Below are 67,363 nucleotides of genomic sequence, written 5' to 3' on the forward strand. Positions count from 1 at the left end.
AGCATAAAAGTAAAGTTTTGAGAGGTGCTTGTTGTTGTCAACGAATGGTAGTGGGCACTCTAACTACCTTATCAACCAGACTTTCAAGAGCGGCTCCCATGAAGGACGTTATCTCTACCAGCAAGGTAGATCATCCCTCTTCTCTTTTGTTTACACATGTACTTTAGTTTAGTTTTTCTTTATTTATGGATGACACTCCTCCCAACCTTTTGCTTACACAAGCCATGGCTAACCGAATCCTCGGGTGCCTTCCAACAATCTCATACCATGAAGGAGTGTCTATTTGCAAAATTAAGTTGCTTACGATGAATCGAGCAAAACATGTGAAGAGAATTATTAATGCAAGTTAATTAATCGAGGCTGGGAACCCCATTGCCGGCTCTTTTTGCAAAATTATTGGATAAGCGGATGTGCCACTAGTCCATTGTGAAAGTCCGTCGAAGTAAATGACAAGATCGAAAGATAAAACACCACATACTTCCTCATGAGCTATAAAACATTGACACAAATCGAGAGGTGATAAATTTTGAATTATTTAAAGGTAGCACTCAAGCAATTTACTTTGGAATGGCGGAGAAATACCATGTAGTGGGTAGGTATGGTGGACACAAATGGCATAGTTATTGGCTCAAGGATTTTGGATGCATGAGAAGTATTCCCTCTCGATACAAAGTTTAGGCTAGCAAGGTTATTTGAAACAAACACAAGGATGAACGGTGCAGCAAAACTCACATAAAAGACATATTGTAAACATTATAAGACTCTACACCGTCTTCCTTGTTGTTCAAAACTCAATACTAGAAATTATCTAGACTTTAGAGAGACCAATTATGCAAACCAAATTTTAGCAAGCTCTATGTATTTCTTCATTAATAGGTGCAAAGCATATGATGCAAGAGCTTAAACATGAGCACAACAATTGCCAAGTATCACATTATCGAAGACATTTTAGCAATTTACTACATGTATCATTTTCCAATTCCAACCATATAACAAATTAACGAAGAAGAAACTTCGCCATGAATACTATGAGCTAAGAACACATGTGTTCATACGAACCAGCGGAGCGTGTCTCTCTCCCACACAAGCATGATGAACTTATTCAAACATAAACAAAAACAAACGAGACGCTCCAAGTAAAGTACATAAGATGTGACGGAATAAAAATATAGTTTCGGGGAGGAACTCGATAATGTTGTCGATGAAGAAGGGGATGCCTTGGGCATCCCCAAGCTTAGACGCTTGAGTCTTCTTAGAATATGCAGGGGTGAACCACCGGGGCATCCCCAAGCTTAGAGCTTTCACTCTTCTTGATCATAGTATATCATCCTCCTCTCTTGACCCTTGAAAACTTCCTCCACACCAAACTCGAAACAACTCATTAGAGGGTTAGTGGACAATAAAAATTAACATGTTCAGAGGTGACACAATCATTCTTAACACTTCTGGACATTGCATAAAGCTACTGAACATTAATGGATCAAAGAAATTCATCCAACATAGCAAAAGAGGCAATGCGAAATAAAAGGTAGAATCTGTCAAAACAGAACAGTCCGTAAAGATGGATTTTATTAGGCCACCAGACCTGCTCAAATGAAAATGCTCAAATTGAATGAAAGTTGCGTACATATCTGAGGATCATGCACGTAAATTGGCTTAATTTTCTGAGCTTCCTACAGGGAGGTAGACCCAGATTCGTGACAGCAAAGAAATCTGGAACTGCGCAGTAATCCAAATCTAGTACTTACTTTACTATCAAAGACTTTACTTGGCACAACAAAACACAAAACTAAGATAAGGAGAGGTTGCTACAGTAGTAAACAACTTCCAAGACACAAATATAAAACAAAGTACTGTAGCAAAATAACACATGGGTTATCTCCCAAGAAGTTCTTTCTTTATAGCCGTTAAGATGGGCTCAGCGGTTTTAATGATGCACTCGCAAGAGATAGTATGTGAAGCAAAAGAGAGCATCAAGAGGCAAATTCAAAACACATTTAAGTCTAACATGCTTCCTATGCATAGGAATCTTGTAAATAAACTAGTTCATGAAGAGCAAAGTAACAAGCATAAGAAGATAAAACAAGTATAGCTTCAAAAATTTCAGCACATAGAGAGGCATTTTAGTAACATGAAAATTTCTACAACCATATTTTCCTCTCTCATAATAACTTTCAGTAGCAACATGAGCAAACTCAACAATATAACTATCACATAAAGCATTCTTATCATGAGTCTCATGCATAAAATTATTACTCTCCACATAGGCATAGTCAATTTTATTAGTAATAGCGGGAGCAAATTCAACAAAGTAGCTATCATTATTATTCTCATCAAGTGTAGGAGGCATAGTATAATCACAATAAAATTTACTCTCCATAGTAGGTTGTACCAAAAGACCACTATTATAATCATCATAAATAGGAGGCAAAATATCATCAAAGAAAATTTTCTCCTCAATGCTTGGGGGACTAAAAAGATCATGAAAACCAGCTTCCCCAAGCTTAGAACTTTCTATATCATTTTCAACAGTGGTGTTCAAAGCGTTCATACTAATATTACTACCAGCATGCAAATAAGATTTCATAGGTTTTTTAATTTTCGCACCAAACAATCCATGTTTTAAATCAGGAAATAGAATAAGAAGCTCATTGTTGTCCATTATGCCAAACTAGTGTAAACAAGAAACAAAAAGATGCAATTGCGGGATCTAAAGGAAATAGCTTCGAGCACAAACACAATGGCGCCGGAAAAGTACTGTTACACGGAACCGGAGTATGAGTGCCTTTTACCTTTCCTCCCGGCAACGGCGCCGGAAAATAGCTTGATGTCTACGGGAGCTTCTATTCTTGTAGACAGTGTTGGGCCTCCAAGAGCAGAGGTTTGTAGAACAGCGGCAAGTTTTCCCTTAAGTGGATCACCCAAGGTTTATCGAACTCGGGGAGGAAGAGGTCAAAGATATCCCTCTCATGCAACCCCGCAACCACAAAGCAAGAAGTCTCTTGTGTCCCCAACACACCTAGTAGGTGCACTAGTTCGGCGAAGAGATAGTGAAATACAGGTGGTATGAATAAGTAGTAGCAACGGCACCAGAAAAGTGCTTTGCCCGGGATAGTAAACAAGCGAGTAGTAACGCAGCGGTAGTAACGCGATAAAACAGTAAACAAGCAGCGATAGCGATATTTAGGAACAAGGCCTAGGGAATAGACTTTCACTAGTGGACACTCTCAACATTGATCACATAACAGAATAGATAAATGCATACTCTACACTTTTGTTGGATGATGAACACATTGCGTAGGATTATACGAACCCTCAATGCCGGAGTTAACAAGCTCCACAATAATGCTCATATTTTAGTAACCTTTAGTGTAAGATAGATCAAAAGACTAAACCAAGTACTAGCATAGCATGCACACTTGTCACCTTCATGCATATGTAGGAGGAATAGATCACATCAATATTATCATAGCAATAGTTAACTTCGCAATCTACAAGAGATCATGATCATAGCATAAACCAAGTACTAACACGGTGCACACACTTGTCACCTTTGCACACGTGCGGGAGGAATAAAACTACTTTAATAACATTGCTAGAGTAGCACATAGATAAATTGTGATACAAACACATTGCAATCATAAAGAGATATAAATAAGCACCTCACTATGCCATTCAACGAGTGAATAAGTATTCGTGAAATATAGCCTAAGAGACCCACACGGTGCACACACTCGTCACCTTTACACGCGTGGGACAAGGAGTCTCCGGAGATCACATAAGTAAAACTCACTTGACTAGCATAATGACATCTAGATTACAAGCATCATCATATGAATCTCAATCATGTAAGGCAGCTCATGAGATTATTGTATTGAAGCACATAGCTACCGGTACAGCCCCGAGCCTCGATGGAGAACTACTCCCTCCTCATGGGAGCAGCAGCGGTGATGAAGATGGCGGTGGAGATGGCAGCGGTGTCGATGGAGAAGCCTTCCGGGGGCACTTCCCCGCTCCGGCAGGGTGCCGGAACGGAGACTCCTGTCCCCCAGATCTTGGCTTCGCGATGGCGGCAGCTCTGGAAGGTTTTCCGTATCGTGGTTTTTTCGTATCAGGGGTTTCGCGACGGAGGCTTTATATAGGCGAAGAGGCGGCGTAGGAGGGTCGAAGGGGTGGCCACACCATATGGCGGCGCGGCCAGGGCCTGGGCCGCGCCGGCCTATGGTCTGGGGGCCCGGTGCCCCCTCTCGGTCCTTTCCGGGTGTTCTGGATGCTTCCGGTGAAAATAGGAACCTGGGTCTTCGTTTCGTCCAATTCGAGAATATTTCGTTACTAGGATTTCTGAAACCAAAAACAGCAGAAAACGAGAGCTGCACTTCGGCATCTTGTTAATAGGTTAGTTCCAGAAAATGCACGAATATGACATAAAGTGTGCATAAAACATGTAGGTATCATCAATAATATGGCATAGAACATAAGAAATTATCGATACGTCGGAGACGTATCAAACACCAACTTAACCGCCAGCACGGAGGTCTTCGCCGATCTGTACGATGGTGTCACCTATCCTTTGCATAATGCGCGGGTGCTAATCTTAGAATCACGCAAAAAGAACTCGACGATTCAAGATCCCGAGCTTGACGATAGTGCAAACTCGACATACCATCAAATCTACATGCTCACGGCGTCGGTTTGCGAGGTAGAAGAAGACGAGCAATCTGAGGCTTTCGACGAACAAGGCAACCCCTATGTCGATCCCGCGGATTTCACGAGGGGAACAGGAAACAAGTATGTTGGAGCCCAGCCAAGAGAGGTGCAGCTGCCTCAAGCTGCTTGGGATAGAGCTACAAGGGCTATAAACGTCACAGAACCGATGACACCACAATCGTCGGCAAATCTAATATCATATCAATATAAACTTACTCGTGCAAGACGCGAGTTACAAAAGCTGCTGCAGAAACTTGATGAAAGGAAAGCAGCGGCGAACGCTTCTAGTGAACACAGAGCAAACCTGAGCGCGCACTCGGGGAATTCAGCAAACAACCACAGAGACCATTGCGGAATAGCAAGATCTCGGATGGCAGGCATACCCGAAGATCGCCTTGATGATGGAGGCCGCCGCAATTTACTCTGGCGGTGGCGTCCACTCGCCCTGGCGCTGGCGCGACGGGGAGGGGATGCGGATGGCGAGGGAGCCGCGAGACGAGGAATGGCGGCGGCTGCGCGAGGGCACAACCGCCAGTGGCTCTTGGTGATACATGGCGTCTAGGGCTGGAGGAGGACGACGCGGTGGAGGTTTGGAGGCTTGGAGAGGAGAGGTGGAATGACGCAGCGAGGGAGGCGCGCGTTGGTTTATATAGCGGCCGAGGAAGCCGTTGGCGGGAATCAACGCCGCATTTGAAGACGAGCAGCGCTGAAGACGAGCATGCGCGCATTACCGCTAACACGACTCGACGCGAAAGGTGAGAAAGGCGTGCAACCTTTGACTGCCGTTGAAGACGAGCAGGCGCGCTGAAGACGAGCAGACGCGCATTAACGCCGACGCGACTCGACGGGCCTGGAAGGTGATAAGGAAGACGACTCGGTGGGCGCTGACGAGGAGGGTCCACGGCCATGCAGGCGTTTCCCGCAACTTCTTCCTGCATCTTTTCTGCCAACACGTAGCACGCCAGCGCCCCCGCTAGGCTTCCTTTCTACTAGGTTTGGCCTGGGGGCACCGGATGCAAAGTTGGACCGCGTCAGCTGAAAATCAATTTTGGGGGCCTCGGCTGGGGTGGATTTTAGACGCTGACACTCCCCTAAGCCCCCCTATAGGAGGGCGAGTGGAGATGCTCTCAGAAAGCCTGTGACAAATGGATTTACCAGTTCAATAAAGGAACTTATTCCTCGAGTTCTTGTTATAAACAAAAAATTGAGTCATTACAGGATCACATGCTTTCTAAACTGATCTAGAAGTTAAAGTGTATGTCTAAGTACAAAGTTTTTGCCTGGTTGCTTCTACATGGTATAATTAACACTAGGGATATACTCATCAGAAGGCAGTGGAATATTGCTGGTAGCAGTGTGTGTTTTATGTCCCCAGCATGTGCTTGAAGATTGGAAATATTTGTTTTTCACTTGCCAATTTAACTCCAGGGTTTGGAATTATCTTCAAATCGATTGGAGAGACTATTCTATTGAAGAAAGCCCATCGTTTGCAAAGAAAAGGTTTAAGGGCCCTTGTTTTACTGAGATGATTATCTTGGCTTGCTGGAATATTTGGAAACAAAGGAACCACTGAATTTTTCGACATATGAGACCTTCTTTCAAAGGGTGGAAAATTGGTTTTGTTCTAGATGTCACCATGCTGAAGCATAGGGTGAAGGGCCCCCTTGCTGACAATTTGTCATCATGGCTTAGTTCCCTTAAGTGATTCTTTGTTATTGTGTTGTAAATATGTTGTATATAGTTTGAAATTTGCTTGACTAATAAAAGGCTGCCAGGTGTTCCACTATAGTAGAAATGGTTTCAAAAAAATAAACTACAAAATTAATGCATGCATTTTACATGCATCACACACCACTAGTGCACTACTAGAAAAACAACTATAGGTAGGTGACTTATCAATGACACATGTAAAGGGTGTTGCGCCACGTGTATAATATAATGCGGTGCATCAGAGCTTCTAACTTACCCGTGACGCATGACGTGGGCATTACCCTTCGGGTAACCGACATTGCCCTATCCTGTACAATCTAACTGGAGGCCCATGAAGGTACTCGAGGCAAGGCGGGCCACTTGGACGATGCAGCAGATGATTCCTTGACGGACAAGACAAAAAAGGAGTCGAACAAGGAAAGTTTAGAGCTAGGACTACTGTAAACCTAGTCGTACCCGGTTGGATCTCTTGAGACCTGGCCCCCTATATAAAGGTCAGGAGAGGGGCTGCCCAGGGACACGATCAATCTTAGCAACTTTAGCCACCAGAAGTCTAGAGCTAGGTCGCCGCAACACTTAGCCTCTCGACGAGATCTCAGCCGAAACCTTCGGCACCCCATTGTAACCCAATATTCTCATAATCAAGATCAGACAGGCAGGACGTAAGGGTTTTACCTCATCGAGGGCCCCGAACCTGGGTAAATTTCTCTCCCCGCTTTTCTGTGAACCGATGTCTCGTGTCAGCCTACAGGATTCCATCAACCCTAAGCCCCAATCGGAGGGCATTGCCGAGGAGTACCCTCGACAATTGGCGCCGTATGTGGGAAAACTGTCGGCACAAAATCGGTCATCGGCAGATCCAGTCATGTCATCGGCAGCTTCATCGACGCCATCGTCACCAAGTCTAGGAAGCCCGATTCGATTCGGCTCCTTTGAATTCACCCCGCACAGCGACTCTTCTCGCTCGACCTTTTCTGATCTACAAGGAAACATGGAGATGACCTTCGGCAGCGTCCACTACAACGTCAACTCGGAAGGAGTCCTTCGACTCCTAGAACCACTCGCCTCCAGATCGACAGGTTCAGGCACGTCGTCATCAGTCGACCTTTCGGCTGGTCTGACGGACTCAACGAACTCACCTTCGCCATCAACTCCTCGTTCGACGTCTTCAATGTTGGTTGGATCCGATAGTCCCGCATCTTCGGAGATGACCTCGTACTACTGCTTGAACTGCGATACCAGGCACGGGCTAGGATCAAGCGACACACCGTTCATCTGCAACGTCCAGTATTCATTGATACGCGTACAGCACGCGTCCGTTGGGAACCCCAAGAGGAAGGTGTGATGCGTACAGCGGCAAGTTTTCCCTCAGAAAGAAACCAAGGTTTATCGAACCGGGAGGAGCCAAGAAGCACGTTGAAGGTTGATGGCGGCGGGATGTAGTGCGGCGCAACACCAGGGATTCCGGCGCCAACGTGGAACCCGCACAACACAACCAAAGTACTTTGCCCCAACGAAACAGTGAGGTTGTCAATCTCACCGGCTTGCTGTAACAAAGGATTAGATGTATAGTGTGGATGATGATTGTTTGCAAAGAACAGTAAAGAACAATAGCAGCAGATTGTATTCAATGTAAAAGAATGGACCGGGGTCCACATTTCACTAGAGGTGTCTCTCCCATAAGATAAATAGCATGTTGGGTGAACAAATTACAGTCGGGCAATTGACAAATAGAGAGGGCATGACCATGCACATACATGATATGATGAGTATTGTGAGATTTAATTGGGCATTACGACAAAGTACATAGACCGCTATCCAAGCATGCATCTATGCCTAAAAAGTCCACCTTCGAGGTTATCATCCGAACCCCTTCCGAGTATTAAGTTGCAAACAACGAGACAATTGCATTAAGTATGGTGCGTAATGTAATCAATAACTACATCCTCGGACATAGCATCAATGTTTTATCCCTAATGGCAACAAGCACATCCACAACCTTAGAACTTTCTGTCACTGTCCCGCATTTAATGGAGGCATGAACCCACTATCGATCATAAATACTCCCTCTTGGAGTTAAGAGTAAAAACTTGGCCAGAGCCTCTACTAATAACGGAGAGCATGCAAGATCATAAACAACACATAGGTAATAGATTGATAATCAACATAACATAGTATTCTCTATCCATCGGATCCCGACAAACACAACATATAGGATTACAGATAGGTGATCTTGATCATGTTAGGCAGCTCACAAGATCCGACAATGAAACACATGAGGAGAAGACAACCATCTAGCTACTGCTATGGACCCATAGTCCAGGGGTGAACTACTGACTCATCACTCCGGAGGCGACCATGGCGGTGAAGAGTCCTCCGGGAGATGATTCCCCTCTCCGGCAGGGTGCCGGAGGCGATCTCCTGAATCCCCCGAGATGGGATTGGCGGCGGCGGCGTCTCGATGAGGTTTTCCGCATCGTGGCTCTCGGTACCGGGGGTTTCGCGACGAAGGCTATATGTAGGCGGAAGGGCAACGCGGGGGCCACACGAGGGCCCCACACACCAGGGCCGCGCGGCCAAGGGCCAGGCCGCGCCGCCCTGTGGTGTCGGCGCCTCGTGGCCCCACTTCCTTTCCCCTTCGGTCTTCTGGAAGCTTCGTGCAAAAATAGGACCCTGGGCGTTGATTTCGTCCAATTACGAGAATATCTCCTTACTAGGATTTCTGAAACCAAAAACAGCAGTAAAACAAGAATCGGCTCTTCGGCATCTCGTTAATAGGTTAGTGCCGGAAAATGCATAAATACGACATATAATGTGTATAAAACATGTAGATATCATCAATAATGTGGCATGGAACATAAGAAATTATCGATACGTCGGAGACGTATCGGCATCCCCAAGCTTAGTTCCTGCTCGTCCCGAGCAGGTAAACGATAACAAAGATAATTTCTGGAGTGACATGCCATCATAACCTTGATCATACTATTGTAAGCATATGTAATGAATGCAGCGATCAAAACAATGGTAATGCCATGAGTAAACAAATGAATCATAAAGCAAAGAGTTTTCATGAATAGTACTTTCAAGACAAGCATCAATAAGTCTTGCATAAGAGTTAACTCATAAAGCAATAAATCAAAGTAAAGGTATTGAAGCAACACAAAGGAAGATTAAGTTTCAGCGGTTGCTTTCAACTTGTAACATGTATATCTCATGGATATTGTCAACATAGAGTAATATAACAAGTGCAATATGCAAGTATGTAGGAATCAATGCACAGTTCACACAAGTGTTTGCTTCTTGAGGTGGAGAGAGATAGGTGAACTGACTCAACATAAAAGTAAAAGAAAGGCCCTTCGCAGAGGGAAGCATTGATTGCTATATTTGTGCTAGAGCTTTGGTTTTGAAAACAAGAAACAATTTTGTCAACGGTAGTAATAAAGCATATGTATCATGTAAATTATATCTTACAAGTTGCAAGCCTCATGCATAGTATACTAATAGTGCCCGCACCTTGTCCTAATTAGCTCGGATTACCGGGATTATCGCAATACACATGTTTTGACCAAGTGTCACAAAGGGGTACCTCCATGCCGCCTGTACAAAGGTCTAAGGAGAAAGCTCGCATTTGGATTTCTCGCTTTTGATTATTCTCAACTTAGACATCCATACCGGGACAACATAGACAACAGATAATGGACTCCTCTTTAACGCATAAGCATTTAGCAACAATTAATGTTCTCATATGAGATTGAGGATATATGTCCAAAACTGAAACTTCCACCATGATTCATGGCTTTAGTTAGCGGCCCGATGTTCTTCTCTAACAATATGCATGCTCTAACCATTAAATGAGTGGTAAATCTCCCTTACTTCAGACAAGACGGACATGCATAGCAACTCACATGATATTCAACAAAGAGTAGTTGATGGCGTCCCCAGGAACATGGTTATCGCACAACAAGCAACTTAATAAGAGATAAAGTGCATAAGTACATATTCAATACCACAATAGTTTTAGGCTATTTGTCCCATGAGCTATATATTGCAAAGGTAAAGAATGGAAATTTTAAAGGTAGCACTCAAGCAATTTACTTTGGAATGGCGGAGAAATACCATGTAGTAGGTAGGTATGGTGGACACAAATGGCATAGTGGTTGGCTCAAGGATTTTGGATGCATGAGAAGTATTCCCTCTCGATACAAGGTTTAGGCTAGCAAGGTTATTTGAAACAAACACAAGGATGAACCGGTGCAGCAAAACTTACATAAAAGACATATTGTAAACATTATAAGACTCTACACCGTCTTCCTTGTTGTTCAAAACTCAATACTAGAAATTATCTAGACTTTAGAGAGACCAAATATGCAAACCAAATTTTAGCAAGCTCTATGTATTTCTTCATTAATGGGTGCAAAGTATATGATGCAAGAGCTTAAACATGAGCACAACAATTGCCAAGTATCAAATTATTCAAGACATTTTAGAATTACTACATGTAGCATTTCCCAATTCCAACCATATAACAATTTAACGAAGAAGATTCAACCTTCGCCATGAATACTATGAGTAAAGCCTAAGGACATATTTGTCCATATGCAACAGCGGAGCGTGTCTCTCTCGCACACAATGAATGCTAGGATCCATTTTATTCAAACAAAACAAAACAAAAACAAACCGACGCTCCAAGCAAAGCACATAAGATGTGATGGAATAAAAATATAGTTTCGGGGGAGGAACTCGATAATGTTGTCGATGAAGAAGGGGATGCCATGGGAATCCCCAAGCTTAGACGCTTGAGTCTTCTTAAAATATGCAGGGGTGAACCACCGGGGCATCCCCAAGCTTAGAGCTTTCACTCTCCTTGATCATATTGTATCATCTCCCTCTCTTGATCCTTGAAAACTTCCTCCACACCAGACTCGAAACAACTCATTAGAGGGTTAGTGCATAATAAAAATTCACATGTTCAGAGGTGACACAATCATTCTTAACACTTCTGGACATTGCATAAAGCTACTGGACATTAATGGAACAAAGAAATTCATCCACCATAGCAAAAGAGGCAATGCGAAATAAAAGGCAGAATCTGTCAAAACGAACAGTCCGTAAAGATGGATTTTATTGGGGCACCAGACTTGCTCAAATGAAAATGCCCAAATTGAATGAAAGTTGCGTACATATCTGAGGATCACGCAAGTAAATTGGCATATTTTTCTGAGCTACCTACAGAGAGGCAAGTCGAAATTCGTGACAGAAAAGAAATCTGTTTCTGCGCAGCAATCCAAATCTAGTATGAACCTTACTATCAACGACTTTATTTGGCACAACAATGCACAAAACTAAGATAAGGAGAGGTTGCTACAGTAGTAAAAAACTTCCAAGACTCAAATATAAAATAAAAATACTGTAGTAAAAACATGGGTTGTCTCCCATAAGCGCTTTTCTTTAACGCCTTTCAGCTAGGCGCAGAAAGTGTATATCAAGTATTATCAAGAGACGAAGTATCAACATCATAACTTGTTCTAATAATAGAATCAAATGGTAACTTCATTCTCTTTCTAGGGAAGTGTTCCATACCTTTCTTGAGAGGAAATTGATATTTAATATTACCTTCCTTCATATCAATGATAGCTCCAACGAGTTCGAAGAAAAGGTCTTCCCAATATAATGGGACAAGATGCATTGCATTCAATATCCAAGACAACAAAATCAACGGTGACAAGGTTATTGTTAATGGTAATGCGAACATTATCAACTCTCCCCAAAGGTTTCTTTATAGCATTATCAACAAGATTAACATCCAAATAACAATTTTTCAATGGTGGCAAGTCAAGCATATTATAGATTTTCTTAGGCATAACGAAAATACTTGCACCAAGATCACATAAAGCATTACAATCAAAGTCATTTACCTTCATCTTAATGATGGGCACCCAACCATCCTCTAGCTTTCTAGGAATAGAAGTTTCAAGTTTTAGTTTCTCCTCTCTAGCTTTTATGAGAGCATTTGTAATATGTTTTGTGAAAGCCAAATTTATAGCACTAGCATTGGGACTCTTAGCATGTTTTTTGTAAGAACTTTATAACTTCAGAGATGTGGAAATCATCAAAATCCAAACCATTACAATCTAAAGCAATGGGATCATCATCCCCAATGTTGGAAAAAATTTCAGCAGTTTTATCACGAGCGAGTTTCAGCAGTTTTAGCAGTTTCCGGCAGTTTTGCAGGCTTTGCATTAGAAGTGGTAACATTGCCAACACCAATTATTTTACCATTGATAGTAGGAGGTGCAGCAACATGTGTAGCATTAGCATTGCTAGTGGTGGTAATAGTCCAAACTTTAACTAAATTATTCTCTTTAGCTAGTTTTTCATTTTATTCTCTTTCCCACCTAGCATGCAATTCGGCCATCAATCTTATATTCTCATTAATTCTAACTTGGATGGCATTTTCTGTAGTAACAATTTTATTTTCAATATCCTTATTAGGCATAACTTTCGATTTCAAAAGATCAACATCAGAGGCAAGACTATCAACCTTAGAAGCGAGAATATCAATTTTATTGAGCTTTTCCTCAACAGATTTGTTAAAAGCAGTTTGTGTACTAATAAATTCTTTAATCATAGCTTCAAGTCCAGGGGTGTGTTCCTATTATTGTTGTAAGAATTCCCATAAGAATTACCATAACCGTTACCATTATTATAAGGATATGGCCTATAGTTATTACTAGAATTGTTCCGATAAGCATTGTTGTTGAAATTATTATTTTTAATGAAGTTTACATCAACATGTTCTTCTTGGGCAACCAATGAAGCTAAAGGAACATTATTAGGATCAACATTAGTCCTATCATTCACAAGCATAGACATAATAGCATCAATCTTATCACTCAAGGAAGAGGTTTCTTCGACAGAATTTAGCTTCTTACCTTGTGGAGCTCTTTCCGTGTGCCATTCAGAGTAATTAATCATCATATTATCAAGAAGCTTTGTTGCTTCACCAAGAGTGATGGACATAAAGGTACCTCCAGCAGCTGAATCCAATAGGTTCCGCGAAGAAAAGTTCGATCCTGCATAAAAGGTTTGGATGATCATCCAAGTAGTCGATCCATGGGTTGGGCAATTTTTAACCAAAGATTTCATTCTTTCCCAAGCTTGTGCAACATGCTCATTATCCAATTGTTTAAAATTCATTATGCTACTTCTCAAAGATATAATTTTAGCAGGGGATAATATCTACCAATAAAAGCATCCTTGCATTTAGTCCATGAATCAATACTATTCTTAGGCGAGAGATAGCAACCAATCTTTAGCTCTTCCTCTTAATGAGAAAGGAAACAATTTTAATTTTATAATGTCACCATCTACATCCTTATACTTTTGGATTTCACACAATTCAACAAAATTATTGAGATGGGCAGCAGCATCATCGAACTAACACCGAAAAATTGCTCTCGCATAACAAGATTCGAGAGAGCAGGTTTAATTTCAAAGAATTCTGCTGTAGTAGCAGGTGGAGCAATAGGTGTGCATAAGAAATCATTATTATTTGTGGTTGTGAAGTCACACAACTTAGTATTTTCAGGAGTGGCCATTTTAGCAGTAGTAAATAAAGCAAACTAAATAAAGTAAATGCAAGTAACTAATTTTGTTGTGTTTTTGATATAGAGTGCAAGACAGTAAATAAAGTAAAGCTAGCAACTAATTTTTTTGTGTTTTAATATAAGTGCAGCAAACAAGTAAGTAAATAAAATAAAGCAAGACAAAACAAAGTAAAGAGATTGGATTGTGGAGACTCCCCTTGCAGCGTGTCTTGATCTCCCAGGCAACGGCGCCAGAAAATATGCTTGCTGGCGTGTAGTTGACGTGGGAGTTAGAAATCTTTGTGGTGTAGCTTTTCTTCAGTTCCCCGGCAACGGCGCCAGAAAATATGCTTGATACGCGTACAGCACGCGTCCGTTGGGAACCCCAAGAGGAAGGTGTGATGCGTACAGCGGCAAGTTTTCCCTCAGAAAGAAACCAAGGTTTATCGAACCAGGAGGAGCCAAGAAGCACGTTGAAGGTTGATGCCGACGGGATGTAGTGCGGCGCAACACCAGGGATTCCGGCGCCAACGTGGAACCTGCACAACACAACCAAAGTACTTTGCCCCAACGAAACAGTGAGGTTGTCAATCTCACCGGCTTGCTGTAACAAAGGATTAGATGTATAGTGTGGATGATGATTGTTTGCAAAGAACAGTAAAGAACAATAGCAGCAGATTGTATTCAATGTAAAAGAATGGACCGGGGTCCACAGTTCACTAGAGGTGTCTCTCCCATAAGATAAATAGCATGTTGGGTGAACAAATTACAGTCGGGCAATTGACAAATAGAGAGGGCATGACCATGCACATACATGATATGATGAGTATTGTGAGATTTAATTGGGCATTACGACAAAGTACATAGACCGCTATCCAGCATGCATCTATGCCTAAAAAGTCCACCTTCGAGTTATCATCCGAACCCCTTCCAAGTATTAAGTTGCAAACAACGGACAATTGCATTAAGTATGGTGCGTAATGTAATCAATAACTACATCCTCGGACATAGCATCAATGTTTTATCCCTAGTGGCAACAGCACATCCACAACCTTAGAACTTTCTGTCACTGTCCCAGATTTAATGGAGGCATGAACCCACTATCGAGCATAAATACTCCCTCTTGGAGTTAAGAGTATAAACTTGGCCAGAGCCTCTACTAATAACGGAGAGCATGCAAGATAATAAACAACACATAGGTAATAGATTGATAATCAACATAACATAGTATTCTCTATCCATCGGATCCCGACAAACACAACATATAGGATTACAGATAGATGATCTTGATCATGTTAGGCAGCTCACAAGATCCGACAATGAAACACATGAGGAGAAGACAACCATCTAGCTACTGCTATGGACCCATAGTCCAGGGGTGAACTACTCACTCATCACTCCGGAGGCGACCATGGCGGTGAAGAATCCTCCGGGAGATGATTCCCCTCTCCGGTAGGGTGTCGGAGGCGATCTCCTGAATCCCCCGAGATGGGATTGGCGGCGGCGGCATCTCGCAAAGGTTTTCCGTATCGTGGCTCTCGGTACTGGGGGTTTCGCGACGAAGGCTATATGTAGGCGGAAGGGCAACGCGGGGGGCCACACGAGGGCCCCACACACCAGGGCCGCGCGGCCAAGGGCCAGGCCGCGCCGCCCTGTGGTGTCGGTGCCTCGTGGCCCCACTTCCTTTCCCCTTCGGTCTTCTGGAAGCTTCGTGCAAAAATAGGACCCTGGGCGTTGATTTCGTCCAATTCCGAGAATATTTCCTTACTATGATTTCTGAAACCAAAAACAGCAGAAAACAACAACTGGCTCTTCGGCATCTCGTTAATAGGTTAGTGCCGGAAAATGCATAAATACGACATATAATGTGTATAAAACATGTAGATATCATCAATAATGTGGCATGGAACATAAGAAATTATCGATACGTCGGAGACGTATCATTCATCAGGAGAGGATAGTGTCGACAGCATCGTCCAAGGTGCCACCAGGAAAACGACACACCACCAGGTTTATGCCGCCAATAACACAGGAAACACAAGGAACAGGGGAGATGGAGACCACACCCCCCGCTCCAGCAGACGAGCAAGTTTTGGAAACAGCGCCAGTAACAACAACAGCGATTACACCATCGCAGAGGAAGAGTGGGCAGCAGCCAAGGCAGCCGTGCTTAACAACACACCGCTCCCCGCGGGAACCTTGGTTGGAACCCTCAACGCTTATCGCTCTATATTGGAGAAAAACCGGGAGCGCCTATCGAAAGAGCAAGCCACCCTCGAGAGACGCCTATCCGCTGCAGACCAATCTAGTGAACGACGGAGGGGCTCGCGAGGAAGCGCCTCTCGAAGCACTCAAGGAGCAGGAAAGCACCGATCATGGTTATCCAGACTTTCGGAAGATGACGCCAGAGAAATAACGTCGAATCTGACCAAGTCCTTCATGACCACGGACACCGCGGGCATGCCACGGCCAAAAACCGTCGCGGGAGCAACTGCCAATCTCGCAGCATACCTCATCAATCAGCGCCCTGAAGGTTCTATGGCCCAAGCCCATCGGGGTACCCTAGAAAGTCTCCCAATATTAGGGGACAACCTGGTCCCGCAGAAGGAAAGAACCACGTTATAGGCCAGCGGCTCAAAGCATCGTGCGAGAGATGCTCGAGATGGCGACGCGCCGCCAGGGAGGAATATGACAGTGATTCTTCGGATGAAAGCCAGGAGAACGACGGCGAGTTAAGGGGGGCCGATTGCTTAAGCTACAAAATTCGCGAGGCGATGCCACCTAAAAAGTTCAATCCCACCCCTACTGACGCCGCCAAATACGATGGACAGCAGGAGCCGAGGTCCTGAATAGACGACTACTTGCAGACTGTGATTCTGCACAAGGGAAATCAGATAGCAGCAATGCAATGCTTGCAGCTTTACCTGAAGGATTCAGCACGAGCTTGGCTAAGAGGCCTGCCGAAGGGTTCCATCAAATCATGGGACGACCTAGTAGACGCTTTCATTTCCAAGCAACATACAAAAGGCCCGTCGGGATTGAGGAATTACGGCATTGCCAGCAAAAGCAGAAGGAATCGATGCGTGCGTACATCGGGAGATTCACCAAGCTCTTAAACGCTGCCGAAGATGTCTCTGTCGACAGAGCAATCGATGCTTTCAGCGATGGCATCAGACGTGAAACCTCCATAGAGGAACTCGGGCGCAAAAAGCCAAAAACTATAACCAAGTTAATGGAAATCGCCAATAGCTGGGTTGATGGCGAGGACAACGTACAAAGGCCGCGACTACGCAGTGACGACGAAGACGACGACCAGCCGAAGCACGACTCGGGTGGACGAAGGGATCGCCATAAGAAAAGAAAAAACCGCAGTTACGACGATAGTAACCTGGTAGCCGCAGGATACTCTGATCGGCAGGACGATCGGTACGACGACAGACGAGACGATCGACAGGACGGCAATCGGAACAACTCTGGAAACCGCGGTAACTACAAACCACGACCACAGAGGACTCCCGAGCTACCCTTCGCCGAACAGATAAACGCTCCTTGCTACTTGCATTCGTACGTCGACTCTCTAAGGACAACAAAACAAAGTCAAGCCACCTTCTCAGAGATTGTAGGCAGTTCATTGAAATGCAGAAACTCATCCAGCAGCAGCCACAGCCGCCACCACCACCAACCCCACCGCAGCACCAGGTCCAGCAGGCTCAGCCTCACCAACCCAATGAGGCGTTTCCACCACCACGTGGGCAGATGAGCATGATCCACAGGACAGGTGTTTCAAGAAGAGAAATGAAGAAGCTCACCCGAGAAATCAATCTGGCAGAAAGTATCATGGCGAACATCCCTGAGTATGTCGAGTGGTCGTCTCAGAACATTACGTTCAGCCGAGCAGATCACCCGATGACCATACCAAAACCAGGACACGCTGCTTTAGTAGTCGAGGCGCAAATAGGGGGGTTCAAGATGAGCAAAGTCTTCATGGATGGTGGAAGCGGACTAAACCTGATATTCATCGACACAATCAAAAGTATGGGGATCACCATGAGAATGCTAGAGGATACTGACACCTGTTTTCATGGGATTCTCCCCACCTTACCAGCGTACTCTCTTGGAAAAGTTTACCTGAACGTCGTCTTCAGCAAACCCGACAACTTCAGGAAGGAAAAGATCGAGTTTGAAGTCGTGAACTGGGAATCACAGTACCACGCTATACTCGGAAGACCAGCTTATGCCAAGTTCATGGCTGTACCGCACTACGCATACCTCAAGCTGAAAATGCCTGGGAGCAACAGGACAAACATCACAGTCTATGGAAGTTTCTCACGCTCAGACAATTGTGATCGCGACTTCCAGAGGATTGCTGCAAAGTTTGGGTTAAAACAGGAAATCACCGATCTCCCTTCCAAGTCATCGCCACGAGATAATAAGGAAGAAAAACACGTCAGGAAACGAAGAAGAAGCCAGCCGACCTTGCCCCAGAAGTTTCGGCAGTAAAAGCTTCGGCAGTTGATGGCACAGCAGTCATAGGAGAAAGCAAGACACTGGCAATCGCCGTCGAGACCCCTAGTGAAATCAACGACGCTTCGAAAACCGCTAACGTGGTGGACAAGCCGGAAGATAAGAAGAACCCTTTCCTTGCTTAAGCAGATGAATAGTGTTTAGTTTTTCCTTTCTTTTCAACAGGGCCCTCCTTATTTTTCGCCCCTTTAGTCTCGTGCTTACTTTATTAATGAGAACTTAAGTTTTGATTCCTTGAAAAGCATCGCATTAATTTCGGAGCACCTAAACCGCATCATCATAAACCTTGCTTACTCCCCTTGGCGAACGATGGTGCAACGAAGTACGCGGTAAAAGATTGTGCTCTGAAAAAGCCTCTGAAACTACGAGTGCTAAAGGATGCAAAACAAACAACGACGCTGACCTTTTCCCTCTGCTACAGATGCCTCTACGAGCGCCGTAAATAGCAAGAGTCTGGAAATACATATAAAACAACCCACGTTCGATATTTTACTTATGGAAATATCAAAGAACAACGGGCTCATCGGCAGAGTCAGTGCTTCCGATACATTCGGGAGCTGTTGTCAGGACATACATCGGTTGAAAGCAAAGTTGCACATACAACGGGTTTAGCAAGACCTGCAACACGAGCTGATCACTCAAATAATTTGCTGACCAACGAATACACATACGCTTAAACGGGCAATTAAGATTTGCTCCTTCAAAAATTTGCCAACGACAGTAACACGGTAAAAGTGCATATATATGTATCTACCGAAAAATAAGTTTCAACTTCGAAATCCAAACACTTGGATGAAGTAGCCAAATTACATATTTACAACAAGAACTTGACTCTGAATTACTCTTGTGGAGTTTCTTTTTCTTTAGGTATCTTCGAATCCTCTTCAAGCCTGTCGACAATTATATTGGCAGGCAACATTACCTTCGGATACAACATCTCCAAATTACCAACCGCATTGGCAATAGTCAGCAGATTCGCCGAAGGATAACGCGCAAGGACGAGGGGAAGCGTGAATCTGGCTCCTGCAAAAACTTGAGCTCGCACCAAGTCCCGAATCTTCTTGGTGTTCCTAAATTCAGACATCAGAGACAACAGTGTAGGAGGGACCACGTTCAAAGGGAACATCGCCCTCCAAATTACTCTTAGGCCTTTGTAGCACTTGTCGAAGTAGTGGTGAACTTGCTGGACCCGATCTTGGAACTGCGCGACAGCCGAAGCTTTCGAGTGCTCCCTCCAGAAAATCTCATCGGCTGATGACAGTTGGGTTAATGCGTTCACGCGCTCGTGAATCCGCTTGTTCTCTTCAGCACGGTTCAAAGCTATGACTAGCAAGGGAATCAACGGAAGATCAGTCAATGCATTTTTGACAAAGAATAATGAGCACAAGGATCAGGGAACTTACAGTTCAAACTTTCGGTGGCCTTATGCAGTTCAGTAAGAGCATAGCGCTCTACGTCGGCTGCAATCTCGCTCTTCTTCTTGATAATGGAAGCCAAGCCATAGGTATTGCGCAAATCCTTTTCCATCTGCGCGATACGATCCTTCATACGCTGGATTCGATCAACTTCAGAAAGAGCACCCGAAGAATCATCGACAAACGCAGGCACTGGGAAAACCTGCAAAAAACAGCGTCAAAGATATGACGGATCGCATTGCTTCAGCATTGGAAGTTACTCCCATCGGGAGAGTGCAAGTAAAAATGTCATAACAAGAGTGTACTAGCAACATTGCTAGCATGGAATTTATTACAACCACAAGTTTTCCGACAGAACATTGTTTCACATCAATTTAAAAAGAAGTCTGTTACAAGAATCAAGGGGCTTGGGTCTGGATCGATAAACTAGGGCCAGCCGATGTTTTCTTTGATGAAACCAGATCAAGGAGCTGGCGTGCACACTTAAGAGCTGACGTTTTGAAGATGCCTAAATCGACGAACTGCCCATCTTGCTCTTTCGGCAGCTCCCTAGACATCTCTTCGATATCGGCCTTGAAGCCATGACCCATCATAAGTTGGAAGGCTAGGAGAGCACCATAGGTACGTGAAGTACGTTTGAATACCTCGATAACCTCCTTGGTGTTGACTGCGAAAGCATCGATCAGCTGCCCCAGAGTCCTGTCTTGACTAATTTTGGGGAAGATCATCGAGTGCATCCGCTCCATGGCACCTTTGCCCTTTTCAAGGAGCTCCCGTGTAAGTTGGTGTGCGGCAAGAGTCATTGACACACCGTTTGCCGGAGAGTTGTTTGGAAATTTATCCAAGGCATCGGCAGGGATGTCAGCGGCCTCTGCAAGAGGATGAAATGGGAAAGATTACTAACAAATGATCGAATTTGCAAAGTGATAATCGACAGGGAAGCATAAACAGAATTACCAAGCAAAGCCAAGGAAGACTGGCGAAGAAGATCATCTTTTTCAGCCGCCCAAGCTTCAGCGACCAGCCTAGACGCTTCCTCCTCCTTCAGCTTTTCCTTTAGCCTACCGAGTTCCTCCTTGAGGGAGTCGACTTCTTGGCGAGCTTCGGCGGCTATCTTGATTGCACCTTCCAATTTCGAGGACGAAGATTTAACTTCCTTCTGCAGATGAACCTTGTCCGCCTCCAGGGAAGTAAATTGAGAGGCGAAGGCCTCCAAAGAAGATATAACGGCTCGCAGATCCTTAAGGAAAGAGGAAAATAGATGTTTGACGAAGAATCATTAATCAAGGCACATTCAGGAAATTTTGCATTACGATCGAGAAATACTTACAGGTTTTCCTGAAGGAGGGGGTCGTGGCGGCAGCAGTCGAAGGAATATCCTTCCCCCTAGAAAGGGAGGAAGCAGTCGATACTTGGGCCGTGGGGGCTGCAGTAGGAGCCGAAGCTTCGGAAGCTGCGACATCCGGCAGAACGGCGCCAGATTTGGCCTTCTTAGATGGAGGCTCGATGAAACCTTCGTCACTACGAAAGGGAATGGTTGGCAAGAGTTATGAAAGAAATGCGAATGATGGAAGCAAAATACGAATTCTAGGAAAAAAAAAGGCACTCACAGGTCAAAGAGATCGTCTTCATCGGCAAAGCCGCTGGTTGATCTCTTCGCAGGCGAAGCTCTGGCCTCCTCCACAGCTGCATTAACAAAGGTATCATGATCAGCGTCGTCATCACGCACTGATCCAGCTGTATCGCAAGTATCGTTGGCTGGGCGAGGAAGTCAGAATCTATCAGATCATCGTGTTCATTCTTTGAGCTCATGTACTCGGCAGTATGAAAATCAACAGGGGCCGAGGAACCTCTTCCCTCGGAAGTGTCATTTGGTAGATCATGCAAGTTTTCAGAAACTATGGGGATCTGCCGAAGGAAAAAACAAATAAGAACAATAATAGTCGTGTCGATCAAGTGGAACGGGGTAATAAGAGTATGAGAAGGAAAATTTACCTCCATCAACGGATGATCGGCATCAAGAGGTGGATAAGAAGATATCAACGGGATTGAGTCTTCCTGGCTAAGGAGAGTGAGACGCCGAACTTCGTCAAGCAGCTCCTTTTCCGATAGTTCAGCATCGTTTATCCTGGTCTCATCCTTCGGACCCGAGTATAACCACATCGGACGAACCCATGCCATGACTGGCTGGACCCGACGTCTTAAGAACACCGCAGCTACCTCTGTGCCGATCATGGTCTGACCATCGGCTTCCTTGATCCGAAGAAATTTGACAAATAACTCGCCGGCTGTTGTTTGATGTCTACGCACGCTTCTATTCCTGTAGACAGTGTTGGGTCTCCAAGAGCAGAGGTTTGTAGAACAGCAGCAAGTTTCCCTTAAGTGAATCACCCAAGGTTTATCGAACTCAGGGAGGTAGAGGTCAAAGATATCCCTCTCAAGCAACCCCGTAATTACGATACAAGAAGTCTCTTGTGTCCCCAACACACCTAATACACTTGTCAGATGTATAGGTGCACTAGTTCGGCGAAGAGATAGTAAAATACAAGTAATATGGATGCTTATGAGTGGTAATAACAATCTGAAATAAAGATGGCAGCAAGCAAACATGTAGCAGAACTTGTTGGAAACGGGGTTTCAATGCTTAGAAACAAGGCCTAGGGATCCTACTTTCACTAGTGGACACTCTCAACATTGCAATCATAATTGAATATAAATATAAGCACTTCATCATACTACTCTCTTATTAGATATAAAGAACTCAAATTCATTGGGCAAGTGTGCAAAAGCACACCTCAAAGGCGTATTCCCAAGTACTAATAAACACCCCACACCGTCACCGTGAGCATTTATAGGAGGTACTAACACACCACAATTCATAAGGGAGTTACAAACGGCGCACACACTGTCACCATTACACCGAGGTCACAGTAACTCCAAAGTTCACATAATTAAGCACTTGAATAGCATATGACATCTAGATTGCAAAGCCTATGATCACATAGATGAACAAATAAGTACTACTCTCAAACACTCTCTTGTTGGATGACAAACACCATTCATTGTGTAGGGCTACAAGAGCTCCCTCAAGCCGGAGTAAACAAGCTCCACAACATCCGGGGTTCATATTAAAGTAACCTCTAGAGTGCATAATAGATCACACCAAGGGAGAGAGAGATGAACCACATAGCTACCGGTAGAGCCCTCAGCCTCGGGGGAGAACTACTCCCTCCTCTTCATGGGAGACAGCGATGGCGATGAAGATGGCGGTGGTGTCGATGGAGATGACTCCGGGGGCAATTCCCCGTCCCGGCGGCGTGCCGGAACAGAGACTTCTGTCCCCGGAAACGGAGTTTCGCGATGGCGGCGGCGTCCCTGGAGTCTTTCTGGAGTTTCGTCAATTGGTGTCGGGTTTTTAGGTCACGAGGGGTTATATAGGCGAAGAGGCGGCGTCGGAGGGGCACCAGGGTGCCCTCCCCACCTGGTGGCGCGGCCAGGGGTGGGCCCGCGCCCAGGTGTGGTGTGGGGGCCCCCTGGCCCATCTTCGTCTCCCCTTCGGACTTCTGGAACCTTCCGGGAAATATAAGATGTTCGGCTTTTGTTTCGTCGAATTCCGAGAATATTGCCCGAACAGCCTTTCTGGAACCAAAAACAGCAGAAAATAGTAACTAGCACCTTGGCATCTCGTTAATAGGTTAGTTCCGGAAAATGCATCAAAATAATATAAAGTATGGATAAAACATGTAGATATTTTTGATGCGTGCAGTTGACACACGTCCGTTGGGAACCCCAAGAGGAAGGTGTGATGTAGACAGTAGCAAGTTTTCCCTCAGAAAGAAACCAAGGTTTATCGAACCAGGAGGAGCCAAGAAGCACGTTGAAGGTTGATGGTGGCGGAATGTAATGCGGCGCAACACCAGGGATTCCGGCGCCAACGTGGAACGTGCACAACACAACCAAAGTACATTGCCCCAACGAAACAGTGAGGTTGTCAATCTCACCAGCTTGCTGTAACAAAGGATTAACCGTATTGTGTGGAAGATGATTGTTTGCAGAAAACAGATAAAACAAGTATTGCGAGTAGATTGTATGCGATGTAAAGAATAGGACCGGGGTCCACAGTTCACTAGAGGTGTCTCTCCCATAAGATAAAAGCATGTTGGGTGAACAAATTACAGTCGGGCAATTGACAAATAGAGAGGGCATAACAATGCACATACATGATATGATAAATATAGTGAGATTTAATTGGGCATTACGACAAAGTACATAGACCGCTATCCGGCATGCATCTATGCCTAAAAAGTCCACCTTCGAGTTATCATCCGAACCCCTTCCAGTATTAAGTTGCAAAACAACGGACAATTGCATTAAGTATGGTGCGTAATGTAATCAATAACTACATCCTTAGACATAGCATCAATGTTTTATCCCTAGTGGCAACAACACATCCACAACCTTAGAACTTTCTGTCACCTGTCCCGGATTTAATGGAGGCATGAACCCACTATCGAGCATAAATACTCCCTCTTGGATTTAAGAGCAAAAACTTGGCCGAGCCTCTACTAATAACGGAGAGCATGCAAGATCATAAACAACACATAGGTAATAACTTGATAATTAACATAACATAGTATTCTCTATCCATCGGATCCCGATAAACACAACATATAGTATTACGGATAGATGATCTTGATCATGTTAGGCAGCTCACAAGATCCAACAATGAAGCACAATGAGGAGAAGACAACCATCTAGCTACCGCTATGGACCCATAGTCCGGGGGTGAACTACTCACTCATCACTCCGGAGGCGACCATGGCGGTGAAGAGTCCTCCGGGAGATGAATCCCCTCTCCGGCGGGTGCCGGAGGAGATCTCCAGAATCCCCCGAGATGGGATTGGCGGCGGCGTCTCGGTAAGGTTTTCCGTATCGTGGCTCTCGCATGCGGGGGTTTCGCGACGGAGGCTTTAAGTAGGCGGAAGGGCAGGTAAAGAGGCGGCACGAGGGGCCCACACCACAGGCCGGCGCGGCCGGGGCTCGGGCCGCGCCGCCCTGGTGTGTCGCCACCTCGTGGCCCCACTTCGACTCTCCCTCGGTCTTCCGGAAGCTTCGTGGCAAAATAGGACCCCGGGCGTTGATTTCGTCCAATTCCGAGAATATTTCTTTACTAGGATTTCAGAAACCAAAAACAGCAGAACAACAGAACCGGCTCTTCGGCATCTCGTTAATAGGTTAGTGCCGGAAAATGCATAAATACGACATATAATGTGTATAAAACATGTAGATATCATCAATAATGTAGCATGGAACATAAGAAATTATCGATACGTCGGAGACGTATCGGCATCCCTAAGCTTAGTTCTCGCTCGTCCCGAGCGAGTAAACGATAACAAAGATAATTTCTGGAGTGACATGCCATCATAACCTTGATCATACTATTGTAAACATATGTAATGAATGCAGCGATCAAAACAATGGTAATGACATGAGTAAACAAATGAATCATAAAGCAAAGACTTTTCATGAATAGTACTTCAAGACAAGCATCAATAAGTCTTGCATAAGAGTTAACTCATAAAGCAATAAATCAAAGTAAAGGTATTGAAGCAACACAAAGGAAGATTAAGTTTCAGCGGTTGCTTTCAACTTGTAACATGTATATCTCATGGATAATTGTCAACATAGAGTAATATAACAAGTGCAATATGCAAGTATGTAGGAATCAATGCACAGTTCACACAAGTGTTTGCTTCTTGAGGTGGAGAGAAATAGGTGAACTGACTCAACATAAAAGTAAAAGAATGGTCCTTCAAAGAGGAAAGCATCGATTGCTATATTTGTGCTAGAGCTTTTATTTTGAAAACATGAAACAATTTTGTCAACGGTAGTAATAAAGCATATGAGTTATGTAAATTATATCTTACAAGTTGCAAGCCTCATGCATAGTATACTAATAGTGCCCGCACCTTGTCCTAATTAGCTTGGACTACCGGATCATCGCAATACACATGTTTTAACCAAGTGTCACAATGGGTACCTCCATGCCGCCTGTACAAAGGTCTAAGGAGAAAGCTCGCATTTTGGATTTCTCGCTTTTGATTATTCTCAACTTAGACATCCATACCGGGACAACATGGACAACGAGATAATGGACTCCTCTTTAATGCATAAGCATGTGGCAACAATTAGTGTTCTCATATGAGATTGAGGATATATGTCCAAAACTGAAACTTCCACCATGATTCATGGCTTTAGTTAGCGGCCCAATGTTCTTCTCTAACAATATGTATGCTCCAACCATTAAGGTGGTAGATCTCTCTTACTTCAGACAAGACGGACATGCATAGCAACTCACATGATATTCAACAAAGAATAGTTGATGGCGTCCCCAGAAACATGGTTATCGCACAACAAGCAACTTAATAAGAGATAAAGTGCATAAGTACATATTCAATACCACAATAGTTTTTAAGCTATTTGTCCCATGAGCTATATACTGCAAAGGTGAATGATGGAAATTTTAAAGGTAGCACTCAAGCAATTTACTTTGGAATGGCGGAGAAATACCATGTAGTAGGTAGGTATGGTGGACACAAATGGCATAGTGGTTGGCTCAAGGATTTTGGATGCATGAGAAGTATTCCCTCTCGATACAAGGTTTAGGCTAGCAAGGTTTATTTGAAAGAAACACAAGGATGAACGGTGCAGCAAAACTCACATAAAAGACATATTGTAAACATTGTAAGACTCTACACCGTCTTCCTTATTGTTCAAAGCTCAATACTAGATATTATCTAGACTTTAGAGAGACCAAATATGCAAACCAAATTTAGCAAGCTCTAGGTGTTTCTTCATTAATGGGTGCAAAGTATATGATGCAAGAGCTTAAACATGAGCACAACAATTGCCAAGTATCAAATTATTTAAGACATTTTAGAATTACTACATGTAGTATTTCCCGATTCCAACCATATAACAATTTAACGAAGAAGATTCAACCTTCGCCATGAATACTATGAGTAAAGCCTAAGGACATATTTGTCCATATGCAACAGCGGAGCGTGTCTCTCTCCCACACAATGAATGCTAGGATCCATTTTATTCAAACAAAAACAAAAAACAAAAACAAACCGACGCTCCAAGCAAAGCACATAAGATGTGACGGAATAAAAATATAGTTTCAGGGGAGGAACCTGATAATGTTGTCGATGAAGAAGGGGATGCCTTGGGCATCCCCAAGCTTAGACGCTTGAGTCTTCTTAGAATATGCAGGGGTGAACCACCGGGGCATCCCCAAGCTTAGAGCTTTCACTCTCCTTGATCATATTGTATCATACTCCTCTCTTGATCCTTGAAAAGTTCCTCCACACCAAACTCGAAACACCTCATTAGAGGGTTAGTGGACAATAAAAATTAACATGTTCAGAGGTGACACAATCATTCTTAACACTTCTGGACATTGCATAAAGCTACTGGACATTAATGGATCAAAGAAATTCATCCAACATAGCAAAAGAGGCAATGCGAAATAAAAGGCAGAATCTGTCAAAACAGTAACAGTCCGTAAAGATGGATTTTATTGAGGCACCAGACTTGCTCAAATGAAAATGCCCAAATTGAATGAAAGTTGCGTACATATCTCGAGGATCAGGCACGTAAATTGGCTTAATTTTCTGAGCTACCTACAGGGAGGCAGGTCGAAATTCGTGACAAGCAAAGAAATCTGAAACTGCGCAGCAATCCAAATCTAGTATGAACTTTACTATCAAAGACTTTACTTGGCACAACAAAACACAAAACTAAGATAAGGAGAGGTTGCTACAGTAGTAAACAACTTCCAATACTCAAATATAAAATAAAAGATACTGTAGTAAAAACATGGGTTGTCTCCCATAAGCGCTTTTCTTTAACGCCTTTCAGCTAGGCGCAGAAAGTGCAAATCAAGTATTATCAAGAGATGGAGCATCTTCAGCGGGGTTTGGAGTTTTCTCAACCATGCATAGTATATTGGATACATAAGTTTCAGCGGCTCCCTTTTCATTAGTCCTGGGCTTGCTACTCTCATCAAACAAATTTTCAGGAACAAGCCAAGCATAGTTATTTTCTAGCGCTTCATTCATCGCTAGGAGCTTACATGGTATCGGCGCTTTGATCTCCCCACCATCATTAATATTATTAGTGTACCTTAATCTCTCCATGTCCATCTTTTCAAGGATACTAACAAAATTGGTATAAGAACCAAGCATCTTATATTTAGTAAAGACCTTTCTAGCCTCTCTTGCTATGCCACCAAATTCTCTAAGAAGGGTTTCTAAAACAAAATCTTTCTTTTCCCCTTCTTCCTTATCACCGAGTGTAAGAAACATGTGTTGGATTATAGGATTGAGATTAACAAATTTAGTTTCCAACATGCGAACTAAAGCAAGCAGCAGCAATTTCATAAGTAGGAGCAAGTTCTACCAAGTGTCTATCTTCAAAATCTTCAACGGTACTAACATGATTGAAAAATTCTTCTATATTATTTCTCCCAACTATGGACCCACGTCCTACCGGTATGTCTTTTATGGTAAAATTAAAAGGAAACATGATGAATCAAGTAAAGTAAATGCAAGTAACTAATTTTTTTGTGTTTTTGATATAGAGTGCAAGACAGTAAATAAAGTAAAGCTAGCAACTAATTTTTTTGTGTTTTGATATAATGCAGCAAACAAAGGAGTAAATAAAATAAAGCAAGACAAAAACAAAGTAAAGAGATTGGGAAGTGGAGACTCCCCTTGCAGCGTGTCTTGATCTCCCGGGCAACGGCGCCAGAAAACAGTCTTGATGCGTGCAGTTGACACACGTCCGTTGGGAACCCCAAGAGGAAGGTGTGATGCGTACAGTAGCAAGTTTTCCCTCGTAAAGAAACCAAGGTTTATCGAACCAGGAGGAGCCAAGAAGCACGTTGAAGGTTGATGGTGGCGGAATGTAATGCGGCGCAACACCAGGGATTCCGACGCCAACGTGGAACGTGCACAACACAACCAAAGTACTTTGCCCCAACGAAACAGTGAGGTTGTCAATATCACCGGCTTGCTGTAACAAAGGATTAACCGTATTGTGTGGAAGATGATTGTTTGCAGAAAACAGTAAAACAAGTATTGCAGAAGATTGTATGCGATGTAAAGAATAGGACCGAGGTCCACAGTTCACTAGAGGTGTCTCTCCCATAAGATAAAAGCATGTTGGGTGAACAAATTACAGTCGGGCAATTGACAAATAGAGAGGGCATAACAATGCACATACATGATATGATAAATATAGTGAGATTTAATTGGGCATTACGACAAAGTACATAGACCGCTATCCAAGCATGCATCTATGCCTAAAAAGTCCACCTTCGAGTTATCATCCGAACCCCTTCCAGTATTAAGTTGCAAAACAACAGACAATTGCATTAAGTATGGTGCGTAATGTAATCAATAACTACATCCTTAGACATAGCGTCAATGTTTTATCCCTAGTGGCAACAGCACATCCACAACCTTAGAACTTTCCGTCACTCGTCCCGCATTTAATGGAGGCATGAACCCACTATCGAGCATAAATACTCCCTCTTGGAGTTAAGAGCAAAAACTTGGCCGAGCCTCTACTAATAACGGAGAGCATGCAAGATCATAAACAACACATAGGTAATAACTTGATAATTAACATAACATAGTATTCTCTATCCATCGGATCCCGACAAACACAACATATAGTATTACGGATAGATGATCTTGATCATGTTAGGCAGCTCACAAGATCCAACAATGAAGCACAATGAGGAGAAGACAACCATCTAGCTACTGCTATGGACCCATAGTCCAGGGGTGAACTACTCACTCATCACTCCGGAGGCGACCATGGCGGTGAAGAGTCCTCCGGGAGATGAATCCCCTCTCCGGCGGGGTGCCGGAGGAGATCTCCGGAATCCCCCGAGATGGGATTGGCGGCGGCGGCGTCTCAGTAAGGTTTTCCGTATCGTGGCTCTCGGTACTGGGGGTTTCGCGACGGAGGCTTTAAGTAGGCGGAAGGGCAGGTAAAGAGGCGGCACGAGGGGCCCACACCACAGGCCGGCGCGGCCAGGGCCTGGGCCGCGCCGCCCTGGTGTGTCGCCACCTCGTGGCCCCACTTCGACTCTCCCTCGGTCTTCTGGAAGCTTCGTGGAAAAATAGGACCCTGGGCGTTGATTTCGTCCAATTCCGAGAATATTTCTTTACTAGGATTTCTGAAACCAAAAACAGCAGAAAACAACGAATCGGCTCTTCGGCATCTCGTTAATAGGTTAGTGCCGGAAAATGCATAAATACGACATATAATGTGTATAAAACATGTAGATATCATCAATAATGTAGCATGGAACATAAGAAATTATCAATACGTCGGAGACGTATCAATTGTCATAAAACTAGCATGGAACATAAGAAATTATAGATACGTTGGAGACGTATCACTGTTCTTTCGTTGGGAGAGAGGATGTTCTTCCAAGAATGCTTAGGTTTGGCTTCGAGGACGTCGGCGAAGCGAGGAAGCTGGGACTCGGTTGTTGAGGAATCCTTAACATAAAACCATTTCAGTCTCCATCCTTGCACGTATTCTCTCATTGGAAAACTGAAATAATTGACTTCTGAGCGGACAACAAACCCCACTCCCCCAATGACAAAGGGTCCATTGCTACTGCTGTATCTCTTTACGAAGAAGATTTTCTTCCACAACCCAAAGTGAGGCTCGATGCCCAAGAACGCCTCGCAAAGGGTGATGAACGTAGCAACGTGAAGGATTGAGTTAGGGGTAAGTTGCCACAGTTGGATTTCATAAGTCCGCAGAAGGCGATGAAGGAACTCGTGAGCAGGAAGCGAGAGACCCCGACACAAGAATGACAAGAACATCACGGTAAAACCAGCAGGAGGATAGGGCTGAGAGATCGCACCTGGGAGAATCACATTCCCCTCATCGGAGGAGATTAGACCAAGGCTTCGGGCCCTATTTTCATCACGCTTCGTGATGGAGGACGCTAGCCAATCTCCGGGTTTGGTCACGGCTACCGAACTTGGTGGTGCTGGCGGCGCCAGACTTGGGGGAGGAGCATCTGGAGCACTTCTCTTCGGAAGATTCGAGGAGGCCTTGGCGGCGGCGCCGCCACTCGCGGAACTGGCAGCGGCAGCAAGGTTCTTCTTCTTCACCATCACGGGATCTAGAAGAGATCTAAAAACGGTGGTGGCGGCGCAGCGGTTATGAAAGGAGAAGGTGGAAGAAGAACAGGAGGATGCTACGATGATGTGAAAGAATACTAAGGATTTTTCTCTGAGAGATTTTAAGTAGGGGAGAACTTGAGGATTGCGTAGGCACGTGTCGTTGCTTCCAGTTCATTAAGAGGACCCTCTCTTCATCATTGATCGCGGAAATCGAGGAGGCGCCTTGGTAACCGCACGAGAAAGGCGGATATTACTTAAAAACAGAGCCAGGCAGAGGTAGGATGGGCCCAATGGGTCAAGTCCTGTCAGTCAAAATCAAAGTGTCAGTAACGTCATCAGTGACGTCGTGAAGATCACTCGAAGCATTCAAAGAAATATAAAAGATGTCGGATGGTGGACTTGAGTCTACGTACGGATTTCGAGCATCCGCACCTAGACTCGGAGGCTACTCCCATCGGGAGCGCTGGATGCGCACCCGATAAAATGAGAACCCGAAGATAATTTTTTGAAGAAACATTTGAAGGAAAGGACGGAATGCTCAGTTCGAGTCCGCACCCGGTTGCAAGCACCCGTGTCCAAGACTCGGGGGCTACTCCCATCGGGAGCACTGGGCGCGCACCCGATAGAACTTTTTTGCACTCCAGGATCATGCCCGGGGACTTGATTCTGCGTAGGGTGACGTTGTTTTGCCATCGGCAGTTAACCAACAAAAGTTAGGCACGTTACTCATTATCCCTTGTGCGTTGAAAACTTATTGAAGAATACAAGCCTTGGTACAAATATATCGGATGACCCATGAAGATTTGCAGAAAATCTTCGGCAGAGTAAAAACGTTCGAGTGGTACAACTTGAGTCTACGCACGGATTGCGAGCACCCGTACCTAGACTCGGGGGCTACTCCCATCGGGAGCGCTGGACGCGCACCCGATAGAAGAAGATGATGCTGATACAAGATGGACAAGGACAATCAAAGATAAGAACATTAGGTGGAGGCATGCTTTAGTCTCTACCCGAACTATCTTCGGCTAGACACTCGGGGGCTACTGACGTGGGCATTACCCTTCGGGTAACCGACATTGCCCTATCTTGTACAATCTAACTGGAGGCCCACGAAGGTACTCGATGGCAAGGTGGGCCACTTGGACGATACAGCAGATGATTCCTTGACGGACAAGACAAAGGAGGAGTCGAACAAGGAAAGTTTAGAGCTAGGACTACTGTAAACCTAGTCGTACCCGGTTGGATCTCTTGAGACCTGGCCCCCTATATAAAGGCCAGGAGAGGGGCTGCCGAGGGACACGATCAATCTTAGCAACTTTAGCCACCAGAAGTCTAGAGCTAGGTCGCCGCAACACTTAGCCTCTCGACGAGATCTCAGCCGAAACCTTCGGCACCCCATTGTAACCCAATATTCTCATAATCAAGATCAGACAGGCAGGACGTAAGGGTTTTACCTCATCAAGGGCCCCGAACCTGGGTAAATTGCTCTCCCCGCTTGTTTGTGAACCGATGTCTCGTGTCAGCCTACAGGATTCCATCAACCCTAAGCCCCAATCGGAGGGCATTGCCGAGGAGTACCCTCGACAACGCACCTTGAAAATCGATGAGCCACGGGTATTCTTGGGCTAGGTAGCAGAGATTGCACCCCTTATCCATACATACCCCATACTGGTGCGCCATAGGTATATCTGATACCAGTGACACATCAGTATATAGTGCACCACGAGTAAGTGAGGGGCCAGGACTATATAATTTTGGTCCCCCTCCCCCGTGGAACGCCATCGCCTTTTTAGTTAAAGAAAAGAATAAAAAAAGAAAAAGTTGAAATTTTAAAATCCTTTGAGATGTAGTTATTTTACATAATCTAGTTGCATGAAACAACATGAATTTATACTTATTTTTGCAAAAAAATGTTATGTTCCGGTAAAAGGCTCTAGATTTTTCATACGACACTGTATCGAAAAACAATTAATATGAAAAACCATGTACAAAGAGTGTTACATCCAAATTCAGGCCATATTGCGGTTCTTTTTAGAATCATCAAATTCAAAAGGAAAAATAGTGTTTTTGGACATTTTAGATTTTGCTGCAATTTTTTCGGAAGTACCTCACTTATCTGTGCCGCACCATTAGTATTGTTGCGCCATGAGCATTTTACTCTAAATATCCCCGAAAACCTACCCACTGGCTTCACCATATACCTATTCACACATCCCTTATCCACCTTTCTCAACACCTCCCTTCTTCCTCTCTCTCTCTCTCTCTCTCTCTCTCTCTCTCTCTCTCTCTCTCTCTCCCCCCCTCTCTCTCTCTCTCTCTCTCTCATGTGGAGCTTCGCAACACCCCTCTTCCATGTGCGCTGGCACTCATGCTCCGCCTCTGCTCTGCCCGACCCACTAGTAGGAAAATCCTTATCAGTGGCGCACCAAAAATGGATTCTGTGGCGCATGGGAGGTGCGCCACAGAAACTTCGCCACAAAAATAAGGTTTCACGTGGCGCACCGGCCCATGCGCCACAGTAATTAAGGTTTCGTGGCGCACGTGTGCTTAGGTGCGCCACAGAAAAGCGTGCGCCACAGAATTGGTTTTCAGTGCGCCACAGAATTTGCTTGTATTATACACGATTTTGTGCTGCCTGCTATACATATGCAGCTTATAAACAGCAATATACAGGTTATATACAGCAACATTCAGATATAATATAAATATCATGTATATTGCACAGATATAACATAGACATCATCATCACATTACTTAGAGCCCGATCGAGATACATATATAGTGGCAAGTGTCAAATGTTTTGCATACAACTCTTAATTCATACAAAATTCACAATTTCGAGATACAAAGTAGTCTTCATCCGGTTCCTCCTTTGCTCCCTCATCTCTACCCACCGGGCTCGCTTGCATCGGGGTCTTCATCCGGTTCCTACTATGATGAAAATGGAAGAAAGTGAGACCAACAAGTCCGATGCACAAGAGAAATGGAATAAATGCCTCATACATTGTTGGTCAACACAAATATTAACATTCAGGGATGGCGTAAGTGAGACCAAGTCCGATGCACAAGAGATTGATATTTGTGCTATCTTACCAGGCTCACTTACGCCACCCCGAGTGTACGGTGACCAAACATTTTAATCATCGGCATTTTGAAAATCTCAAAGCAAATGGAATGACAAAATGGAATAAGTGCCTCATACATTGTTGGTCAACACAAATACTATGGTCAGAAACCATAGTTGCAGTATACACCGCAATATACTTTGCAGAAGGGCCCCCTTTCACCGGCCACCGTTCCGTGAACGGGTGCTTGACGACACAACAACGCCGATCTGCCTCTCCGGCGCAGAACCACGGCAGTCCCTCGACGTCCAGTAAACGAGTCCTTGATGCAAAGACCGTGTCGGCCTGCCCAGACATTATGCCGGGCCGTGTTGCGCGCTTCAGGCCGTGTGTCCCGCGCCTGCACGTTGTTCGCCTTCTTGCCGGTGAACCAATAGACTGATCGTTGGAATAAGGAAATCGATGACGGCCGGTCGCAAGATTAAATTGCGATCGGCCGTCATCGGCTTCCTTATTCCAACGATTAGTCTATTCGTTCACCGGGCAAAAGGCGAAGAGTGCAGGGCGCGTGAGACACGGCCCGAAGCGCGGCAATGTGGGTCGGCATGATGCTAGGGAGGCTGGCACCGTCTTTGCATTAATGACTCGTTCACGTACTGGACGGCGAGAGAAGAAAAGTGGTGATGCGCCGGAGAGGCAGGTCGGCGTTGTTGTCTCGTCAAAGACTCGTTCACGGAACAGCGGTCGGGGAAAGGGGGGCCCGTCTACAAAGTATATTGCGGCGTATAGGTGACCAAACATTCTAATCATCAGCACTAAAATGGAAGAAAGAGCCAAGTGGTATCTCAACTAGATATCATATGCCTCATACTTTGTTGGTCGAAAGAAATATTAACATTCCGGGATGGGGTCAGTGAGGCCAGGTAGGATGCACAAGAGATTGATATTTGTGCCATCGCACCGAGGCTCACCGGCCCCACCCCAGAGTGTACAAGTGACCAAACAATTTAATCATCGGCACTAAAATGGAAGAAAGGCCAATGCAATTAAGAAGTAGCTAGTATGAACTAAATGGAATGCCTCATACTTTGTTGGTCGAAAAAAATATTAACATCCAGGGATGGAGTAAGCGAGGCCAGGTAGGATGCACAAAATATTGATACTTGTGCCATCACACCAAGCTCACTTGCTCCACCCCCGAGTGTACGAGTGATCGACCAACCATCTAATCATCGGCAAGTACAAAAACACCAACAAACCAACAACCATGGTGACATAAGTCAAGATGCTCAAACACACATAGCATGCATGGAGCAGATGCTCCAAAGGGATTATTCATCACTTGGTATATAGACCAAGTGATGCTGGAAAAAGAGAGGCCAATCAAGAACCAGTAAATCCAGTAAGTGATAGATATGCCTAAACAAGCAACAACACATAGCATATCCCAGCTAACCAGATGAGACAAGTCTTGGTAGCCAACTGAATCACCTAGCACCACCTAGCCTTTTAAAACCATCAGAAATAGTCCTTTTTCTTCAAAGGATACCACAATGGAATTCATTTACATGATCCCCTACTGTGGATATCTCTATTTTCATCAAAGCCAACAAGAAATAGAAATTTATCATTACTCAGTTGAGTTCAAAACAAAGCTGGGGTACCATATGGGATTATTCATCACTTGGTAGTAACCAAGTGATGCTGGCAAGAGAGAGGCCAAGCCTGAGCTAGTCAATCCAAGTAGAGATGGATATGCATAAGTAAGCAAGAACACATAGCCTATCCAAGTTAACCGAGATAAAACCAACCTTGACAGACCAACTTAATAACCTAGCATCACCTAGTCTTTTAAACCATCGAAACTTCCCATTTTCTTCAAAGGATACCACAATGGCATTCATTTACATGATTCCCTAATGTGAATATCTCTATTTTAGTATACCATCATAAGCATTCCATTTAAATCACACATTTTAGTATCTGTTCTTATCCAAGTTTTTGCCTCAGCCTTTGCATCATTTGCTGAGCCAAGACATCAAGCATCTGGCCAGGGAGCATTCTTTCTTTTTAGGGAACTATATGAACTATATGCACATGATCCAGTAAGCATCCCCACTAATTAGAGCATTATAAGCATAGTAGCATACCATAAGCTCACAAGAATCCATCAAGTAAATCTTCACAAGGATACCACAGTAGCATAGTAGCATACCAAGTGAGCAAGTCTTCATTACCTTGTACAGGTTCGGACATGGATTTATTTCCAACAAAGGATGGAAATCAAATTAACATCATTGAATTAAATTGAATCATTACCATCACATGGTTCATCAATAACAAGTGGCAGTAAACCTCCACAAACAACAGGTACATATGATCCATTAAGCCACACAGGCATAGCAAGTGATATAAGTTGACAATAACCAACACCAATATGTAGTAGCAGCATAGAAGTGTCACTGATATAGAACACTCCAATAAGCATCACTAGCTCACCAGCTTAATGGTAAGCAAGTACGAGAGAGGCATAGACAATTTCTATTGCTTAAGACAAGCAACAACAAAGATTAGCAGCATAACAATATACTAACCACTAGCAATCCAGGCTCCAAATGGAACCTTTGGAGCGAGATAGAGCCAATATAGCATGTCACTCGCTAGTAGGCTGGTGTTCATATGAACACCATATGAAGCAAAACGATTAGGGGCAATGCATCCAGAGCAACAGCAGCAATGCATCCAGAGCAACAACAACAATAAACCTAGCAGCACAAGCAAGAGCACGACTCCTACGTGACCGTCGTCGCCGACATCGACCTCAACCACGCCGACCTGGCCAGCCAACCGAGCGAGCATTTCGTTGAGCACGTTGTGCTCGCGCGGGGGAGGAAGAGGGAGGGGAGGGGAGTGATGCGTGCAGTCGACACGTCCGTTGGGAACCCCAAGAGGAAGGTGTGATGCATACAGTAGCAAGTTTTCCCTCAGAAAGAAACCAAGGTTTATCGAACCAGTAGGAGCCAAGAAGCACGTTGAAGGTTGATGGCGGTGGAGTGTAGTGCGGCGCAACACCAGGGATTCCGGCGCCAACGTGGAACCTGCACAACACAATCAAAGTACTTTGCCCCAACGTAACAGTGAGGTTGTCAATCTCACCAGCTTGCTGTAAACAAAGGATTAAACGTATTGTGTGGAAGATGATGATTGTTTGCGAAGAACAGTAAAGAACAATTGCAGTAGATTGTATTTCAGATGTAAAGAATAGGACCGGGGTCCACAGTTCACTAGTGGTGTCTCTCCCATAACATAAACAGATGTTGGGTGAACAAATTACAGTTGGGCAATTGACAAATAAAGAAGGCATAACAATGCACATACATATATCATGATGGGTACTATGAGATTTAATCAGGGCATTACGACAAAGTACATAGACCGCTATCCGAGCATGCATCTATGCCTAAAAAGTCCACTTTCGAGGTTATCATCCGAACCCCTCCAGTATTAAGTTGCAAACAACGAGACAATTGCATTAAGTATGGTGTGTAATGTAATCAACACAAATATCCTTAGAAAAAGCATCGATGTTTTATCCCTAGTGGCAACAGCACATCCACAACCTTAGAACTTTCTCGTCACCGTCCCAGATTTAATGGAGGCATGAACCCACTATCGAGCATAAATACTCCCTCTTGGAGTCACAAGTATCAACTTGGCCAGAGCCTCTACTAGCAACGGAGAGCATGCAAGAACATAAATAACATATATGATAGATTGGTAATCAACTTGACATAGTATTCAATATTCATCGGATCCCAACAAACACAACATGTAGAATTACAAATAGATGATCTTGATCATGATAGGCAGCTCACAAGATCTAACATGATAGCACAATGAGGAGAAGACAACCATCTAGCTACTGCTATGGACCCATAGTCCAGGGGTGGACTACTCACACATCGATCCGGAGGCGATCATGGCAATGAAGAGACCTCCGGGAGATGATTCCCCTCTCCGGCGGGGTGCCGGAGGCGATCTCCTGAATCCCCGAGATGGGATTGGCGGCGGCGGCGTCTCCGGAAGGTTTTCCGTATCGTGGCTCTCGGTACCGGGGGTTTCGCGACGAAGACTTTAAGTAGGCGTAAGGGCAGGTCAAGGGCGTCACGGGGCCCCACACAACAGGGCCGCGCGGGCCCCACGTTGGCCGCGCCGCCCTATCGTGGCGGCGCCCCGTGGCCCCACTTCGTTTCCTCTCCGGTCTTCCGGAAGCTTCGTGCAAAAATAGGACCCCGGGCGTTGATTTCGTCCAATTCCGAGAATATTTCCTTACTAGGATTTCTGAAACCAAAAACAGCGAAAACAAAGAATCGGCTCTTCGGCATCTCGTCAATAGGTTAGTGCTTGGAAAATGCATAAATATGACATATAATGTGTATAAAACATGTGAGTATCATCATAAAAGTAGCATGGAACATAATAAATTATAGATACGTTTGGGACGTATCAAGCATCCCCAAGCTTAGTTCCTACTCGCCCTCGAGTAGGTAAACGATAACAAAGATAATTTCGAAGTGACATGCTATCATAATCTTGATCATACTATTGTAAAGCATATGAGATGAATGCAGCGATTCGAAGCAATGATGAAGATAATGAGTAAACAAATGAATCATATAACAAAGACTTTTCATGAATAATACTTTCAAGACAACCATCAATAAGACTTGCATAAGAGTTACTCAAAAAGCAATAAATTCAAAGTGAAGGCATTGAAGCAACACAAAGAAAGATTAAGTTTCAGCGGTTGCTTTCAACTTCAACATGTATATCTCATGGATAATTGTCAACACAAAGTAATATAACAAGTGCAATAGGTAAACATGTAAGAATCAATGCACACGAGTTGATACAAGTGTTTGCTTCCGAGTACGAAAGAATAGGCAAACCGACTCAACAATAAAGTAGAAGATAGGCCCTTCGCAGAGGAAGCATTGATTACTATATTTGTGCTAGAGCTTTTCATTTTGAAAACAAGAAACAATTTTTTCAACGGTAGTAATAAAGCATATGTGTTATGTATAAGATATCCTATAAGTTGCAAGCCTCATGCATAGTATACCAATAGTGCTCGCACCTTGTCCTAATTAGCTTGGATTAACACGGATTATCATTGCATAACATATGTTTCAACCAAGTGTCACAAAGGGGTACCTCTATGCCGCCTGTACAAAGGTCTAAGGAGAAAGCTCGCATTGGACTTCTCGCTTTTGATTATTCTCAACTTAGACATCCATACTAGGGACAACATAGACAACGGATAATGGACTCCTCTTTAATGCATAAGCATTCAACAACAGTTAATATTCTCATAAGAGATTGAGGATTAATTGTCCAAACTGAAACTTCCACCATGAATCATGGCTTTAGTTAGCGGCCCAATGTTCTTCTATAACAGTATGCATACTCAAACAATTTGATCATGAAAATCGCCCTTACTTCAGACAAGATGAACATGCATAGCAACCCACATGATATTCAACAAAGGTAAAAGTTGATGGCGTCCCCAGAAACATGGTTACCGCTCAACAAGCAACTTATTAAGAAATAAGACACATAAGTACATATTCTTCACCACAATAGTTTTTAAGGCTATTTTTCCCATGAGCTATATATTGCAAAGGCAAAGAAATAGAGAATTCCTCTCAATACAAGGCTAGGCTAGCAAGGTTGTTTGAAGCAAACTCAAGTATAAAAGGTGCAGCAAAGCTCACATATGAACATATTATAACTATTATAAGACTTTACATTGTCTCCTTGTTGTTCAAACACCTCAACCGAGAAAATATCTAGACTCTAGAGATCAATCATGCAAACCAAATTTTAACAAGCTCTATGTAGTTATTCATTAATGGGTACAAAGTACATGATGCAAGAGCTTAAACATGATCTATATGAGCACAACAATTGCCAAGTATCAAATTATTCAAGACATTATACCATTTACCACATGCGGTATTTTCCATTTCCAACCATATAACAATGAATGAAGTAGTTCAACTTTCGCAATGAACATTAAAGATAAAGCTAAGAACATATGTGTTCATACGAAACAGCGGAGCGTGTCTCTCTCCCAAACAAAGAATGCTAGGATCCGATTTTATTCAAACAAAAACAAAAACAAAAACAAACATACGCTCCAAGTAAAGCACATAAGATGTGACGGAATAAAAATATAGTTTCACTAGAGGAACCTGATAAGTTGTCGATGAAGAAGGGATGCCTTGGGCATCCCCAAGCTTAGACGCTTGAGTCTTCTTAAAATATGCAGGGATGAACCACGGGGGCATCCTCAAGCTTTGACTTTTCACTCTTCTTGATCATATTGTATCATCCTCCTCTCTTGACCCTTGAAAACTTCCTCCACACCAAACTCAAAACAAACTCATTAGAGGGTCAGTGCATAATTCATATATTCAGAGGTGACATAATCATTCTTAACACTTCTGGACATTGCACAAAGCTACTGAAAGTTAATGGAACAAAGAAATCCATCAAACATAGCAAAACAGGCAATGCGAAATAAAAGGCAGAATCTGTCAAAACAGAACAGTCCGTAAAGACGAATTTTTAAGAGGCACCAGACTTGCTCAGATGAAAATGCCCAAATTGAATGAAAGTTGCGTACATATCTGAGGATCACGCACGTAAATTGGCAGAGTTTTATAAATTTTCTACAGAGACTACTGCTCAAATTCGTGACAGCAAGAAATCTGTTCCTGCGCAGCAATCCAAATCTAGTATTAACTTTACTATCAAAGACTTTACTTGGCACAACAATGCAATAAAATAAAGATAAGGAGAGCTTGCTACAGTAATAACAACTTCCAAGACTCAAATATAAAACAAAGTGCAGAAGTAAAATAATGGGTTGTCTCCCATAAGCGCTTTTCTTTAACGCCTTTCAGCTAGACGCAGAAAGTGTGAATCAAGTATTATCAAGAGACGAAGCATCAACATCATAATTTGTTCTAATAATAGAATCATATGGTAACTTAATTCTCTTTCTAGGGAAGTGTTCCATACCTTTTCTTAAGAGGAAATTGATATTTAATATTACCTTCCTTCATATCAATGGTAGCACCAACAGTTCGAAGAAAAGGTCTTCCCAATATAATGGGACAAGATGCATTGCATTCAATATCCAAGACAACAAAATCAACGGGGACAAGGTTATTGTTAACCATAATACGAACATTATCAATCCTCCCCCAAGGTTTCTTTATAGCATTATCAGCGAGATTAACATCCAAATAATAGTTTTTCAATGGTGGCAAGTCAAGCATATCATAGATTTTCTTAGGCATAACAGAAATACTTGCACCAAGATCACATAAAGCATTACAATAAAAAACATTGACCCTCATCTTAATGATGGGCAACCAACCATCTTCCAACTTCCTAGGTATAGAAGTCTCAAGTTTTAGTTTATCTTCTCTAGCTTTTATAAGAGCATTTGTAATATGTTTTGTAAAGGCCAAATTTATAGCACTAGCATTAGGACTTTTAGCAAGTTTTTGTAAGAACTTTATAACTTCAGAGATGTGACAATCATCAAAATCTAAATCATTATGATCTAAAGCAATGGGATCATTGTCCCCAATATTTTGAAAAATTTCAGCAGTTTTATCAATTTCAGCTAGCTTTAGCAGCTTTCGAGCAATTTTGCACGCTTTGCACTAGGAGTAGTAACATTGCCAACACCAATTATTTTACCATTGATAGTAGGAGGTGTAGCAACATGTGAATCATTAACATTACTAGTGGTGGTAATAGTCCAAACTTTAGCTACATTATTCTCTTTAGCTAGTTTTTCGTTTTCTTCTCTTTCCCACCTAGCATGCAATTCAGCCATCAATCTAATATTTTCATTAATTCGAACTTGGATGGCATTTGATGTAGTAACAATCTTATTTTCATTATCCTTATTAGGCATAACTTTCAATTTTAAAAGATCAACATCAGAGGCAAGTCTATCAACCTTAGAAGCAAGAATATCAATTTTATCAAGCTTTTCCTCAACAGATTTATTAAAAAGCAGTTTGTGTACTAATAAATTCTTTAAGCATGGCTTCAAGACCAGGGGGTACACTCCTATTATTGTTGTAAGAATTCCCATAAAAATTACCATAACTATTACCATTAGCAGCAGGATATGGCCTATAGTTGTTACCAGAATTATTCCTATAAGCATTGTTGTTGAAATTATTATTTTTAATGAAGTTCACATCAACATGTTCTTCTTGGGCAACCAATGAAGCTAAAGGAACATTATTTGGATCAACATTAGATCTAACATTCACAAGCATAGACATAATAGCATCAATCTTATCACTCAAGGAGGAGGTTTCTTCAACAGAATTTACCTTCTTACCTTGTGGAGCTCTTTCCGTGTGCCATTCAGAGTAATTTGTCATCATATCATCAAGAAACTTTGTTGCCGCCCCCAAAGTAATGGACATAAAGGTACCTCCAGCAGCTGAATCCAATAGGTTCCGCGAAGAAAAATTCAGTTCTGCATAAAAGGTTTGGATGATCATCCAAGTAGTCAGTCCATGGGTTGGGCAATTCTTCACCAAAGATTTTATTCTCTCCCATGCTTGAGCAACATGTTCATTATCTAATTGTTTGAAATTCATTATGCTACTTCTCAAAGATATAATTTTAGCGGGAGGATAATATCTACCAATAAAAGCATCCTTACATTTAGTCCATGAATCAATACTATTTCTAGGCAGAGATAGCAACCAATCTTTAGCTCTTCCTCTTAAGGAGAAAGGAAACAATTTTAATTTTATAATGTCACCATATACATCCTTATACTTTTGCATCTCACATAGTTCAACAAAATTATTAAGATGGGCAGCAGCATCAGAACTAACACCAGAAAATTGCTCTCTCATAACAAGATTTAGTAAAGAAGGTTTAATTTCAAAGAATTCTGCTGTAGTAGCAGGTGGAGCAATAGGTGTGCATAAGAAATCATTATTATTTGTGCTAGTGAAGTCACACAACTTAGTATTTTCAGGAGTACCTATTTTAGCAGTAGTAAATAAAGCAAACTAAATAAAGTAAATGCAAGTAACTAATTTTTTTGTGTTTTTGATATAGAGAACAAGACAGTAAATAAAGTAAAACTAGCAACTAATTTTTTTTGATTTTTTGATATAGAGAGCAAATAAAGCAGTAAATAAAGTAAAACAAAGCAACACAAAAACAAAGTAAAGAGATTGGATGTGGGAGACTCCCCTTGCAGGGTGTCTTGATCTCCCCGGCAACGGCGCCAGAAATTTAGCTTGATGCGTGCAGTCGACACGTCCGTTGGGAACCCCAAGAGGAAGGTGTGATGCGTACAGTAGCAAGTTTTCCCTCAGAAAGAAACCAAGGTTTATCGAACCAGTAGGAGCCAAGAAGCACGTTGAAGGTTGATGGCGGCGGAGTGTAGTGCGGCGCAACACCAGGGATTCCAGCGCCAACGTGGAACCTGCACAACACAATCAAAGTACTTTGCCCCAACGTAACAGTGAGGTTGTCAATCTCACCGGCTTGCTGTAAACAAAGGATTAAATGTATTGTGTGGAAGATGATGATTGTTTGCGAAGAACAGTAAAGAACAATTGCAGTAGATTGTATCTCAGATGTAAAGAATAGGACCGGGGTCCACAGTTCACTAGTGGTGTCTCTCCCATAAGATAAACAGATGTTGGGTGAACAAATTACAATTGGGCAATTGACAAATAAAGAAGGCATAACAATGCACATACATATATCATGATGAGTACTATGAGATTTAATCAGGGCATTACGACAAAGTACATAGACCGCTATCCAAAGATGCATCTATGCCTAAAAAGTCCACTTTCGAGGTTATCATCCGAACCCCTCCAGTATTAAGTTGCAAACAACGAGACAATTGCATTAAGTATGGTGCGTAATGTAATCAACACAAATATCCTTAGACAAAGCATCGATGTTTTATCCCTAGTGGCAACAAGCACATCCACAACCTTAGAACTTTCTCGTCATCGTCCCAGATTTAATGGAGGCATGAACCCACTATCGAGCATAAATACTCCCTCTTGGAGTCACAAGTATCAACTTGGCCAGAGCCTCTACTAGCAACGGAGAGCATGCAAGAACATAAATAACATATATGATAGATTGATAATCAACTTGACATAGTATTCAATATTCATCGGATCCCAACAAACACAACATGTAGAATTACAAATAGATGATCTTGATCATGATAGGCAGCTCACAAGATCTAACATGATAGCACAATGAGGAGAAGACAACCATCTAGCTACTGCTATGGACCCATAGTCCAGGGGTGGACTACTCACACATCGATCCGGAGGCGATCATGGCGATGAAGAGACCTCCGGGAGATGATTCCCCTCTCCGGCAGGGTGCCGGAGGCGATCTCCTGAATCCCCCGAGATGGGATTGGCGGCGGCGGCGTCTCTGGAAGGTTTTCCGTATCGTGGCTCTCGGTACTGGGGGTTTCGCGACGAAGACTTTAAGTAGGCGGAAGGGCAGGTCAAGGGGCGTCACGGGGGCCCCACACAACAGGGCCGCGCGGGGCCCCTGTTGGCCGCGCCGCCCTACTGTGGCGGCACCCCGTGGCCCCACTTCGTTTCCTCTCCGGTCTTCTGGAAGCTTCGTGCAAAAATAGGACCCTGGGCGTTGATTTCGTCCAATTCCGAGAATATTTCCTTACTAGGATTTCTGAAACCAAAAACAGCAGAAAACAACGAATCGGCTCTTCGGCATCTCGTCAATAGGTTAGTGCCGGAAAATGCATAAATATGACATATAATGTGTATAAAACATGTGAGTATCATCATAAAAGTAGCATGGAACATAAGAAATTATAGATACATTTGGAACGTATCAGGGAGGGAGCTCACCGACGACGACGGCAGTTGTGGAGGAGCTCACCGACGATGACGGCAGGGGTGGAGGTCGCGGCGGCTCCTCCACCTTGACGCGGCGGCGGCTCCTCCACCTTGACGCCGCGCCGGCCCCTCCTCCTCCACGCCGCAGCGGCTTGTGCTGCTGGTGGCGGGGATGGGTGGAGCGTGGCGGCATGCGGCCCTCGCAGAGGAAGGCGGCGGCGGCGGCGACGGCGACGGCAGCGCTCGCCGTGGAAGGCGGCGGCGCGGGGAGAGGGGAGAGGGGAGAGAGTGGTATACGGGCGAGGGAGAGGTACGGCCATGATATAGGACACGTTATTTCTGTGGCGCACCGAGGCCAGTGCGCCACAGAACACGTTATTTCTGTGGCGCACCGAGGCCAGTGCGCCACAGAATACGTTATTTCTGTGGCGCACCAAGTGCAGTGCGCCGTAGAAAAAGTAAAACCAATGATTGGGCGTGACAGGGTGTGGGCCCCACCAAGTTTTTGTGGCGCAGTGTTCCATGGTGCGCCACAAAATTAAGCTATTTCTGTGGCGCACCGTTCCTGGTGCGCCACAAAATAAAATTCTGTGGCGCATTCTTAGGGGTGCGCCACAGAACTAAGCTCCGCCTATAAGAGTTTTTCTACTAGTGACCGCACCTCCTCCGACCCATGCAACTCTTCCTGTGTGCCGCCTCTGCTCCTCCTCCAACCACACGCCTCGTCGTGGCCTTCCTCTGCTCCAGCGCGCCACCGGCCTCCCTGATCCTCGCTGAAGCTGCGCGACCCTCCCTTCTCTCCCGTCGCTAGATGTTGCTTGCCTCAACCGTCCTCTCGCTGCTCCCGGTTGCCGCCTCCTCCCGGTTTGACGAGCAATGCTTCCACCAGTGCCCCCTCATCGAGCTATGGTTAGGGTTCATCGCGAGCTCCATCACAACACATCGCTTGCTCGTTCAAAGGTAATAAAAAAATATTCGCCAAAAATAAATTCACAAAAAATTGATTTTCCAAGGTGGCGTTTCTTTTTTGTGAACATGACTATGGAAAATCGGTGCGCCACATGTAGTTGTTTTTCTACTTGTGGTATATCTTCTACCGGTGGCGTGGAACGGTCACACCACCAGTATTTTATGACTAGTTACGTGGGTTGTTTCTCTAACGATATTGGATATGCCATTAATATACTATTATGTCCTAGTGTGATTCTTAATGTTTCGACCGTGAAACAATTGCTATTACACTTTTTGTATTGATTTACCATATTGATTATAAGTATTATCAGAACACATTAGATCTACTAGTATAATCATATGAATAGACAAAATTAATAATCATATCCTGATCGATCATGCTGAATGCGCAACCTTGTACTTAAATTGCAAGTCATTTGTAGTTCATATTTGATCAACATGTAACGTTGAGTAACCCATGATTTGTAATTTTTGAATCTGAAAGTATACACTAAGGGGATGTGTGCATCAGTTTGATGTAGAGGCTGGGGGGGCATTGTGCCCTTTTTTTTTGGTGTTTTTATCAGTATGGAATAATAATATCTGAAGTCGATCATGTAGTTAATTTTAGCGAGAGCAAATAAACCGTGACATTTTCCACCATCCATGGACCCTTGAGTCATGATGGCTATATACGCACAAAGCAAAATAGGCACAAATATTCTTGCTAGAGAATTCCGAAGAAAACAATCGGACAACATACACATTTGGATTCATGTCCTAATATAAATGGACAGATACATTTGTAATGACCTATCGAATATGATCTACTTAGATACATTTGTAACAATTTATCATTTATGACATTCAATATTGTTACAATGATCTATATCAGATACAATTGTTTGGATAGTCATCGAGATATATATCGTATGGGATCTGTTTATTAAATATATAGAACTATGGGAATTTATTGTTTGTTTGCTTGCTTGTTTGTGATATTTCTATGAACAATTTTAAAGATCCTGTTTGTGATCGACTAATAAAAAGATCTGCTAGATTAATGCCGAGATGATATTCCAGTGAAGCTATAAAAGACAGTGTTTTATTAGTGTGCACTTTAACATGGAAAACATGCGCTGTTTTCACCTTAATTTTGCGGATGGGAACGAAAGTATATCATCCTAGTCATCTATTCCCTTGTTCGGCGGCGATATGAACGAGGTTATGCGCTGCACTCAGCACGCACCCACTCAAGGGATACCGGATTCAGCAAAGCCGAAGCAACAGCCCACCGGAACGAAAGCATCCCCTGCTGCGCAGCCTGCCACCTAGATCGCGTAGCGGCGCGACTCAGCCTTCAGCCTACATATATACTTCAGCCTTCAGCCTTCAGCCTTCAGCCTTCAGCCTATAGCCTATAACCAGCGCTTCATTGGGAGTCACTGGCTTGAGGCTATTGCGTGAGCGATCGATGGAGGGAGGCGGCGGCGGAGGGTGCGGGGTGTTGGCAGAGGCGGCGAGGCCGGCGGCGGGGATGGTCGTGGTGCAGATGCTATTCTCCGTGCTGAACATCCTCATCAAGCTCGCGCTCAACGACGGCATGGACGCCCGCGTCCTGGTGGCCTACCGCTTCATGTTCGCCGTCGTCTTCCTGTGCCCCATCGCCTTCTTCGTCGAGAGGTGCGATACGTTTTCTCCTGAGAGTTAGAGATGCGTCACTAGCATGCATGCATATGCGTGCACGTCTGTTTTTTTGTCAATTCAAAATGGCAACGCAAATGCAGTTTTGGTTGGCTGAAAAAGAATTTCTAGATTCCCACGCAGCGATCAAGAAAGATATATGTATATGAGATCTACTGCTCTAGTGATTCTTCTCTAGCTTGCATGCACCTGCAGCCTTTGTTTTGGTCAATTTAAACGTCCATAGACCTTGAAGGTAACAGCATGTTCCGTGATCTGATCAAAAGGCAAGCATGCATGCTGCAGGAAGCGCAAGACAGAGAGAAATGCTCCTTTTTCTCAGAGCTATTACTACCTCCATCCCATGATAATATGTACTAAGATGTTAGTATAACCAAAAAAAAATTGAAAATGGGGATTAAACCTCCTCTGCATCGAATAAATGCACGCGGCCTTTATTACATTGTTATTGGAAAAGTGCCACACTCATAGTATCATCGTTATTACAATAGTTCACGAATCACTCAAGATCTATACATGTATCAACCATCTAAATATATAAGGATAAATGAAAAACGCATCAGTGGATCAACACGTGAGTCTGCGCTCAAGCTGCCAGCCGCACCGGCTAAATAAATCTTGTCCAACCGTTTTAAAACGGTTGCGCCCAAAATCCATGTCCTAGCGCTCCTCCTCCAACTGTGTAAGATGTTAGTATAACCAATATACTCTTGTGGTTAAAATAACATCTTATAGTACGAGAAAATGTAGTAAATTTTCAATTAGTAGGAGAAACTGCTCATAATTACCTGATTTTTGCGAACGCAACACGTTCGCTCCTTCGCCTCGTCCTCCCCCTCCAGGTAACCAAGGGGCGAAACCCTAGCCCCGTCGCTGCTCCCTCCTCTATGTCCTCCCTTCATCATCACCCCGGAGACGCTGCATGCCGATCAAAGGCCGTGACGCCGGTGCTGGGTGGAGGAACGCCCCGTGGGGGGTTATGGTGCAGACGCGCGGTGGATGCCTCCTACACCGATATGCTCCTGTCGGAGCGACCTCGGGTCAGGTCAGGGCTTTCCACAGTTGGGGCCTAGGCATCTGAGGTGGTGGCCTCTGCGAGTTGAGGGTGATGTGGTTCCCGACGGCGGCGGCAGGGGGCGGGGTCGTGTTGAACTTTGGAGGAACGATCGTGCCTCTTTCGAGGGATCGGTTACGTGTTTATATGGGTGAGAATAACCCCCATGATGGCATGTACAGAGTTTGGTACGTATATTGGTGTACTACACCATATTGTATACGTACCCATATTACACATCTAATACCCCCACTTAATCTAGACCTAGGAGAGGTTTAGATTATGCTTAAACTCATCTAATTTTTTTACATATAAAGTTTTTGTGAAGCCATCTGTAATTTGATCCTTGCTTGATGTGAACCTGACATCAAGCTGCTTGCTAGGAACTCGTTCTCGAAAAAAACAGAAATCTATCTCAATATGTTTTATACCTGCATGAAAAACTAGATTGGTAGACAGGAAGGTGGCACCAAGATTATCACACCATCAACATGGTTTCTCCAGAAGGAAAACACCATGCATGTTCACAAACTAGTGCTTCAAGCAAAATAAGCTCAGCATTGGCATTTGCAAGAGCTTTATATTCAGCCTTTGTACTTGTACTAGACACAGTAGGTTGTTTTCTGGTACTCCAAGAAACAAGATTGGGACCAAAAAAAATATAGCAAATCCACCAGTAGAGCGTCTGTCATCTAAATCACCTGCCCAATCTACATCTGAATAGACACTAAGAAGAGTGGAACTGGACCTCTTGAAAGTAAAACCAACCGTTCCTGTGCCATGAATATACCTCAAAATGCGTTTAACAGCAGTTCAATGTGCAGTAGTAGGAGCATGAAGATACTAACAGACCTTATTAACTGAAAAAGAGAGACCAGATCGAGTCAGTGTCAGATACTGGAGTCCCCACATAATACTTCTGTAATGTGTAATATCCTTAGGGCCAAGAGGAGAGCCATCTATCAAGTTTAATGTTTCTCTAGTGGAGAGAGGTGTTGGACATGGTGTGCACGAACTCATGCCAGCACGAGCTAGTATATCTCAATGCCTAGAAAATAATGAAGATCTCCAAGATCCTGGACATCTAATAGGCCGACACTATAGACCATATCCTCAGTCATGCGGGTGGCATGGAGGCAGTGGAGGGTGCTTGCGTCGCACTGGTCGACCCGTCGACCGCCCGAGTCAGAGATGAAGATACCGGCCTGCTTCCACATCATACCCACCCCAAGGTCCATGGAACTTGGCGTCCCCGCTGGTTCAGTTGCTGTGTTGGGGTGGCGGGGTCGGGGGCTCTTGCCGGGAGAGATCCTTGTCTGCTGGTGGTGTTCATGACGTCGGCGGCATTTTGGATGCTGTCTTCCTCCTAGGAGGTGACGTTGAGGTACAACCCCCTTCCCTCCTTCCTCTGCACCCAGGTGAAAACCTAAAATCTCCAGATTGGGCGGCAAATGCGCTCGGGTGTCGAGTTCTTGGAGGCACCTCCTTGGGACTGCGGAAGGTGGTCGTGCTGCGTGTGTTTCATGGTCTGCAGGTAGCGGAGTGTGGTGGTGTTCGGCTAGTGTTGTGGCTCGTCAGCGGCTCGGCACCCTCGGCCTAAGCGAGAGGGGAAAATTTTCCCCTTTCCGGCAACAATTGGTGCTCCGGCTGGTCATGGCAACATGGATGCCCCTAACTTGAGATGTCTTCTTTGGCGATCTGTGTCCTGAAGCTGAAGTCTTATGGGTGGGCGGTGCGATAGCCGGCGGTGATGCTCGTGCTTGGTTCCGGTCCTTGGCATGCTACCCTAGGTGTTTATGCATGCTCTTGGGAGAGTTGCACTGCCTGCCGACGGTTCGACGCCCTAAATCCAGGGAGAGAAGGTTGGGGGCTTCTTAGGAGCCGAACGCGGATGGTATGTTGGCTGTGACCCGCTAGGACTTGACTATTAAAGGATTTTACGGTGGTGAGCTTCACGGTGTTTCCTCTCCCCAGATCTACTTATTTTGTTGGGTGATGTCATTGAAGACCAAGCTGTGTGCTTTTTCTATATTTTTACGTTTACTTGTTCCTTGATGTTTGTAAGCTATTCTTTTAGCACTTTGTAAGTCTGTCGTTGCGTCTTTATTAAGTTAAAGCTGGGCCTTTGGCCTTATGTTTCAGAAAATGTCCTGATTTTTGCACGGTAGATTCAAAAAGTTAACTTTTGCTAGTTTAATTAGTTGAATGTTATCGATATCTTCCATTAACTGTGCTCGTCCCCGCGTGACGACCGGGGGACCCTAAAAATTTGCACCGCCGCCATCCCTCCCCCACCCTCCCTCTCCTCCTCTCACCTCCGTCAGAAGGAGCGAGCAGGCAAAGATTGGTTGTTGCCAGCGGGTGGGGGGGGGGGTGGTCTGCTCGTCCCCTAGCTTGGAGGAACAGTGTGGGATAGATCGTCCATCGTGCGGGCGGCGTGCGGTTGCCGGGCACCATGGCGTGGTGGCTATCTGATGTGAGCGGCAGTGGAGTGAGCAACAACGCGCCTAGAGTAGCGGCGACGCGGCGAACGACGATCGGGGAGGCGTTCTGGGCGGCGTCCTGGTGGTGGTGATGGTCGCCTCCATCGGCGGGCCATGCTAGTGGGGGAGGTGTGGGTTTGTACGGGCCGGATTGGGTGAAAACGCTAGGTCGGTCTTCTCGTTGACCTCTCCGCGATCGTGGTTGTTGCCGATGGAGAGGGCCGACTGGTTGCAAGGCGTTGCCTAGGCTCCGCGTTGCCTTTGTCAGCATGGGATGGTGGGCGGTGTTGGGGCCTAACCTGAATAAATGGTGGTGGTCCTAGGGTTTCTCTTGTGAGAAGATGAAGACCTGGATGAAGCTTGTCCATCTTGATATGGCCGAAATGTTGAGTTCCGAAAGGCTTCGCCTAACAGTGCATCTATTGTCAGGAGTTTTCTGGATCGGGAGGTATTCGGTCGTGCGCACCCATGTTTTCTTCGATCGTTTGGTTTTGGAAGGAGCAGCGCGAACGTCTATTCATTCTTGCTAGTAGGTGACATTTTGGTCCATGGTGAAGTCAGAGAAGGAGAATATCATGATGGTTGGACCAGAGGACTGGCAATGGAGGTTTAAGTCTCTGCGCTGTTGAGGGACTTGCTTGGTGTTCCGGGGTTTCGCAGTAGTAGTATGTATGTGGGGGCAACAACAAAGGTGAAGTTTAGAGTCTTACCTTTTATGGTGAAAATCCAAGGTCTGACCTTAATTGGTTATTTAAGACATTGTTTTGAGACCAGAGACTATCTTCAGAGTGAAAACCGAAGATCTTTCATCAGGCGACGAGGGCGTTTGTGCAATGTTCTCTTCTTGGAGGCGTCATTTTTAGAGAGTCTGAAGTTCAGGTGTTGTCTTGGTTGTGGATGTATTGTTGTTGCTAGGGCTACCACGTTGTTTACGGACTTTTATTTATTATTTCTTTTACCCTTTTTGGTTGTGTTCATTCGTACTGCCATTAGGTATTGCGTTGTTGTAGAGACTATATATATGGAGGTGGCGTTTTGGCTCATAGGAGCAAATGCTCCCATTATACAAAATAATGAAAAAATAATTTTTAATTTTTTTAAAAAAATTGAGATAATTTTTTTGGTGTACATCATGATATTTTATGTTAGTGCATAAGTTTTCGTGGAGAAACAATATTTTATGTGCCATGTACAAAAAAGATAAAAAATTTGTCTTTTTATAGCATTAAAATTTGTCTTTTTATAGGAGCCATATTTTTTTTTTTTTAAAAAACTTGTGTACGAATATGAAATATGTAGATGTACGTGGAACATTTTATTTTAGAATTTTTTGACACTTCGAAATGTAGATTCACACAACGGGAGCAAATGCTCCTTTTTCGATAAAGGGAATATATTAATATCAAGAAGATACCAATTACACCCAGCCTCTGCAACAACGCACCACCCTAATGGCACTACGGATGCACACAGCCAAAAACAAGAAAAGAAAACTAAGAAATAAAAGTCCCGCTACAGTATCTCGGGCCTAACAACATCAATACATCCACCGCCAAGACAGCACCAGACTAGTCCCCGCTCTCAAAACAAATGCCTCCACCAAGGACATTGCCAGGCACAACCAATTAAGGCCAGACCTTGGGTTTTCACCCTGAAAGGTAGGACTCTGCACTTCACCTGTGTTGTCGCCCCCACTTTCATACCGCTGCTGTGAAGCCCGAAACACCAAGCAAGTCCCTCAACAACGCAAAGACTTGAACCTTCCTTAGCTAGTCCTCCCCTCTGGCCTTCATGAAATTCTCTTCTTCCGACTTTCATCATGGATCTATAGTCACTTGATGTCAATCAAAGAAAAAGAGCTTCGCGCCGGGGAGCAAATGCTCCTATGAGCCAAAGTGAATATCCCATAAATATATTTGGTATCTCCTGATATTAATATATTTCTTTTTATTGAAAAAATTCTTCCATTAACTGTTGCTGCTCTGTTATATACCAACTGCAGATTTAAGAGACTATCTATGTGATTGCAGGAACACAAGGCCACCACTATCCAGGAAGGTCGTACTACACTTGTTCTTGTGTGGGCTGTTCGGGTAAGTAGTTTTTTATTAGATCAACTCATAAGGCCCCGCTTGGATGATCGCTTCTTCCGTCCCGCGCCGGGTACTCCTGTTCAGCGCTAGAACTTTAGCGTGGCCTCTGGAGATCCGTGAAAATATACTCCCGTTTTGGAAACTGGGAACCAAACGGGGCCTATGCTTTTACTCGTCTACGTTTTTGAGAGGAAAATACTTAAATTGCAGCGATTCTGTAATTCAAGTAGCCTGTTCTTGAGACCACAAGCATGGTTCAATTCATAATTGCTCTATAAGAAGGTTTATTAAAGCAGTATTGTGCTGAATATCGACAATGCACATTATGCTGATTGACCAAATTGACAAATATATCAACAATGGTTACTCTATTTTAATTTCTTTTCTCTAACACAGTTCATGACATGTTGAAGTTAATATTCTGCCATGCATGCTTATATTTCCTTATGTAAAAGCGAATATATTTATTTTCTTAAGAAATTCATCAAATTACTATATGTAGCAGTATTACGTATTTACAATTTGTGGTGCACTTGTGCACACGCTTAAAGGTACTGCAAAGTTAGTCCAGAGTAAGCAAATTGGAAGTGGCAGCATGCAATCACTCTCTTCCATTTTGGGTTAGTAAGTAGTCATATAATATGGAAAAAAACTTGCAGTACTAGCTTATTGCTAGATTTATGCAAGTTGTTGGGGATAGACAAAAGAACTTTTGAGCATAACATGGGTGCAGCAATAAGTGCCTCTGAGTAGTAATAGTTGACATCTTCTTCTTAGACACACCAAACTAAAACATAACAATTCACAATTTTGCCTCCAATTATTTATTATGTAGAAAAACAGCAGTTTCCTACATTTTCATGAATTAAATTTACATCTTGGATATTATGAAGGGTGCTTTTTGTACATATGTTATTAGGTGTTGACTTCTGTTAAAAATAAATAAAAAGGAAGTTAATATACATCATTTTTCTGCATGAAGTATTTGGTTTTCATTAGATTAATAAAATAACCGACTTCCTCCATCCACGCATAAGTGGTCATATTTGAACAACTTTATAGAAAAGAGTTTCAACATATATGATGGAAAATTGGTATATAATGAAACTACATCTCAAGTAGCGAGTCTAGTTCAGTTGGTTAGGGAAGTGGATGTACAACCCAACCACCAAAGTTTAAGTCCTAAGGGATGCAAATTTGGGTTCCTATTACTTAAAACTAAAATAAAATCACTCTAGCCCCCTACAGTATTTTTTCAATAAAAAACATTTTAAGGTGAATTTAGCTATACCAATTTAGTTTCATAAATGCTATTACTTTTTATAAAGTTGGTCAAATTTTAGTAAGTTTGACTCTGAACAAAACATAGAATTGCACTTATTTGCGCAAGGAGAGAATTAATAAGCTATGCACAATAGACCCATCATAAGATTCAACAAACATATTAGTGGACAAAGGAAAACAAACAGATGTATTAATTTTGTATCATTCATTTCTGCGTTGAGCTGCCAACACCTTTGCAACTGTTAAAATATGGTACAAAAGAAACTGTGAAAAATATGGTATATAACGATCGAGCCTTTTTGCCATCTGGGTAATTTTTTACTCACGGCATCGAGGAACTTGTTGAATCCCAGCATAAATCCTAAACCCATGACTAAAACCCTGTACCTGGGCCAAATGAAACGATACCAAGTGTGCTTAGAGGAACTCCGGGTGGCTTCAAAAGATGCTAATGCACACCTCTAATGATTTGTTGAAGTACCAAGCCTTTTGGATGCACAGAAGTTGGGTGAGGAACTAAGCAATCTCCTCCAGCGCAGATCTATTATGAGCCTTGCCCTGTGTCAATCCTAGAAGAAGAAAAAAAATGTTGCATCACGAATTCTGTTAATTCTGTTAAGTGTCGACGCCATGGGTAACTGAGTACTTCTGTAGAAGTTACGTTTTGGTGGATAATGTGTGTCATATCCAGGGTTTTTTTTCCTCAGATGGTATTTCTAAAATATCAATGAAAACCGGCTTAACTGTTTGCCACTGAGGACAATTTGTACCAAAAGAATTTACCCATATTTTAATAATATTTTCAACTTTTTATATAATTTTTTTCTTAATTTATAAATTCGTTTGACAAATCTTGAACGTATTTTCAGAAAAAGGTAATGCATACTGGTGCACATCGGTATTCTTTTTCCACCCGAGAAAAAATGGTTGGTCATATCCACCTCAATAATAAGACATATATGTCATGTATCAAATCTTTTCATATAGTGGCAAGCATTAATGTGATCCAACATGCTGAATTGGATGGTTTTACAGTGTTCTAAGATGCAGAGCTTATGATATTCAAATGCTTTGGTGGACGTAGTTGATATAATTTAGAATACTGACTGGCATATCGGCTATGTGTACCAAAAATGTGTATATACAGGGTACTTAGGTACACATGTAGGAAATCAATAAATTTTCAATTTTGGCCGACATATATGCTAAATTCCTGCATTATAAATTCAGTTACTGCTACTTAGTCGTGGTATGTACTTGGTCGGTACTCATTCGGACATTTAGAGTTATCGTCACTATAATGAATATGATTCTAACCATGTCTATGGTTTATCCTTCTAATGAAACTTATTTAGTAAAGTTAATTTCTATCTTCATTTATACATAGTTCTAGGGTATGTTGCTTGATAGGCATATTGGTGGTTTTTTATTCTTTTATGTCATTTGTATGTAAGTTGTAGCAGAATTTCCTTGCTATTACTTCTAAGTTCCAAGAAAAATTTCCTTCCAAGAGTGATTTAGTAAAAAGTATATTAAGAAGTGATCGTATTTTCTGGTAAGAAGTGGTATTTACCTGGGGAAAGATCAATGAATATTACCGTAGACATGTGAGCGTGAAATAATTTATTTGTTCATAATAAGAATTTTTTGATTTATATGTGTATATATCTTATCGTATGCCTGTTTATGCGTACACAGATTTACTATAAACCAGAACCTGTACGTGCTGGCCATAAAGTTAACTTCGGCAACCTTTGTTACAGCTATCGCCAACCTGACACCTGCAGCAACCTTCATTCTTGTGATATTGACAAGGTTAGAAAATTTTCCACACATATGTGAATACAAATATCGATGCATGTATCCACTGATATTGCATACATTTTTGTATAATTGTTATTCAATGAAATTTTCATCTCATTCGATTGGGAAAATAATGTTTATGTTGTAAAAGAAATTAATATTGGCCTCCATACTGAATTAAACAACAGGCTTGAGACTTTGAAACTTAAGAAGCGTGCTGGGCAAGCAAAATTTGTGGGAACCCTTATCGGCATGGGTGGTGCAATGTTGCTTACATTCTATAAGGGGCCAGAGTTGAAGTTTCTTCGTCGGCTGCCGCGTCCCAAGCTTGTACACATCACCAAAGCCCACCACACCCACCCACCATCAAGTGGTAATCAAATTCTTGGCTCATTTCTTGGCATCACCAGTTGTTTCAGCTACGCTACATGGCTTGTCATCCAGGTTAGTTATCTCGCACTGTGTTACTTGTTCTACAGTAGATCTGCACCCACCAGGATAGGACATCGCTTATGTGGTAATATTCGGTGTTTCACTTGCAGGCGAAAGTGGGTGAAGTGTATCCATGCCACTACTCGATTGCTGCAATGGTGTGTCTCTTCGGTGCAATCCAGTCGACTATAATGGCAGCTTGTGTGGAGAGAGACAAGGAACAGTGGAGGCTAGGCCTAAACATTAGACTCTACTCGTCAGCTTACGCGGTAAGTGGGACTTTTTTCTCGTGTCTAGAAAGTTCTTCCATTCAGTCATTCACAACCTCAAGAATGCATCATGTTATTTGTTCCACTCAGGGCTTGGTAGCATCAGGATTCGCGTTCCCGTTACTATCATGGTGCCTGCGAAAGAAAGGGCCCCTCTTTATCGCTGTGTTCAGCCCATTGATGCTCATCTTCGTCGCAGTTCTGAGCTCCATTCTTCTCAACGAGGCGTTGTACCTCGGGAGGTGAATACATTTTAGACCTGTATTGCATATCAATGGATATGCCTCCGCGGATTCCTTTTTTCCAAGGCTGAATTCTTATGTTTCGCACCAATGCAGTGTGCTTGGTTCTATACTAATTGTGGGTGGCCTATACCTGGTTCTTTGGGGCAAAGCGAAGGAACAAGCTGAGGTGTCCAAAGATGACGATATGGGCAGGGAATCCATTCCTATGACTGCTACCAGTGAAATGAAATAAGACAAGGAGAATCATGAAATTAAATAAAAAATAAATCGGAGATAAGATGTTAACTATGTATATTGTATTCACACCATTTCATCTCTTCTATCGTTTTAAACTATTGAATTTATTTTCTCCCTAGAGAATTTGCTTCTTGGATGGAAGGCTCAAGATGAGCTCAACTTTAACTTAATGAAGTCGACCAACCAGTTTCAATTCAACACACCATTTGCAAAAAGAAAAAGGTTCAATACAACGCACACCATACACTCATGTCTGGGCTAACAGAAACCGAATGCAATGCAAGGATAGAACCAAGAAAGGGCTGGATGATACAATGGCTAAAGTAGCAAGCACACTACTGACGATCTCCCCTAAGCGAGTAGTGCATTGTCCTCAGCCTAGAGCTCGCATGTCCCAACGCTTACTTGTCCTTTATCTTCACCCCAGAAGCCGAAGAGTGACCATATGAAAGACAATGTTAACAGGATATTTAGGGATGAATCCCTGAATAGTCAGTTTTCTTCTAGCAACTCAAAGGGCCCAACATTACGTGGCAAATACTATCCAGACAATGTGTCTACGCTGGCCCGCTCATGAAACTAGCTAAATGCAAAACATCCCCAAGCAAGTCAGGGTTCCGGTCCACATGAACCAGGTCTCTCGCACAGCTCCACATGAACTTCGCAATGTGGAAAGTGAAGAAAATATGGTTGACAGCCTTGACCTTGCCACATAGGCACCAACCAACTAACTTCTCCCTCTCCATTTTTGGATTGCGTCCCCTGACAGCAATCGGCCCCTAGCGAGCTAGCAAGGAAAATCTCGATCTTTGAAGGCGCTGTAATTTTCCAAATGAATGCAGGATGTGGATTGTTATGGCCCATCACGAGGCATAGATACGCGGACCTGTCGGAGAAGCCTATCAAATCCTTCAAGGCCTAGGTGAACTTTTCCTTCTCATTGTTGAGTTGCACTCTATCCAGGTCCGGGCAAAGGCAAACCCATTGTGCCCTCTCCCCTGAACCAAACGGTCTCCTGAAGGGAATGGTCCAAGTGCCCTCGGTCACTAGCCACACTGCAAGACTCGTGCACTACAATATCTAAGAGGTTTAGGAAGCAATCCTACAGGGTCCGTCACTAGCCATCAGTTGAGACAAAGACAGGTAGAGGTCGTGTTTGTTATGTTGTGATCTAAATTCATATTAAAGGGATGTTAACTTCTGATGAACAGAGTGAGGTGTGTTCACTGTTTGTGGATGTGTTGTGAGTTGGAAGGCAACATTAGAACCTGTTGTTGTCCAATCTAAAACCAAAGCAGAATATATGACTATTGTTGATGCTTGCAAAGAGTCTGTTTGGTTGAAAGGTTTTCGTGCTGAGCTTTATGGAGATGATTCTTGCATTAACTTGTTTTGTGACGGTCAAAGTGCTATATACCTTACTAAATATCAAATGGTCCATGAAAGGACAAATCACATTGATGTCAAGTACCATTATGTTTGCGACATTGTTGCTCAAGGTAAACTAAAGGTATAAAAGATAAGTCATGATAATCCTCGTAATATGATGACAAGCTAGTTTATGTTGCCAAGTTTGAGATTTGCTCGAGCTGTGTTGGTATAACTGTTCAGTCCAAGTGGTTGTTGGGACCAATAAGTGGAGATTGTTGAAGTTCATGCTACAAGATAATTTCTCTCAAGGTGGAGTTTGCTAGGTTATGATCCAAATTCATATTAAAGGGAGGCAAAGTTTCTGACGAGCGAAGCGAGGCCCATCGATGGAGGCTTGGGCCGAAGTTGTGGAAGAAATTTAAAGGATTTCAAAAAGTTTTAATGACCTCTAGGATGGGCACACGTGCCCGTACCACCCAGTTCTACCGACTTATTTGCCTTTAAAAATGGAGATGCTAAACAACTGTGAGTATTGTACTGCCTTTTTATTTCACTTACCTCTAAAAATTCCTAGCCAATGATTCTTTGTAAAACTTCATTCGTGCTTTGCTTTTGTTTTATCGATTGGGTGAACGAACTTTATTCGTGCACCGAATCGTTCGTTTTTTTGTTATTTTTACAGAGACTTGAATCTCGTGTGATGACGTGTACGACGTGTGCCAAACCGTGAAAATACTTACATTAGCATCTGGGTTGTTTCAAATCAACACTTCAACAAGATGTGATCGTAAAACTTTCCAACAAGAATCTCTCTAAATAAAAATAGTCCAGGTTCTCTAGGAAGGCGACCACCAAGCCACATCAAGAAGTACTCGTTGAATACAAGATTCATGTCCAGCGAAAGAGAGGTTATTGGTACCTCAACGGTAAACTGTGTCGCCCTTATTTTCATTTAATCTTGGGGAGGTGTCTTTTGAAATTGCATTTTATCTTTTCTTTTGGTGACCTATTCAAGTTTTGGTTTTTAAAACTTCTAAGCTTTGGGAAGTTACTTTTGCATTTGTAGAGTCTTGTGCAATGTTCATATTCGATGAAGTTTTGTGCAATAATGTATCCCGCTGCTTTTGGATGCTTTGATTAGATTAGTTTTGTTCGTACACACTTGTTCATGTTACACCCATGAGAGGAAAGTCAGAATTTTGTTGCACCTTTTTTAAACTTCTATCTAGCTTGTGATATCATTTGTGATCCTCGTAGAAAAATTGCCATGATATCTTCATTTAGAAATAAATGAATAAAGTAAAGCATGAGAACGAATATCTTAATGATGACTAGAGTGTTGTAATAATTGTCTTAAGAGCCTATCTTTAGAAGTAGACTCAACCCCATATGAATTAATGATCGACTTAAAATTACTTTTCGAAGTGAGCTCCTTGATTTAACCCTGTTTTCGCTAATTGAGGTTCATGCCAAAAACAGCTAAATAAAATGTGATAATTCTTTATGCGCGTTTCCCCACTGGCTTGTAGGAAAAATAAGCATACAAGGCTTGCCTACTTTGATGCAACCGCTGAAATATTTTATGATCATGTTTAAAGTAGCAAGATTTGTGAAGATGACAGCACCTCGGACTTGTGAGTTCTTCTACCCAAGTTTTTTAAATTGTTGCTATTAATATTTATCACTTTGTCACTCGAGGACGAGTAATAGCTAAGCTTAGGGAGGTTGATAGCTCTAAATATTGGCACTTCTCACCGAGGATCTTCAATTGGGTTTCACTTGATTTCACGACTTTTTGTCTTTCAACTATGCCTGTTATGCATGATTACTAATTCAGATTCATTTTCATATGGGTTTTACACAACTACTAGTTTTTGTATTTTTATTAGGATTTTGTTACTTTTCCTTGTCTTTGACCTGTGTGTCCGTGTTATTGACAATTACGGATAACGCAAGGTGGGAACAGCGAAGAGGATGCACTATGGAGATGTTGATGGCACAAAACTTAGCCCATATGAGTTGTGAAAAAAGACATTTTTCCATCATATAATATTGAAGATCCAATAACATGGTGTTCTATCCCTCGTCCATACGAGGTCGCCAAGCCAAAACACACCCAAAGCTAAGTTCATATGAAGAAATATCGGTCAAAACAGTAAACCTACTGCGAGGTTAACGAGCACCAGTACGAGCAGAGCCAACCCATAACATGCACCTATACCACCCTCCGTTGAGTCTGTTTTTTCAAATGGAACAACATTTGTGAAGGGATCAAGGGAATATTCTCTACGGATCTCCCCAGAATCATGAAACTGACCTGTAATAGCCTATTTAAAGAGAGGAAGACCTAGCCACCAACATAATCCATCTACACATCTCCATGAAGAAGATCCTTGGAAGAGAAGGAGGAGGTGATATCCCAAGCCACGGGCTCTTGCCCTAGAACGCGCGCACCGCCAACGCTGCTGTCTCCATCACCGCCTTCATCTCTCTGCAGGGCTTCACAGCATAAATAAAATCTAGCTAGCATGTCATGTTTGCCTAGATCTATCTAGGAGCAATGTTATAACGGAGAGACTCGGTGTTCATACCTTCGAAGAACGAAAGCGGTTAACATTCCTCTAGAACATGGATGATGTAGTAGTACTAATCACCGACCATAGGGTCGAGTTGCAGTACTCCCGTATGATCGCACACATAAAGTGCTTTACGATGCTCCCGTCTCTAATTCAGAAGGTGCATAAGTAGATCTTCTGGATTCGGATCCTGGCAGCGCTCCTGCGAACCGGGTGGAGGGGACTCCCTCCATGCGCAGATCTTCGAGGAACTGCGTGAGAGAGAGAGAACTAGAGAGAGAAGAAAGAGAGGCTTGATGAGTGCATTTTGGAGTGTTTTTACTTCGTTATTTCATATAGATATCCTTGTGTAGCAATAGGATTTTTGTATTTCACCGTGCTTTCACGCACCTTTTGTGCTTATTTACGCAGGATCTCAAAATATTAAGTCAATGATGAAATATCAATAAAACTATCATTTTTTGGTATTTTTATGTCATAAAAATGATCTAAGCACTTAACCACAAGTCTAGGCCAGAGAAGAATGCGAGGATGGACATCAGACAGTTTAGCGAACATCGGTACGGGGGGCTCCATCCGTAATGTCCGCCCATATGGAGCACAACGAGCTCCGCCTTGTAAAATACTTTCACCTCGCGCAGACGGGGGGAGATCCAAGATACACAGCCGCCAGAAACACCGAAACACCACCTCTAGTATACATCCGGAGGAGGAACTTGGGAGAAGACATCATATGGGCTGCTACACGGATCATTGGAGAACAAGGAAGCATCTTGTAACATCCCAAATTTCAAATCAATGAGAAAAGAGGTTTCCAATATTCAAATTTAGAACTAACAAAAACTTTATTTGAATATGGTGCTATGCATAGTGTTCATGCATTATTATGTGACATTGCCATGATGATTATTTGTGTGCTTATCAAAGTTGCTAAAACCCTAACCTTGATCAATTGAGATCACAAAGAGAAGCAAAGAGGAAGAAAAGAAGAAAAATAGAAAAAATACAAATCACCTCACATATGTGCTTATAGCCATTTTTGCCAAATCAAAATCTAGGCCAATTTGACTTGTGCCAATGGTTGGGTAATGTTACTAAACACTTAAGAACCACTTTTGAATCAAAGAAACTCAAATCAAATCAAAATCAAATGCAAAACCTACTCACATATGATAATGGTCAAAACTGCCATTTATCTCATGTTACCCACTTTGAGCCCCTCGATTAAGAGTTTTCTAAACTAAAACCTCCCAACTCTTTGCACCTCATCCAAGACCTCATCAAGATGAACAACTTTGGTAAAGACCACCCCTGCAAATTCTTTCTAGATTTCAAATTATGATCAAGCAAATTAGCAACTCCAAAACAGATTCTAGATTAGGCCCATTTTGAAATTTCACAAACCAACTCAATTTTGCACACCACCACCACCATTGTGTGCCAAATTATATTAGAATGAACTCCACCAAAAATCTTTGCAAAATTCCAAAGTTCATCTCTTGCGGCCATTAACACAAACACTTGGTGTGCACAATTCTGCCAACTACACACACTCTATTATCCATCAGATTCTTGCCTAAACCCTCAAGCTTTGGTCAGCATAAGTACTCTCCTGTACCCCTTGCATCATGCCAAGCACCAGAGACACGGATTGGAGCATGATATCATCACCCTTTTGACCATGCCGTGGCATGTAATGCCCTCACCATGCATGCCATTCACCTCTCCTCTCCCATCCACCGTGCACCACCATGTCAGCAACCTTCCTCTCACTCCCCTGGACCCATTGGCACAGCCCTAGGTCGAGCCGACACCAGCAGCAGCCAGCCACGATGCGCCCAGTACGCCCAGGATGCGCCAGAGCGCGCACGCTGACGTCGCTGGACGCGCCAGAGCGTCGACGCGCATCGTCACCCTCGTCTTCCCCTTGACCTCTCCTCTCGCCCGTAGCACCACCTCGTCACCCTCTACCTGCTAGACATGCTGACCTACGCCGGAGAGGATGCTCGCCGTCATGACCATCAAAAGTCTCCGCCACGGTACTGAGAGCTCCCATCAACCTCTAGCCCACGTCACTGCCTCGTTTTCACCGCCGTCAAGTGCGTCGTGCTCGCCATGATGTCGCCAACCCGCATGCGTCATCGCCCAAGCCATGCCGCCCCTGTAGCGACGATGCCATGGTCGACCTCATCCACCGAGCCGCAGACCTCCTCGCAACTATAAATAGAGGCCTCCCGCGCCTCAAATCACCACACCACTCGCCTCTCCTCTCCTCTCTGACTCGCCTCGAACACCTCCCTCTCCACATTGTCCACCGTAGCTCGCCAATTTCATCGCCGGAGCCCGTGGAGCCGCCTCAGAAGAAGGAGAAGATTGGCGCCGCCCCTGGAGCCACCGCTTGTACCAGGAGGATCGCCGTCGTCCACAACGTCGCTGCGCACCCTCGCCGACGATCGTCGGAGCTCCGGTGAGCCTCTAACCCACTACCCTCGCCGCGCCAGTGAGCTGCGCTCGTCGTCGATGATGACGCACGCCAGCCACATGATCCCCTTCTAATCCTACGCACCAGATTGATCCATACCGCTTCGCTGTTTAAGTGTCGCTGACAGGTGGAGACCACCTTGTCAGGCAGCCCACGCGTGTGAGCCGCGCTGCTGGGCTGGCTTTCTCCTTTTCTTCCCCTTCGGCCCGTTAAGCTGTTCCCGCCAAGCCCAGTAATTCAAATCCGAACTAATCTTTCCAGTTTGAATTCAATACTGGAACAAAATTCAAATTTAAATTTAGGAAGATCTACTGAGTCAAATTTTGTGAAATTGATATTGTTGGAAAGCTTAGGAAATCCTCTAAACAACTACACTGGTTTCAACCCTAGATGTATTGTAGAATTAATGTAGCAAAAATAACAAGGCAGAGCCTTTTGCAAATTCAAACAATTATTAAAAATCAACCATAAGTGATTTTGAGTTGATTCCAACTCTCATAAATCACATTTCACATACTATGCATGAATATGTAAAAACATCACATAGTTGTTTGTATGATCATGGGCTAGAGAAAAATAATGGCTATGTGGCTATTTCTAGTCCATTTAAAATTATCCAAAATTATTTCTTAAATAGTATGAGAGGTTCCCTCTCATTTAAATCATGGTCCTAAGTAATTCAATATGAAGTGTTGACTTTGGTCTATAGCACCTCATAGTGGATTACTTAGAGATATTAAATTGTTGCAATAGTAGTGTTTAAATTGCATGAGGTTTAGTACCTCATTTAAATCCTTTTTCTTAAATGATAAAGGCGAAGTGTTGACCTTGGTCAACATAATCTCACCCTTATTATTTAAGGAAATTAAATCTTAATAAGATTCAATGAGAGGAAATTATTGCTCTTACACGTTTCTTAAACACAAAGCCAAACCCCCTTGTGATTAGGTTGTGATGATATGATGGCTTGTGTGAACCATTTGTGTGTTTAGTCCAGCCCTTAAGATTTGTTTGGTGATTGTATACCTCGTATCCGTTTATAGACGCTAGTACCGAGGAATACCAGGAGGAGGAGGTCTACTACCAGGAAGAAGAAGAAAGCTTTGACCACTGTACCAATCAAGGCAAGCTATACTCTTGCAAGTTACCCTAGTGCAATCTCAACTTGAGCAAGGCACTCATACCATACTACTTTGTGTTTTACCTTACAAGTCCCAGTTTTTTTATTTCTCAAAGCTTTTACTTGAAATTTCAAGTCTTACTTTTATAGTTAACTTGAGTCTAGATAAGGAGTAGTGCAAGAACATCAAAGATAGCCTAGAGAGCTACAAGCTAGTTAGCACCCCTCATGACTAGTTGCTAGTGCAAAACTAAAAGTGACTACTCTAGCTGGGAACATGTGAATCTTTTGATTTTGAAAACCTTAGAATGATGAGTCATTCTATTGAAAGATTTTGAAGGTGAAAGTGAAAGTGACCTAAAATGAAATGGTGATGTTGATAAACACTGATGATTGGGTTCGGAGGCGATACCATTCCAATTCTTGAGTACCCCCACAATACCTGATTATGGGTAAGGCTTTAGCTGGAAATTTATGTGTCTTAGTATGGGTTCCCTCTGAACAAGTGTCATAGAGGTTATGCGAAGGCTGCCTCCGTTGAAAGTGAAATGACGTGAAATGAGGTGAATGTCCTACCCAAGCCCTATGCAGTTCCCAGGATAGCAGTTGGTTATCACTGGGAGGCCAAGCTCATGGGGAGAGGTGCCTATACTAGGGTGTGTAAGTGAAAGGTTAATGGTTGATGATCCGCATACTGAGTTATGATTATTCAGGGCTATCCCTGACAGATGTAATCAAATGTTGTGGCACAAGTGTGCAACCTCTGCAGAGTGTAAACCTATTTGAATAGCCGCGTCCTCGGTCATGGACAGTTGGAGAGGCCATACTGTTCCGTCATCAGAACTTTTCCAAAAGGTGACTTGTGAATTGAACTTGAAAGGTGACTTTGATTTGAATCACAACAGAGTTGTAGGAATGACACTAATGTTCCCACTTGAGTTAAGTTAGGCAAATGAAGAGTCTTTGATTACTAAATGCTTATGAAATAAAATTGGCTTTATGCAAATAAACCTAGAGCTTAGAACTCTTCCACTAAAACTGTTAGTACTTACACTAGTATTAGTTTGCGAGTAATTGAAAGTACTTACACTAGAGTTGTGGAATAGATGGACTCTACTACGTACTTCCGCTATGTGTTATGTATTGATCCTTAGATCAAGTGTTGTAATGAGACTGGATCATCTGATCCTTTTTGTTGTAAGACTATTATGGTGTTGTAATGAACGATGTGCTATGATATGAACTTATTATGTCTCGCAAAAACAATCTTCCTGGGATTGCGATGTATGACATAATAGGCATCTGGACTTAAAAATCCGGGTGTTGACAAGTGGTATCAGAGCCATTGTTTGACCTTAGGAGACCCTAGTTAGAATGGACGTTTGAAAAACTTAGTTTCAGAAACCAATGAAGTGAATATTTGTGAAAAACGTATTCACACTCTTACCCTTGAGACCTTTTCCAAAATATGAAATTCATGCTTCACTATGAAATTCTACATAAAATTTTGATACACTTGCGCTTCTCTAACTTACTCCTCCAATTCACTTACAGATGGAGTCACTCAACCAGATGGCGGTAGCTTGATTTTCGAGAGGGACTTGGATGCTTTGTCTGAGCATCTCGGGCGCCCACACCCGGAGTTCTTCGGAACTCAAGTCAACGACCAACCTGGAGGGGAACTACAGTGGGTTATCGTTGCGGATCTGAGAGGCAAGATGGAGCCTCCCATGTCCGAGAGGATCCACTTCTCCATCCGGGAGAGCAACTGGCTGGACGGACTCGCTCGTGCTCTGCAGGAAGCACTTGCCCGTCTGTGCGGGCAGAATGTGATTGGGATCCAGGGAACTCGCTTCGCTCACTTTACGAGGCATGACTCCATTGGAGGACCCATGGACCTGCAGTCACACCCCGAGCTGAAGCATCACGTGGAGCACCTGGACTACATGCTGCACGAGACCCAGAAGGAGCTGGACAACTCCCGCATCTACGCCAACCAGACTCACCTCCACCTGTCTCAGCAGACGGAGACCATCAAGATGCTTGCCAAGGATCGCAAGACACTCCGCCAA

The 67,363-nt window shown here is 43.4% G+C and overlaps 1 protein-coding gene across 1 annotated transcript; it reads left to right on the forward strand.

The window, feature by feature from the left end:
- The first annotated feature begins 47,657 nt into the window (after window positions 1–47,657).
- On the forward strand, window positions 47,658–57,737 carry LOC124670605 (WAT1-related protein At1g09380-like). The gene is made up of 7 exons (XM_047207087.1): window positions 47,658–47,821; window positions 53,410–53,472; window positions 56,455–56,571; window positions 56,748–57,003; window positions 57,102–57,260; window positions 57,351–57,502; window positions 57,599–57,737. The coding sequence occupies exons 1-7, from the start codon at window positions 47,676–47,678 to the stop codon at window positions 57,735–57,737; spliced, it is 1,032 nt and encodes a 343-aa protein (XP_047063043.1). The 5' UTR covers window positions 47,658–47,675.
- Window positions 57,738–67,363: the final 9,626 nt, after the last annotated feature.

Source organism: Lolium rigidum, chromosome 7 (genome assembly GCF_022539505.1).
Source record: "Lolium rigidum isolate FL_2022 chromosome 7, APGP_CSIRO_Lrig_0.1, whole genome shotgun sequence".
Classification (NCBI taxonomy): Eukaryota; Viridiplantae; Streptophyta; class Magnoliopsida; order Poales; family Poaceae; genus Lolium; species Lolium rigidum.

Excerpts from the sequence above, each read along its gene's own strand:
- LOC124670605 (XM_047207087.1), top strand. The coding sequence starts at position 47,676 with ATGGTCGTGGTGCAGATGCTATTCTCCGTGCTGAACATCCTCATCAAG. Across the intron at positions 53,473-56,454 it reads TTCTTGTGTGGGCTGTTCGG|ATTTACTATAAACCAGAACC; the intron begins GTAAGTAGTTTT and ends ATGCGTACACAG. Across the intron at positions 57,503-57,598 it reads GAGGCGTTGTACCTCGGGAG|TGTGCTTGGTTCTATACTAA; the intron begins GTGAATACATTT and ends GCACCAATGCAG.